This window comes from Castanea sativa, chromosome 11 (assembly GCF_040712315.1).
Source record: "Castanea sativa cultivar Marrone di Chiusa Pesio chromosome 11, ASM4071231v1".
NCBI classification, from domain to species: domain Eukaryota; kingdom Viridiplantae; phylum Streptophyta; class Magnoliopsida; order Fagales; family Fagaceae; genus Castanea; species Castanea sativa.
Window position 1 is genome coordinate 54727071 of NC_134023.1, and position 72089 is coordinate 54799159.

The 72089-nt window shown below is 37.6% G+C and overlaps 1 protein-coding gene, 1 long non-coding RNA gene and 1 pseudogene across 2 annotated transcripts; all 3 read left to right on the forward strand.

Annotated features, from left to right (window-relative positions):
* The first annotated feature begins 3056 nt into the window (after positions 1–3056).
* LOC142615597 (uncharacterized) lies at positions 3057–5568 on the forward strand. Its single transcript, XR_012840792.1, has 3 exons — positions 3057–3747; positions 3821–3901; positions 5371–5568. It is a non-coding gene; the product is annotated as an uncharacterized LOC142615597 (long non-coding RNA).
* Positions 5569–11754: 6186 nt separating this feature from the next.
* Positions 11755–32662, forward strand: LOC142616740 (protein FAR1-RELATED SEQUENCE 5-like; annotated as a pseudogene).
* A 2232-nt stretch (positions 32663–34894) lies between these two features.
* On the forward strand, positions 34895–35902 carry LOC142616741 (uncharacterized). Its single transcript, XM_075789530.1, has 2 exons — positions 34895–35389; positions 35558–35902. Exons 1-2 carry the CDS (start codon positions 34895–34897, stop codon positions 35900–35902), a joined length of 840 nt encoding a protein of 279 aa, XP_075645645.1.
* Positions 35903–72089: the final 36187 nt, after the last annotated feature.

Below are 72089 nucleotides of genomic sequence, written 5' to 3' on the forward strand. Positions count from 1 at the left end.
TTAGCATATGAGCCCAATGGACTTAGGTCCATAGTATAGGTTACTTGTATAGTACACCATGTCTACTTATATATAAGGTAGATCTTTGTACCTTATTATTTGCAGTTTAATACACAATCATTCAAACTTTTCACATGGTAGCAGAGCTTAATCATAACAACTGGATGAGAACCCAAACTGAGAGTAGACCATTGTTAATTTCAATCTAACTAGAGAATTAGACCCAATTTTTTTAAGTAACTAGCCAATTGACAATATCATACATATAAAATATAGTAGCAAAACCCATATAACTATAACAAGACATCAAAGTGTTTATAGAGAGAAAAACTCGAGAAATAGGCAAAAAAAAACCCTTCAGGCCTCTAGCACTAAATGATCCACTAATCAAGAATAGTTGCAATACATAACACATATTACTTACAAAGCCCTCCAAATTATGTAATGACTATGTACTTGAGTTTCCAACTCCTGCTAGTAACAAATTCCTCTAATATTTTATCCTTGTCAGTCTTTGGTTTGGATTTACTCTCTCTCTCTCTCTCTCTCTCTCTCTCTCTCTCTCTCTCTCAAAAACAAGTAATAAAATTAAAAAATAGATTACAATTTTACTTAACTATACATTGTCATATATCCAAAATAAAGAATCTTTTTCTAATTGACATATATTTTTATATCTTATTATTAAAATTAATGGTTCAACTATAATATTAAATTCTCTATATGAAATTAATATTAGTTAAGTTCGTATTATTCTTCAAATTAAGTATTTAATATTTTATCAAATTAACCTTGATTTGATTAGTATTAAATAATTTTATTTAATTAATATTTACATATAAAATGCTTCACATGAATTTTCATCTTAAGCACCAAATTATGTAGAGCTGCCTTTGTGCCCCTATACCTATCCCCTAAGGAAAAACTTTGACTACCTTGACCAAAAAATCAATATACATCCTTTAAAATTTTGTTTAAAATCCATTTTCTCCCATTGAGTTTTGAAATCTCTTTTAACGACAAGATACTAGTAGGCATCCCATGGATCACACATAAGACTGATCGAGATAGCCCTCACACATTGAGATTTTTATTTTATCTCAACATTAACCCTCGCTAGTCAAGGGTTTTTTAAAGAGAATTTAAAGTAAGGACATTTTCCCCCTCTATAATCAAAACCATTTATATCTAAGCACATGTATTATTCTAAATGCATGTGTAGGGGGTTTGGGCTCGAAAGGCCTGCACAGGCCCACTTAATTAGAACCCAAAATAAGGCCCAAGGGCCATTGGAACAATTCGTTATGGCATGCGTAGGGGGAGTTAACCCCGAACCTTATCATAAAAAGCCCAACCCTAAGGTCAAGGTGAGGCAAAGGGACACCACCCTGAGGGAGTTTTAGGTGGTTGGCCTAAATATTGACAAGCAATGAGGGAAGTGAGCATAGGGCACGAACATGGCCAGGTTGGTGACCGAGGGTTGGCAGTGTCATTGGGGAAGTTCATCATCGAACACTCTTTGATGTCTGGAACAAGTACCAAGGGAATCCTCTAAAGACACGAGGATCCCTTGGGATTCTGATGAACATGGGGATATGTGTGAAGTGGGGAAAATAATGATGATTACCTCACTAACAAGAGACTATAAGAGGAAGAAGTGGGTAAAGGATTAGGGTTGGGAAAACATTATGAGAAAAGAGATATCGAAGGAGTATACTGGGAAACACTGGGGAACGAAGGGAAAACACGGTGAGGGAGGTGCATTAAGGCTAGGAGAAGGCAAATCAGGTGAAGCTCAGAGCCCAATTGATAGGATTGTGACAAAGCCCACATACAAATTAATTGGGGGCCCAAATACCATTGTTTAAGCAGGATCTGGTGCTCACAGCATGTTTGAGATCATGGGACATATGTCCTCAAGATTGGGCAAGTGTCTTGTTTAATCTATGTTGCACACATTTTAAAGGGACAATCAAAATTAGGTCTTGAATATGGTTAGGCCCCTAGTGATGAAAAAAAAAAATGAGGGAGAGTGAATTGAGATGCTTTGATCATGTTCATACGTGGGTAGCTTATGCATTAGTAAAAAAGAGTGAGTTGATTCAAGTTGAGCAATCAAAAAAGGTTGAGGAAGACCAAAAACAACATTAGAATAAATAGTAAAACATGACATGTCAATTAAAGTTCTTTTTAATTTTTTTTTTAGAAAAATAAACAAACTAAAGTTAATTTCACCAATCATGATATGCCATATATTTGATTTTTTTTTTCAATTAAAAACTTTAGTTATTTTATAAAGAAAGTTAAATAAATACATAGCAAGTTTTGATTATAGGAACATAAAAAATAGTAGTACAAGGACTTATATTGGAAGTCCAAAATTTGTTACATATTGTGTGCAACTACTAATAATGTCATCAATAAATTTTGGACTTTACGGCCTTTTGTGATTAAAATCTTGGATTAATGAGTTTGCCAAGTATTTATATCTTTTTATTTAAGTCAAGTATAAATAATATTGATACTCTCTCATCAAAAAAAGTATGAATAATATTTCTTCTAAAAATAAAAGTATAAATAAGATGGACTTTAAATACTTCAAACCATAAATTATTTTGAAAGATAGTCCCCTTCTAAATAAACCTGTTGTATATCTATTTCTTTGGCAAAATTTAACTCATGTACATCTACAATTGTGTATGTATATATATCATGAGGCAAATGATATATATATATATATATATATATATATATATATATATATTTTTTTTTTTTTTTTTTTTTTGAGAAAGGTAAATGATATCTTTAACTTAATATAATAAAAATATATATTCTCAAAACTGGGCATATTTATAAGTTAAAAATTTAATAATAAATAAGAGCATTCACAATTAATATAGTATGTGCCAAATGTAAGGAAAATTTAGCATGTGAGGACCAAAGGAGCACAGCATCCGAAATGCTAAACATGTAAACTTGTAAAAAACTTTTGCCATAGTGCCACCGTTCTAAAAATTCTAATATATTTTAATCCCAAAATATCTCTCTTCACAGCCTCCCATCCCCTTTCTCTCTCTCCATAGCTCATCTTAGACCCAGCCTCTCTCTTCCTCTCTCTCTCTGTGTCTCTGTCTCTGTCTCTCATTTAGTCCTCACTCTCTGTCCCATGGTGGTAGTGGTGTTTTTTTGGGTGATTTTTTTGTGGTGATATTAGTGTGGGTCTAGTGGTTTGCTTGCAAGATTGGCGAGAATCTGATGGTCTGGTAGTTTTGGTGATAGGTTTTGGCTGTGGGTTTGATGATTTGCTTGCGAGATCGGTGTGGGTCTATCGGGTTGCTTGCGAGACCGACGTGGGGCTGATGGTCTAGTAGTTTTGGTGATGGGTTTTGGCCGTGGGTTTGGTGATTTGCTTGCAAGATCGGCGTGGGTCTAACGGGTTGCTGGCGAGATTGGCATGGGGCTGATGGTCTAGTAGTTTTGGTGATGGGTTTTGGCCGTAGGTATAGGTTGTTTTGGCCGTGTGTCTGGTGGTTTGCTTGTGAGATCGGCGTGGGGTTGATGGTCTAGTAGTTTTGGTGATGGGTTTTGGCCATGGGTATGGGTGGTCAGGTTCATGGTGGTGGTAGAGGGTTGCATGGTGGTGGGTATGGGTTTGCTGGGATTGTGCTTTGATGGGTTTGCATATCACACACCACACCACAGGGTTTTTCCTCTAACCCCTTCCTTCTTGGTGTCTGACTAGCTAGAGTGAGTATTTTTTTTTCAATATCTAATTTATGGTTTATATTTTATTTTTAATGGATTTTGTATATGGTTATAGGATCTTTGAATAAGCTTTCAGATACAAGAAAGATGTGGAGGTTCCAAATTTGAAGAGGTCATCTTCATATAATGCAGATCGGTATGTCACGTTTTGATTACTGCTTTGAGTTTCTTCATGTTTGTTTTATTTGTTTGTTTGTGAATCTTGTGCTTCACAGTGTTCCTATTACTGGGTATTGTTAGCTGTAAGCCTGTGGACTATGACTTGTACATAGTTAACGTTTTATGTCACTATGGTGACTTAAACCACATTATTACCATTTTGAGCCGGAACACATTTCACACATTAGTAAAACCCTTAATAATATTGTTGAGTTGATAAGTTGTTATCTATAGAAATATGAATCCTTAAGGCGATTAGTGTTGAAATATAGTTTACATAAATTTACTTCTAGTGAGCAATGTTAAGTTTATAGTAAAAAATTACATTCTTTCGATAATATGTTGGGGTGGCAAGTTGAATTTGATGGAAGTTTGTCAGCTTTGGTAAAATAGGTTGCGTGTGTCTTAGACAAGTGAATAATTTTTGTAGCTGTTTTCATAATCAGTGGGGGAAAACATCAAAATTGAATTCAAATATCTCACACATTAGTTTTTACTATGGTATTTTCATTGTATTTAGGAATATGAATATTGTAATTGGCATAATTAATTGCTAATTAGGACAGTCTTATTGTAATTGTTTTGTCATAGCACAATGCGTATTGCTCATTCTAGCTAATTTAGAGATGGGTTAGGATTTGAATAGAAACAAATATTTCTATGCAGTTAGCTTTTTTTTTTTTTTTTTTTGGTTTTAAATAAGCTTTAAAATGTTACTAAAGTTTCATTATAACAAAAATTTGGATGGGAAATTCACAGAAAATGGCTTGTTTGTTCTGAATTATGTAAATGGTTTTGAAATGAATTATTTTGTAATGTGTTCCTTGAGAGACCCAGAATTCCAGTACTTGGCTAGTTGCTTACAAGCTTCAACCTTGCCTGGGATTCTGGGTTTGATCTGATGAGTGATGGCATTGATTCTCTGATAACCCTTTTGGCCTGCTTTTGATTTGCATGCGAGATTCGTACGGAGATTTGCAAATAGCCAGCTAGCTACCAATTCACTTTGATTCACAAAAATAGCAATTTGATAATTGATAGTATTGGCCAAGGTTTGCATTGGGTGAACCTGTTGTAACCAGTGGCTAGGTTTGGACTTGAAGTTTCACTTTTGTTAACTTCAAGGGCCAAGATATATTTTTCCTGACTTCAAGCTTTGGATTGTGTAGAGGGCCTTGTTGACTGTTGCACATAAATCCGGAATTGTTATATTATTTTAATTTATATTTAATTTTTATAGTGATTTAAGTAATCATATTAAGTTATTATCGTTGTTAAATTAAAAAAAAAAGTTATTACTGTTGTTTATGATATATTATTATATAATTAGATTTGATATAGTAATATGTGTACTTATTTATTGAAGCATTGATACAAATACAAATTCACTTTAATTGTTTCATTTCAACCCATGTTTAATGCTTTTTATTTATTTTTAATTTTAAGGATGGTACTACCAGAGATGAAGAGGACAACTCAAACAATGACAAGGAGGTCAAAAACAGCTTGGAGGGTGATTTAGAGGAAGTCTAATATAGATCTTGGCATAATTCTAGTTGTTTAAGTTTAAAACAAGGTTTAATTTAAGGATTTCTTTGTATATTCTATATTTTAAAGTTTGAATTTATATGAGTTTTTATCTTTCGATGGATCAATTTTGAGTAATTATTGTACTATTGTATCAATTTTTAGTAATTATTGTACTATTGTAATATGATAATTAAAAAAAAATGATATAAAATAAATTAAAAATAAATAAATAATAAAATATTTCAAAATTTATATAAAATATTATCACTGACGACATAAAAATTTGGTCATAAATAACTTTATAGTGACAACAATGTCCCTCGCAATTTATAAAATAGTGACGCCCCTTAACCCCTTGCAAAAACGTTTTAAGTGACAGCTTAATGTTGTCACTATTATTCCTAACTAAATACGAGGGGTTAAAATCTCTCACAAATAAATTTTAGCGACGAAATTATTTATCTCGTTGTTAATTTGAAATTTGAAAATAACTAATTGCGAGGGTATAAAAGTCCTCACAAATAGTTATTAACAACGACTGCTTTTCCTCGTTAAAAATAAGTTACGAGGAGTTAAAAGTCCTCATAAATAAATTTTAACGATGCCATTATTTGTCGCTAAAAAGTATGTTGTTAATTTGGAATTCACAAATAACTAATTGTGAGGGTATAAAGGTCCTTACAAATAGTTGTTAACGACGACTACTTCCCCTCATTAAAAATAAGTCATCGACTTTTTTTGTCGTTTGGTAATATATTTGTGAGGGCGGATTTGTTCAGTAACGACAGTGGATTGCCCTTGTAAATTATCTATTTATGAAGGTATGGTCGCAAAATCTCTTTTAGTAACAAGAGCAAATACGAGATGATATTTAAATTTTTGCGAGAGTATTCTATCCTCGCTAGTAGACTATTTTTTTGTAGTGATATTCAATATAAAAATAATGTTCAATTTTTTTATTAAACACAACAAAGAATCCATAGTTGCTTATAGTCTTATAAACAATCACGATGAACAAAAACAACAATATTCAAAACTCAAGATATCTAAAAAATTTATTCAATAGAAATTATGCTTCAACTCCTTAAAAATAAGTAGTAAAAAATCCTAGCCACCACCAATAAATGCCCATTCAAAACCAACAAAACCATCAGCTCTTAAGCTATAGAACTCAACTATGGTAATAATCATAAGGACAAATATTCAAACTTCAAATATAATGCAATTTGAGAAACAAATTTAGGGAAATAATTATCTTTAAAACAATGTTTTTTTTTTTTTTTTTCAATTACAATAAATTAAATGAAAATCAGACCTAAAAAAATTGAGAGCTATTGCCTTTGTCACTGTTAGGCAAAATGCCAAGAAACGATGGAGTGGTGGTCCTTGGCGGCGAATATATGGGTGCGGGATGAGAATGGCAAAGAGAGAGAAGGTTGCTAGGAGTGGCATCAGCTGAGTGAGAAAGTGAATGGGGTGGAATTGGCAAAGGGGGAAGGGGGTGAAGAGGAGGAATGGAGATATGGTTAGGTGAGATCGGTGGCCGCTGCATGTGGTCGTGATTCTTTGACTGATCTAGGATTTTGAGAAAAAACAAAGGTGGAGGAGGATGAGAGAAGCTTGGCTGTGTGTGGGATTGTGTCTTGTTTAGATTGAAACAGAGGGAAGCTGCTAATGTTAAGTTAACAACTATTTTCTTAAAATGGGTCATGTGCATGTCACATGACCCTTCATATGTGTTTCTTTATTTGTTTGACATATGTCCTATTTGTAGCAGTTGCTACAAGCTTTTCTGGAGGAAATCCTTGTCTTTCATCAAATATGATAGATTTCTTACTAGATTGGGTAGCATTTTTATCAGTCATACTTCTTTTCCCCTCTCCAAATTTAATTTCAATGGTTTCAAGCCATTAGGGCCCATCCACCGTGCCCATCATGCATGTTGTGGGTAGCTTTTATTTAATTAAATGTAATTTTCATGTTTTAAATTGAACTGATTCTTGGTGTTGTTTAGTGCTTGAGAATCATTGGAGAATACCCAAAATCTCCAAGTGGCCTTGGATTGACCAAAACGATTTGGTTTTGCAATTGGAGGATTAAGTAATAGCACTACATAAAACGTTGGCTATAGCAGTATTTTTTTTAGTGGTGCTTAAAAAAAAAAACACTACTATAGGTATTAAAATGATACTATATCCAATAAATAGAAAAATTGCCTGTAGTAGTGTTTTAGAAATGTTGCTATAGAATCGGAACTATAGTAACGCTTTCCAAAACGCCACTATAGACCTTGCCTGTAGTAATAATTCTACATCAACATTTTTTACCACTGGTATAGCCCATATGGATCTATAGCAGCGTTTACGAGATTTATAGTGATGTTTTCCAAACGCCGCTATAGCGCTTGTATTTTGTAGTGCAGAGATTAATCTATAATTGGTGATTTAACACATTTGTAACAATTTTTTGAAACATTTTGGGTTTCAATTGGGTTATGTTTCTATCGGTCTTGTATTTTGGAAGTCTTGATAGAAATGAAAAGGAAAAATGCATTAATGGTACTAAAAAATGTTCACAATATAATATAAAAATGATTATGATCGATAAACTTCAACAACCTAATTATGAATGTTTAAATTTATTTTTTGTGATAGGTAACATGTCAATTTGTAATTCTATAGTAAATTTGTGTTATCCTTAGTATCACTAATAATAATAAAAAACGTAAACAACCATTATACACACACACACACACCTACACATATATAAATACATACATATACACATACACACATATATAATTTTATAAAATTTTGAGCCTTTTATATTAGGGGACAATGCCTTTTTTCTTATGAGTAAAATTTTGAGCCTTTTGTGGTGGGGGCCTTAGGCCAGCCCTGCAGGGGCTTAGGTCTACAATTTGACAATTTTGAAAATGGCACCAAATTCAAAGTCCAACCATTGGATGGGAAGAGCACGGTAAAGAATGGGTATTGGTGAAATTAGGGTGTGATTGGATGGTTTGATTGTGCGAGCGGACCAATCAAAGTATGGGTACACGACATGTAACCTTCATGCGCCAATTTAGATTACAATTCTTACTGTTGGATTTGCATAGCATGGTAAAATATTGGTGTTGATGAAATTTAAGCTCAATTGAACAACTAGATCGAGCTCAAATTAAACCATTTTCACGTATAAGCAAACCCATCATTTGTTTTAATATTTAATAGCTGAACTATATTGTTATTTTATAGATTTGATATAGCTCACTGTGGAGATTTCATATTGTTCTTTTAACATATTACATATAATCTTTTTTATTATCTAATTTTGGGGAGCTATTCAATTTATGAATAATATCTAATTTATTTCATTAATAAACATATGTATTTCATATGCATACTTCTATTTATTCTTGTTTATTATAAAAAATTATAATAATTTTTTAAACTTTAAACCTTATAAACTCCAAACCACATGCCACTACATATATTCTAAAATTTAAATTAACAAAAAAAAGTTTCTTATAACATACAATTTCTTATAAACATTTAAACCTTAGCGCCACATGTCCATCAATTCCCCTTTCCCTCAAAATTTTGTTCACTTTTCCCTCTAACACTCCCTACTCCCAACTTCCGAGGAACACAATTCCCCTTTCCCTCTAAATTTTTTCACTTTTCCCTCTTACACTCCCAACTCAAGCCAACTGACAACACGCAACTGCGCGGCAAGACACCCAAAAAAAACAAAAGAGAGAAGCGACTAAAGATCAAGACAATTGAAAAAAAGGATACCTAAGTGAGACCTGGGAGAGTGAGAGGCTGGGCAGTGGCAGCAGAGCAATAGCAAAAGCAGAAATTGGAACCCCACAAGTCTCTCAAAAATTTTTTTTTTTTAAAACAACTATGCTGATAAATATGAATTTATTTAACATATTATTGGAGCTTTTCACATTGGATTTGGAATCTTTATTTAAACTTTTGGATCAAATTATCTACACATTGATTGAGAAGAGAAGCCATGCGCAGAGCAATGCATGCGTTGATTGTCCCTGTCTTCTCTCTTAATTTTATCACTTCAATCTTTGTTGCAGACTATGTTTCTTTGAGTGGCATAGAGAACTTCTTGAATCATTTCATATTTCTAGCTTTGTGATGTATTGGATTATGGTACAGCGGATTTCTGGAAAATGATGGTATGAGAGTACTAGAAACTGTTGATTTGCCTATTGCATTTGCAGATTAACTTGTTAAACCAATGGAAAGCCTTGTTGTTGCTAGTGATGAACTTGAAAATTCAGAAAAAATAACTTGAACCTGCTGATGAAGAAGATAAATCTAATCAGAAAATTTAAAAAAAAAAAAAAAAAAAAATTTGCTACCAGAATTCCTAAAAAGGGATTGTATGGTTAACCTCTGTGTAATGTGTGGTCAATGATCACACATTAAATGGTGTTGCTAATATACATAGTGAATTTAGTGCATTTTTTAAGGTAAATATGTTGATAGCTTATAGTGTTTTTTTTTCACTTTCTTTTTCTCACAATGAAATAAAGTTTAATGATTCTGCACAAAAAAAAGGGGGTGTGGCTATTCAGTTGGTGTCTACAGAATTATAAAGTACGCTCATGTCATTTATGTTTACTCTACAATTTTGGCAGTTGGGGGCCTGAGAAATTTCAAAGTAAAGCCTATGGGGTGACACCAAGAAGGTGGATCCGCTTTGCAATTCAGAATTAAGTAAAATTGTAACTGAATGTATTTGCTTAGAAGACTGGGTTTTTAGTGCTGAAAAACTGGCAGAGTTACAAAAGCTAATCCACTATAACGAAATTTCTTACTTGTAAAATTGTCATGGTGCAGACTCAATTTTGCTCTGAGGGTTGTTGAGGGTGGTAGAGGGGGATTCTTTTGTTAATATTTCAATCTTTATTTCTTTAATTGGTTTTAGTTTGAGTGATTTGGTGGGAAAAATTAGCTTTCTAAGCCCATGGCATATGCTTCTCTTTGATTGTAAAAGTGGTGTCAAAGGTGGAGCATATTTTGTGGGCTTTTGAGGATGCTTTTACTTATGGCTTCTATTGTTATCTTGTTTTCATTTTTTACCTTATTCATGATTTGGGAGTTCTGATCCTGGCTCCAAGACTGGTCCTGCTACAATATATGGTAAAGTATCACATCAGGAAACAAAAAAGGAATTATTTTCCTTATGATTTTATTGATTTCTCTAATCTTATTTATGCAGCCTTTGGTGGCAGATACAAGAGTTGGAAGTTGCCCGTCCACTGATTGAGGATGTGTGAAGGAAACAAAATGTATCTGCTGTGTTAGATTAGGGCATGTGCAGTCCACGTATATGTGCACTAGGATGTCAATCAAAAATAAAACCAAAACTTGAAAACAAGAAACACATTACTCATTTTGATGCCAATTAGTCAAGGGATATAATTTTTTATTACTGCTATTGGCATAGTGTGATGTATGATAAAAAATAAAAATAACATTATTAACATTATCAGGGCCTGCCTTAGCTGCGGTATGCTTCTTTGAAGCAAAAATAGTAGGAAAAGATGGGCATGCTGCAGATCCCCATAAAAATGTGGATCCAATTCTTGCTACATCATTTGTAATTTTGGCATTGCAACAGCTCATCTCGAGAGAAACTGATCCCCTTCATAGTCAGCTATGTCTCTATCCTCAATCTTTTATTGTAATCTATTTGAAAAGTTCCATACTGGGTGGGTGCTTGGTCATGGGTTTATGTACTCATCGGCCTCTCCTCATGATAATTTAAGCTTTTGGATTGGATGCTTATTGTAGCTTCCATTTTGCTCCATTGTGAAAAACTCTATGTAGAACCTCAGGCTATAAAGCCTTCATCTATATGGCTGTGCAAGAATGAAGTGAATAGGCAACATCTTTTTTGTTGTTGTTGTTTGGGGGGCAGGGGGGTATAGGTGACTGAAAGCATATAAAATATCCAATGTGACATAGAGCTAATACTTAGCTTTTTCGTTGAAGGTGCTATCAGTTACTTACGTCAGAGGTGGAACTACATTGGACACAATTCCAACATTTGTTGAAATTGGGGATACTTTAAGGAGTCTCACAACTGAAGGCATGCACCAACTCAGGCAACGGTTGAAAGAGGTATATACCATACCTTAGCCTTTTCACTTTTTGCTTTATTAGAAAATAGTTTTGCTGCTGTCCTGAATGATGAGAAACTGCATCTGCATGTGCAGAGGTGGGCAAACTTTTGCTTGGTCCTCAGAATGTCAAGGTGGGCGTGAAAATGACGGCAGGTGAAGACTTTGCCAACTATCAAGAACTGATTCCAGGAGTTATGCTTGGCATTGGAATTGGAAATGAGGACTTGGGTTCAGTTCACTTCCCGCATTCCCCTTACTTCTTTCTTGATGAGGATGTCCTTCCAATTGGTGCAGCATTACACACTTCTCTTGCTGAGATATATTTGAGCAAGCACCAACGCGCACTTGTGCCATAAAATTTTCAGAATGTGGTGTTAATAACAATGCCACATTGCCATAAAAAGCCAAAAACCTTCTATGATCTCTATTAATTTTATGCAGTAAAATTCAAGGACTAAACCTCATTGGGTGGATTGGAGGCCAACTTAATAACCTGCATCATTCGAAGCACCTGTAACTGAAACTGCCTTGTTATATTTAGCTCTTATTGAAATAGTACCTGTACTATTTATTTAATTCTTTTTTTCTGGTGTCTTCTTTAAGGATGATAGCTACAATAACATTTAGGGTGAAATTCCATATAGCTTACCCCCCAATGCCACAAATTTGTAAGATGCCTGTTTTGTAAATTGTGATTCTTAGATGCTTAATTTTTTTTTTCAAGTTTTTGGTGATTCTTCTACTTTTTCGTGAATGCAGAAATATGGCATACAACTATTGAGCCAAAATATTCCCCACTCTTAACTGACCTTGAAATATCTCCGACATTTGTGAGTTACTTCTCCCCCCTAGTGCCTATTTACTGAATTGCTTTTGTTTTTTGATTATTCAGTCAGAAACTCTTGATATTTCCCTTGTAGAAATCTCAGCCACAATTTGTTGTCGGGACCAATTGGCAATGTTTGGCTTACAGAATCTCAAAGAGATGCACGTGTTCTTCACCTGGTCCTTATATTTTCTTTTCCCTGGCATTTGAAGTGAAAAGAAGGTAATGCAAAGTACAACATTCCATGAAATATAAACAAGTTCTAGTATAACTGAACTTATGGTTTCTGTTACTAGTTTTTCTTATGAACAATTCTGAAACTTCTTTCATGGTATGGCCTCTTACTATCTTTTTGATGCGTTTGAATCAAACTTAATATAAATTGAGTAAAGCAGAACTAAGATAGCTGGTATTGCTTCCTGAAATCTTCTGTCTTAAGCATTATATTTGATGAATTCATCATGCAATTTAAGTTTAAGCATTGGGCAACCCTCTTTTTTTTAATTGATTATTATTCCAAACTTAAGTGTATTAAGCATGTTGTCAATTGATAGTATAATCTAATGGACATCCTTAAATTAAATGTTTTGTCACTCCTTTAATAGGGACCTATCATAGAATAACTTTACTGGAGATCTACCAAGTTCATTTGGTGAAATATGTAGTTATTAATGCTAAGTTTATATAATTGGAATGTATTTTGAGGATAAAATATTCCATGATGCCATAAATTAGATGTTACATGCACTATTATCTACTTATAGTTCTCTAGAGAGTCTTTTATTTATTTATTTATTTATTTGCAAAATTTTCAGAATAATTTGTGGAACCTATTTAGTCATAGTTGGTTCAACAAGAAAATAAACAGGTTGTACAGTGAACACCTCTTACTTCTGTTGGGTTTAGGAAAGTTAGTTGTTATTCCCAACATTGAAGAGGTTTAATGTCCACTTAAGAAATAGCAATAGGATTTTGATCATATCCTTACAATGCATATGTAATGATATTACAATGTGAAGTCACTTTCTTTGCATTTTAGAGACTTGTTGTGCCCATTTGCACAGAATGTGTGGGCTATGTTCAAGGGAAGAGTTCAGAAATGCAGGAATGAGGCCACTGACTTTTTCCTTCTCTTTAGGCATATGCAGCAGAAGCTTAGCCAGTTGGAGTTGGAGAGATGGGCAACCACGGCATGGGCAATCTGGAACGCAAGAAATAGATTCTACTTTCAGTAGGTCCAAGTCCATTTGAAGGCAATCTTTGAAAGCGCAAGTGGTTTTTTGGAGGAATTTCAAAGAATAATGGCCTCACAAGTCTAACGGGCTCTGGTATAAACTTTCTGCAATTGGGGTCTGTTTTTTCCTTTGTATTCCACTCTCTGGGTTTTGGCTTGTGTTGGGGACACACTTCATGTAGATGGTGTTTCCCCCTTACGCTAGTTTTCTAACTGGCTTTACTTGTAATTCTTCTTTGTTTTCTAATAAAGCATTTCTATCCTTTTTAGCTCTAAAAAAAGAGACTTGACTTATTTGATAATGTTTATATTGTGATTGGCTTACATTCCAATTGGACAAGCTCGCTTTCCTTGATAGGAAGAAATTTTCATTCACTTTTGAGGCAGGGAGAGAGAGACAGTCCATAAGGCTACCATTTTGAAGTTAAAAGTGCTATCATTTTTTTATGGGTAAAATTTATTAGAAAATAAGGACAAGCCTTTCATATATAGGATGTATATAAAAGGCTTTAAACAAAAAGTTCATCTAAAGAATACAAAAGTGCTATATGTTTATACCTTTTTTTTTTCTTTGAATCTTAGAATAACTTTTATCTCTAAAAAATTTAATATTTTAATGATTATTTGTGAAGGCCAATCGTGGCTCTCACAAATGATTTAGTGTTAGTAAGGGCATATTTTTAACCCACACAAAAAATAAAGTTTTTGCGAGGGATTTTTATTGTCCCTCGGAAATAATTTGGTGGGAACATTTCCCTTCAAATATTTTGACATTTTAATAGTTATTTGTGAAGGACGATCTTGGCCCTCGCATATAATTTAGTATTAGTGACGGAATTTTTTTAACCATCACAAATAATACACTTTTTGCAAGAGATTTTTAATTGTCCCTCGCAAATAATATGGAGGGAAAATTTCCCTCCAAAATAGTAACATTTATGACGGCTACAACACATAATTGCAACAACTTTTCTTGTTGGTTACAAATGTTTCACATTTTACCAAGTATTTGCGAGGGCTTTATTTTGCCATTGAAAATAGGATTTTTTTAGAGGGCTTTTGGGGTCCATAAAAAATTCTTCGTCGCTAAAAGGCATTTTTCTTGTAGTTATCCCTAACACTATTGCTTTTTATTGGTTTTTGGATTTAGGAAGAAGCTTAAGTAGAACCTATTGATGGAAGTCCAAACACCCCGAGTAAACACAATAAGGAAATTAAGGCATCAACGATTGGAATAAAATTTGATTGTGATGATAGTGCATATGAGTTTTGCAAACAAGATGCTCATAGAAGGGGCTTCAGTGTAAGGAAACATTATATAAGCTGTGGGAGTGCTGGACATGTTGAGAGGAGAACATTTTGTCGTTCAAAACTAGGTGAACAAGCTATTGAGAAACATCGTGAACAAGTATCTTTCTATCACCCAATTTCACAAATTGGTTGTTTAGTACAAATGACTTATCAATTTCAAAATGATGGCATGTTAGAAGTTGTTCTTTTCACGAACAACATAATCATGAGTTTGCTCATTCTCCAATGAAACATATATTAAGATCAAATAGAAAAATTACACCTGCCAAACAAGCTTTTATGGATGATGCAAAAAAATCTGGGATACCAATAAAACAAAACATAGAATTATTGAGCATGCAAGTTGGTGGTTATGAAAATCTTAGGTTTTTGAATGTTGACTATAAAAATCATGTAAATTCCAAGAGGGGAGAGACTTTAAAGAGAGGAGATGATCGTGCTGTGATGGATTGCTTTAAAAAGATGCAATTAGAAGATCCATCTTATTTTTATTCTATATAACTTGATGATGATAATCAAATTCTGAATTTTTTTTTGGCTGTTCTAGATCTATAGTTGATTATGAACACTTTTGATATGTTATATGTTTTGACACCACTTATCAAATAAATTCATATGGTCGATCCCTTGCTCCATTCATTAGGGTTAATCATCATAAAAAAATTAATTATCTTTGGTGTAGCTTCACTTTATAATGAAACCATAATGTCATTCAAGTGGTTGTTTGAAACTTTTTTTAGTGCAATGTCAGGGAAACAACCAAGAACTATATTTAAAAATTAATTTGTTGTAATGGCTAATGCATTAGAAGATGTGTTTCCTAAATCAAATCACCGTCTATGTGTGTGGCAAATTTATCAGAATGCTGCTCAGCATCTACATCATGTATTTAATCCATCGAGCCAATTTTGAAATGATCTTAGTAATTGTGTGTATGATTTTGAAGATGAATGGACAATTGCTTGGAATAACATGCTTGAGACATATGATCTTACTTTTTTTTTTTTTTGATACAAGACATATGATCTTACTTGAAGGGGATAAAAATGGTAAATGGACGGAGACGTTGAGGACGGATCGACACCAGCAATGACCCAGCTATGACGGTTAGGTGTTGCTGAATATCCGTCTTGTATAAATTAATTATGGATGCCACGTGGCATGTCGTTTGATATATTTCAGATAAGCCTTTGCTTTATCCCCACGCAAACGTGTACACTTGGACTTCTTGCGACACACGTTTGGGAAGACTCCTATATGGAAAGGAACTTGAGAAGGAAGTGGTATCCTTAAAGAAAGGTAATTCTACTCAATATAAATACCCCAGAAACCCTAGGTATGAAGGTACGCATAATATTCTTAACTCTAGTACTCTAGGGTTAAAGGAACAAGATTCTAACTTGACCTTCGGAGGGTATTCGGCCGACACCACACCGGTGCTCTCTTCTGGGTCCTTCGTTTCCTTTTTGCAGGTATTGCTTTCGTTTGAGGAGCGCTTGCAATTCACTGGTGATATTTTCGGCTTCATCAGTTGGCGCCGTCTGTGGGGAAAAACATTAAGGAGGAGGAAGAAAAACTTCGGATTATTTCAGCCTCGCTCTATCCCTGAGACAAAGAGTTGCATGGCACTCACCCGATCGATGGCAACGAACAACAATCAAGGCGACGAACCACGCGCCACCGCTTTGGAAAGGCAGGTCCAAACGCTTGCCGCGGTGGTTGAGCGCCTCACTAAGCAGAACCATGATTTGGAAGAACAGTTGCGGCAAATAACTGCACATCAGAGCGCACCACAGGAAGATCAGGAGGGAGCTAGTCCCGAAGGAAGGAACGCGGAAAGACCTGAGAGCAGCAACGCTCCGACTAGACCCGAGCGACAAGAAACCAATCAACCGCTTGCTTTAGACCCTGTGCCGACTCACATAGCCACCGAAATGCAGGAGATGAGTGAACGTATGGATGCAATGATGAACGCCCTTAAGGGACGAGTATCCAGCAATCTGGACGACCTAGTCCATAGAACGGATTCACCATTCACAGCGTTGGTGAATTCATACCCCGTCCCTTCAAAGTTTAAAATGCCCCATGTGGAAAACTATGACGGATCCAAGGACCCGTTGGATCACCTGGAGTCTTTCAGAACTCTAATGCATCTTCAGGGTGTAACGGACGAAATCATGTGCAGGGCTTTCCTCACCACCTTGAAAGGGCCTGCGAGGGATTGGTACAGCAAGTTGACGCCTAATTCCATCGGCACTTTTAAGGAATTAGGTGCACAGTTTGTATCACACTTCATTGGAAGTCATCGACACAAGAGGTCTATTGCATGTATACTGGGAATTAAACAACGAGAGGGTGAGACATTAAGGTCTTATATAGCCCGCTTTAATAAGGAATCCCTCTCGATAGACGAGGCAGACGACAAGACACTTGTGGCAGCATTCACAAACGGGTTACAAGAGGGTAAGTTCTTATTTTCCCTATGTAAGAATGACCCAAAGACTATGTCCGATGTCTATTACAGGGCGACGAAGTATATGAACGCGGAGGATGCCTTGCTGGCCAGAGAAGACTACAAACCAAAGAAAAGGGAAAGAGAGGAAGATATGAAACCAGATAACGGACGAAAAGTGGCTAGAACCAGAGATCGACGAGAAGACCAGAGACCCAAACCGCCTTCAGGGAGGTTCACAAGTTTCACCCCCCTCATAGCCCCAATTGACCAAGTGCTTATGCAAATCAAAGATGAAGGAAGCTTGACATTCCCGGGCAAATTGAAGGGAGATCCGAACAAGAGGCCAAGAGATAGATATTGCCGCTTTCACCGTGACCACGGCCATGATACGACGGATTGTTATGATTTGAAACAACAGATTGAAGCCCTTATAAGGCAAGGAAGGTTGCAAAGGTTCGTGAGGAAGGAAAGAACTGATCATCCTCAGGAGCAGAATCCTAGACGGGAAAACGAGCGTCCCAGACCACCGGTAGCAGACATACGAATGATAATGGAGGGCAACGCTTCAGTAGGATCGTCCAAGAAGGCCAGAAAGACTTATTTACGGACGGTACAAAGTGTCCAGTCGACAGGACCTTCATTAGAAAGAATACGGCGAAACGACTCCAATATCGAGTTTTTTGAAGACGAGGCCCGGCGCCTTCACCACCCCCATGACCACGCGCTTGTGGTTAGCATACAGGTAGGGGATTTCAACGTCCACCGAGTTCTAGTAGACAACGGGAGCTCAGCAGACATCCTTTACTATCCTGCGTTCCAGCAGATGGGGATTGCAAAGGAGCGCCTGATCCCGGCACGCGCGCCCCTCGTCGGCTTTGGGGGAACCCGGGTCCATCCTTTAGGATCCGTCACATTGGAGGTGACGGTAGGAGACTACCCACGACAGATAACTAAAAATGTCTCCTTTCTAGTGGTTGATTGTTCTTCAGCATACAACGCCATACTCGGACGTCCTACTCTCAATGCATGGAAAGCCATCATTTCAACCTACCATCTGATGATCAAGTTTCCCACTGAACATGGGGTTGGAGAACTACGCGGAAATCAGGTAACTGCACGGGAATGCTACGTGGCCATGATGGAGATGGATGACCATGTACAGACAATGAGCATCGAAGAACAGAGAACAGTGGCAGAACCCGTGGAGACATTGGAAGAAGTCCAACTAGATGATTCAAGGCCCGATCGAACCACCAGGATAGGAACCTCAATCGACCAAACGATTCGACATGCGCTCCTACTGTTCCTCAAAGAAAACCAAGATGTGTTCGCATGGAGCCATGACGACATGCCGGGGATAGATCCGACAGTCATAGTCCATAAATTAAACGTATCACCTTCGTTCTCTCCAGTCCGACAAAAGAAACGCGTATTCGCCCCCGAAAGGGATCGAGCTGCAGCAGAGGAAGTGCAGAAGCTACGAGAAGCGGATTTCATACGAGAGGTGTACTACCCAGACTGGCTGGCAAATGTGGTAATGGTCAAAAAGTCAAATGGGAAGTGGAGAATGTGCGTTGATTTCACGGATCTAAATAAAGCGTGCCCTAAAGACAGCTACCCGCTCCCACGGATTGACGCCTTAGTCGACTCTACCGCAAAACATGAGTTGTTGAGCTTCATGTACGCCTTCTCGGGGTACAACCAGATTAAGTTGGAGAAGACAGATCAAGAGAAGACATCATTTGTGACGAGTCAAGGGCTTTTTTGCTACAAGGTGATGCCATTCGGGCTCAAGAATGCAGGAGCCACATATCAACGATTAATGAACAAGATGTTCGAGCACCAGATTGGCCGGAACGTCCAAGTCTACGTAGATGACATGTTGGTAAAAAGCGTAAAGGCGTCGGATCATCTGAGGGACCTCCAGGAGACTTTCGACACTCTTCGAACGTACAAAATGAAGCTGAACCCAAGTAAATGCGCATTCGGAGTAACTGCTGGAAAGTTCTTAGGGTTCATGGTGTCCCAGCGGGGCATTGAGGTCAACCCCGAAAAAGTGAAAGCAATTATGGATCTATCCCCTCCAAGGACGGTGAAGGAAGTGCAAAGCCTGACGGGAAAGATAGCAGCCTTAAATAGGTTCGTATCAAGAGCAACCGACAAGTGTCTCCCTTTCTTTAGAACGCTAAGGAAATCTTTTGAGTGGACGGACGAATGCCAAAGGGCATTTGAAGAGTTGAAGGCATATCTGTCTGCCCCGCCATTACTTAGCCCGTCTACGCCAGGGGAGGAATTATTCCTGTATCTTGCTGTCTCATCGGCAGCGGTAAGTGCGGCTCTCATTAGAGAGGAAGGGAAGGTCCAGAAGCCTATGTACTTTGTGAGCCGGGCGCTGCGAGGCGCTGAGGAGAGGTACCCATGGATAGAAAAACTCGCCTTCACACTTGTAACTGCAGCTCGAAAACTGAAGCCGTATTTTCAAGCACACACAATAACAATCCTGACGGATCAGCCATTGCGGAGAGCAATGCACAATCCTGAAACCGCCGGACGAATGGCTTTGTGGGCTATCGAGCTAAGCGAGTACGATATCCAATACCAGCCACGAACAGCTGTGAAAGGACAAATATTGGCAGACTTCATTGCGGAATTCACTACACATGAGGAGCAGGGGGCAGAAGAGACGCCTACATGGAGAATTCACATAGACGGATCCTCCAATAAGCATGCGGGAGGAATCGGAGTTGTACTCCATACCCCGGAAGGAGATAAGATTGAATGTATGATCCGTTTGGAGTTCCCTGCTACGAATAATGAAGCGGAGTATGAGGCCCTGGTGGCGGGATTGGAGCTTGCAATAGCAGCTGGGGCTAGGAAGGCAATGGTCTACTCCGATTCCCAAATCGTAGCTAGCCAAGTTGATGGGAGTTATGATTGTAGGAATGAACGAATGAGAAGGTATCTCGAAGAAGTGAAGGGTCGGACGAGTGCCCTCCAATTCACGATAACTCAGATACCGAGAGAAGAGAATCAAGAAGCGGATCGACTCGCAAAGGCTGCTTCGGCCGAACCTATGGTCGTCCCAGAGCAGGTATTGTCCTTCGTCCAATATTCATCATTACTAGATAATGTTCAGGTGCAGGAATTAACCACTAGAGATGGTTGGACGGTTCCAATCGTGGCGTACCTCAAGGACGGCAAGCTTCCAGACAGGAAGGAAGAAGCAAGGAAATTGAAGGTTAGGGCTGCCCGATTCATACTGATCAAAGGCATCCTCTACAAAAGAGGATTCTCCCGACCTTATCTAAAATGCCTGGGCCATGACGAAGCAGACTACGTAATGAGGGAAGTTCATGAAGGGATCTGTGGAAACCACTCAGGATCAAGATCACTGGTACACAAACTACTCCGGGCAGGGTATTACTGGCCGACAATGCAGAAGGATGCCCACATGTACGTAAGAGCCTGCGATAAGTGTCAACGATTCGGCAACCTTATCAGGCAGCCAACGGAGGAACTCACACCCATGACGGCCCCATGGCCATTCGCACAATGGGGGTTAGACATCATGGGTCCATTTCCAATAGCGGCAAGACAACTGAAGTTCTTGGTGGTTGGTATCGACTACTTCACCAAGTGGGTGGAAGCAGAAGCTCTTGCTACTATCGCAGAGAAAAATATTCGCAACTTTGTATGGAGAAATATTGTTTGCCGATATGGGATCCCGAGAGTGCTCGTGTCAGACAACGGGAAGCAATTCGACAACGATGCGTTCCGAGATTTTTGTTCTTAGCTGGGAATCAAGAATCACTACTCGTCGCCCGCTCATCCACAGGCCAACGGACAAGTTGAAGTCACGAACCGGTCCTTGTTAAAAATCATCAAGACCCGGCTCGAGGGGGCAAAGGGCATATGGCCGGACGAACTACCAAGTGTCCTATGGGCATACAGAACAACGGCAAGGACGCCAACGGGAGAGACACCGTTTCGATTGGCGTTTGGTGCTGAAGCCCTCATACCAGCAGAAGTGGGATTGACGAGCTACCGCGTGGAAAGTTATGACGAGAGTAAGAATACTGAAGCATTACGTCTAGAGCTTGACCTTGTTGATGAAGTTAGGGCAACAGTGGCCGAAAGACTGGCGCGGTACCAGGACATGATGGCAAAACATTACAACTCTAAGGTTCGGCACCGGGACTTCAAAGTTGGAGATCTAGTGTTGCGAAAAGTGCTTGGCGCTACGAAAGATGCATCCCTGGGAAAGCTGGGTCCCAACTGGGAAGGTCCGTACCGAATCATCTCATGGCGCAGGAAAGGAACGTACTACTTGGAGACATTAGACGGAAAGAAGTTAGGCCACCCCTGGAACACGGAGCACCTGAAGAAGTACTACCAATAGTGCAGCAGTCACAATACCTACTGCCTTACTTTTCAGTCTAATTTTGGAATGTTATGGCTTTTACTTTTTAGAGCTCAGTTTTTCTTTTTCATGAACAATTTGGTTTATTGAACTTATGAGAGGAATTTTTTATACATGCTGATGAAAGTCTACAATGAAATCAAAAACAAATCCACAAAGTGGACGGATCACCCAAAGGGTGAAAAACCTACAAGTCCCCAAAGTGGACGGACACCCAAAGGGTGAAAAATCTACAAGTCCACAAAGTGGACGGATCACCCAAAGGGTGAAAAATCTACAAGTCCACAAAGTGGACGGATCACCCAAAGGGTGAAAAATCTACAAGTCCACAAAGTGGACGGATCACCCAAAGGGTGAGAAATCTACGAGTCCACAAAGAGGACGGATTACCCAAAGGGTGAAAAACCTTCAAGTCCACAAAGTGGACGGACCACCCAAAGGGTAAAAACCTAGTCCACAGAGTGGACGGATCATCCCATGAATGTTTGCATGGTGGACGGATAGCAAAAATACGTTTGAAAGTCCATTCACAAAGTGGACGGGTTAACTGGATACATGACGGTTAATGAGCAAGCAACATGCAATAAAAAGACTTGATAAGTCAAGTTTAATAATTACTAATGACGGTTTAAAGTTCTTTTACAACGGTAAAAACTTTTACAAAAAAAAGCAAGTATCCTATTCATTCTTTGGAGAGCTCTCGACCAATGGACCGTCATTTGGCTGACTAGGAGGAGGAACTTCGCCTTCATCAGCTGGAGCAGTGACGGCAAACACTTCGTCTGTACTTTCTGAACGGACGGATTGTGCAAGTGTTTGCCCTTGAGCGTCAATAGATATATGGGATACGTCCAGGTCAGGGTACGATGACTTCACCTGACGGATGGCGTCATCGAACCCGTCGGCAAAGGAGCTCCCCAGCTCCGTCAAAAGGAGTTCAGAATCACGATATTCTTGAATGGCTATCTCCTTTGCGCTGTGAAGCTTGGATGTTGCCTCCGTCAGCTGCTTCTCCTTGTCGTTTAGGATCTCACGAAGATGCCCGTTCTCTTTTTCCACCTCCTCTCTGACCTGCTCCGAGCATTTGAGCTTTCTGTCCATGTTGATCTTGTAGGTTTTCAGCTCGTGCAGCTCATCCTCCATCGTCTGGCTTTTCTTTCTCAGACGGTCCATGGATGTCTCATGATTGAGACAACGGCCTTGGAGCCCTTTCATCATCACCATGGCCTGGAAGCGAAGTACAATGTTATGACAGATATAAAAGAACTTAGCAACAATACCAGACGGATTCAAAATTACCTGTGCAAGGGAGAAAAGACCCGTCTCACCCATTGCCTCCGTTGAATGGTTGCCTAGGTCTGCATAGTCGTCGGCTGTCAGCATAGACGACATCTTCTCGAGGGCATAGCTTGAATCCTTCCGGAAGAGAACGGGTGGTTTCTCCCCGGAGCCTGCTGGGCCTTTCATGAAGCCTTTGCCCTTTCCATGCTTGACGCCCATCTTGTCTGCCTCCAGGGCCACGACGGGTTCAGTGGAAGTCTTTAGCTTCTTGGGAGGATGGTCCGTTTTCTCAACTTGAGGCCGTTTTGACGGTACAGGTGGGACCATCCCCTTTGTTTGACCCCCTTCTTGCTTTTTCTTCGCCGCCTGTTGCTTAATGAATGCTCTCCTCCTGGCGGCGTCCATCTCTGCAAATCAAAGACGGATGATAAAGGAAAGGTAAAAACAAGAGAAAAATGAAAGACGGGTATAGCTTTGATGAACTTACGTTTTCGAATCCTGTTATCGTATTGACGGGCAGCGGATGTAGGTTTAGGTCCGTCACAATACCAGTGAAGTGTATCGAGTGTGACGAGTTGAGCCCAAGTCCTCTCTTGCAATTTTGTTTTGTTAAAAATTTTCTCCAGAAAATTCCACTGCTCCAAATCAACCTGAGGACGGTCTCGAGCTGCGATAAAGGACGGTTAGGCATGTTTAAAAAAAAAAAAAAAAAAAAAAGGAAGAAAAGAAGAAAATTTCGAATGCTGGACGGAAGCAAAAGGAATACACCTACCCGATGGGGGCATTATGCCCCAAGTTGTATCGACGGGCATGTTGGTTACATCTCCTGGACGACACATCCATTCGTCCCCTTCCAAAAAAAAGTAACGACTCTTCCAGTCTCTGTTCGAGTCTGGAGTGTCACTGACGAGCCTCAATAAAGGACTTCTAGCTGCAAAGCTATACATCCCCTTGGACTTGACAATCTCTGTTGGACGGTAACAATGGAAAAATTCTTCCACCGTCAGCCTCCGGGAACCATCAGACATTGCCCCATATAAAACCTCAACCCCAATGAACACTCTCCAGGCATTGGGGGAGATTTGGGTGACGGACAGACCAAGGTATTGAAGAAGTCGACGGTGAAGAGAACTTAATGGAAATCTGAGCCCCGCCTTTAAAGCTTGCTCGTAGATTCCAACACCGTCTACTCCCTTGTAGTAGCACTTCTCGGATTTTTTGGGAAGACGTAGACGAATGTCATCTGGTATTTGGTACTTGGCCCTAAGTGTGTTGAGTTGAGATTCAGTCATGGACGACCTAAAATCATTTACCGTCCAGAGAGGCAGCATGACGAACTCCCTAAGCCCATCTGGGCCAATTACTGACTGAACGGGGGGATCCACACCGTCCAAGCCACTGCTGGACGACTCAGAACTATCCGTCTCTATACCACCGTCAAGGGAAGAAGAGGTACTTGACGGGTTCCTCTCTTCACTTGAAGTGTCAGGATCTCTTGGACCTGACGGAAACTTTTCATCGTAGCCCGCCCCCTCGCGGACAAACGACTGGTTACTTGACGCACTAGACATTACCTACATTTATGACGGTATAACCTAAGACACCGACGGTTCTAAAGAAAGTGCATATACTTAAAACAATGAAATTCAAAGAAAGACGGAGAAAGGTTTGGAATACATACCGGATTTGCTGAACGACAGGAAGGCACTGTAGTTGTGACGGTTGCGCTCTACTCACAAGTTTTTGACAAGAAGAAGAAATGAAGGGAGGAATATCTGGCCTTTTATAGAGCAAAGGGCACGGAATACGAAGCGACGCCTCGATTTTGGGAAATAGCCAATCCACGAGGTCCACGTGCTCTTCGTCAGAAATACAGGCCACGTGTCATCCGTCGTGGTATACCAAGCCCGTTCCCATTTAATACATTGTCTTCAGTCATTCCATGGATCCGTCAGGTTATAAGGACGGATCCAAGGACTGAAGGGGGCAACTGAAGGGGATAAAAATGGTAAATGGACGGAGACGTTGAAGACGGATCGACACCAGCAATGACCCAGCTATGACGGTTAGGTGTTGCTGAATATCCGTCTTGTATAAATTAATTATGGATGCCACGTGGCATGTCATTTGATATATTTCAGATAAGCCTTTGTTTTATCCCCACGCAAACGTGTACACTTGGACTTCTTGCGACACACGTTTGGGAAGACTCCTATATGGAAAGGAACTTGAGAAGGAAGTGGTATCCTTAAAGAAAGGTAATTCTACTCAATATAAATACCCCAGAAACCCTAGGTATGAAGGTACGCATAATATTCTTAACTCTAGTACTCTAGGGTTAAAGGAACAAGATTCTAACTTGACCTTCGGAGGGTATTCGGCCGACACCACGCCGGTGCTCTCTTCTGGGTCCTTCGTTTTCTTTTTGCAGGTATTGCTTTCGTTTGAGGAGCGCTTGCAATTCACTGGTGATATTTTCGGCTTCATCATTACTAATAATCCATGGTTGCATAAAATGTTTGATATGAAAGAGAAATGTTCTATGGTATATGATTGACATATGTTCACTGTTGATATAAAAAACACTCAATGCAATGAGTCAACGAACAATGTGTTGAAGAAATACTTGAAGCCAAAACATGGTCTTTTGCAATATTTTGAACATTATTCTAAAGTATTGTCTGATAAGCGAAGTCAAGAACTACAAGCAGAGTTCAAAATGAGGCAAACAACACTGGTTTTACTAGTTGATTTCGAGATGTTGTAGAGTCGTACACTCCAGAAATATTCAAAATATTTCAAGATGAATTGTGAAGATTGTGGATTGTACTATTTACAAGGCTGGTAAATCAGATTCTATTACAGAATACAGAGTGAAATATCATAATAGAACTCAAGAGCACTTAATCAAATATGAAGAAGCCTCAACAACTACAGTTCAATGCAGTTGCATGAAGTTTAGCTTTTTGGGAATTCTATGTTACCATGCTTTGAAAGTTCTTGACAAGAAAAATGTTAAGAGAATTCCAGCCTTTATGTATTGAAAAGATGGACACAAGATGCAAATGTTGGTTTTATCAAAGACTATCATGGCATTGATGTTAAAGGTAGTGCACAAGAGTCAATGGGAAAGCGTCTCTCTCATTTGAGTCACAAATGTCTTCAAATTAACACACTTGCAGCAGAGAGAGATGATGTATGAACATGTTGATAAATGTTTTGACAAATTATTGAAGCATTTGCAAGAAATGAGAAATGTTGAAAAGTCCATTAGAAAGGAAAAAAAAATCTCAAAGTAAGAAGGGTCAGCCCAAAAAGACTAGTGGAGCAAGACAATTTCAATCACGTGGTGGCCTAAATAGAGTAAGTTCATTTACATTCCATTATAGAACATGAATTTGTAGGTTCATAAATTTGTTTTATGTGAATTTTTTTTTCACATAGGTCAATTCCTTGGTTAATATTAATTCTCACAAAGAACATAGTAATGTTAAACAACCATTACAATTAGTAGACAACATAACTCAGGTATGATGCTACTAATTACATATTTTGTCTAATATCCTATTAAACAATTACTACTATTAAAAAGTGACACATAAATTTATTTAAATGTCATATACAAGAATATTTTAGTTGTAGTAATTTGGTTGGACGAGGCAATGTTGTTGAGTTATATGGTTTGAATTAGGTATCATATAAATTTCTTTGGTTATATCCTACAAACTAATTATCTATACTACTATTTAAGGGGCTTCCCCTGTTTGGATTCCACATTTTTTTTGTTCAAAAATGTCCCTACAGATGTTTAAGTAGAGACAAAATTAAAGGACAATCCGGTAAAAATGTAACTCTAACTCCCACTAAAACGTTACCTAAAAAATAGGACCACTCTCCTGTTAATTTTTAAATTGATTTATTCACTTATAAATTAGATTTTTAAAATAAAAAATAGGACCACTTTAAGTTTAAGTACAGACAAAACTTGAGGATAACATTGTAAAAATACATTTCTGACTCTCATGCCTTCAAAATAGGACCACTCTACAACGTTAATTACTGCTTCAAAAAACCCAACCTCTATCTCAACTCCCATTACACACCATTATCAAAACAAAAAAACAAAAAAAAAACAAAAAACTCCCACTGCAAGCCAAAAAAAAAAAAAACTCCCACTGCAAGCCTGGGAAAAAGGAACCCACATGTTATTCACATCTCCCACCTTCCTCACTCCACAAATAATATTCAAATTAAACAAACCCATAAGTTATAAACTTATCATGGGCAAAGGTTCTTTCTACCACTCTTTCTCAGTCAGTACACGATCTTTGGCAAAACTGCAATACCCAAAGGTTTGCCTTTAAGTTTTTCTTTCATATGTTTTTCTATGGTTTTGCTCCAACGATGTTAGAAGAAGATTTCCAACCGAGTTTTCCAAGAACAGTAGTTTTTAACTTTAATTCATTGTGATGTCAAATTTCAAAGTTGTCCAAGGGAATTTCGTTGCAAAGTTGCACTAGATCCCATTATTTCCCTTACTTTGTAATCATTTAAAAAAAAAAAAAAAAAGATATTGAGATGGAAGTTTTTCATTAGGACAAGAATCAAAATCAACAGGAACTTGCAATTCAAATCAAACAAAATCAGAGTCCAGAATATTGGTACGTTACTTTTGCTCTATATTTATTCTCTGTTAAGAGTCTTAGGACGGTGTTATTTTAAAGGTTATCAAGTTTTGATATTTATTCTCTGCAGAATTGTTTTTTTTTTTTTGGGACTAATATAGGACTACTTTTTTTTCATATGAATTGCTGCCTCTTATCCTATTTGTTTAATGTTTGCTGTTTTTCTTATATTTAATCCTCTTTTTTTGTCTCTATTTTTTAGGGTCACATATCAACAATTTTTGTTGAATTGCGTAGAAGGCACATTGAGTTCGGGTGAGAGACTATGTTATTGTATGATTCAAGGCCTATATAATAAAGTGGTAGTCATCTATCAAGTGGTAGTCATCTATTTTTTGTGCCTTTCGCTACAACTTCTTTTCATTTTTTAAAATTAAATGATATAATTGCTCACATGAAAGCCTTTCCCATAAAAAAAAAAAAAAAAAAACTATTTATTTTTTATTTTTTTATTTTCTATGTTTTAGTCATTTGAAACTTTTGTTATAGATGTGTAGTAAGAGGCTACAACGTTAGAGGCTTTCCCATAAAAAAATACTATTTAATTTTTTTTTTTTGGCATTTCAAACTTTTGTTATGGGTGTGTACTAATTGGCTACATTTTAGGACTAAGCGGCTGCATTTTGCAATAATTATAATTTGGGATTACTACATCTTCCAATCATAAAAAAACTTAGGGGTGTGATGAGTATTATAATTTGGGATTACCACTCTCCTATTAATTTTTAAATTGATTTATTCACTTACAAATTAGATTTTCAAAATAAAAATTATATATAGTAAAAAGGCAACTCTAACTCCCGTTAAAACATTACTTAAGAAATAAAACCACTCTCCTATTAATTTTTAAATTGATTTATTTACTTATAAATTAGATTTTCAAAATAAAAATTATAAATATATAAAATAAAATAAATACAGTTTTTTTTTCTACAAAATAAGACCACTTAAAAAAAAAGTCTCATCGCACGTGCGAAGCGCGTGCGATGAGGCTAGTTGCTATTACTTATAAATTTTGTCTAATATCCTACCACCAAGTTACTTTCATTAGCATAGAACATGAAATATTGATTTGTTTATATGTCACATGTAGGAATCTTTTGATTGTGAATTTTTGGTTGGACAAAATCATGTTGGGTTATATGGCTTGAGTCAGGTGTGCATAGTCATTATAAATTTTTCTATAACTTAAACTTATATTTTCCTTTTATTTATTTTTTCCATTTAATAATTCATATTTAGTGGCATATTTTGCAAGCTTTAGTAGATCCTAATATTGATAACCTTTAAAACACACTATATTAGTTGTTTTCCTTGTTTTTTGCACAATTGTTGGACAACATATTGTATGGTTATCGTAGCTAGTGGACAAAATTTTGACAGTATTATTGTACAGCACACTTGACTTTGACAGATTTTTGAGGAGCATTTTGGACAGCACATTTGAGCTTATAGAATCTTTTTAAACATATTTTGTAACAAATGAAGCTACTTAAACATCTTAGGTCCTCGTTAGGTACCAATTATAATTGCAACGGGTAAATATTTCTATATGTAATGGAAAAGTTCATTTCTATATTTTTGTATCTATGTATTTGCAAATTTAAACAAAGGCAGCTTTAGATGAAAGCAATATAGTGATGTGGATGGAAATTAAAATTCAAGAAGCTTAAATTTAGCAATAGATTTGTTGAAATTTTCCTTTTATCTAGCACTCTTTTATAAGAAGCATACTCTTCAAGAAATGAAACTAATGAATGCAATATAGTGTTCAAGATGAATGCAATATAGTGATTAAGAAATGAAACTAATAAATGCAATATAGTGCTATGGATGGAAATGATGAATGCAATATAGTGATGTGGATGGAAGTTTAAATTTAGCAATAGATTTGTTAAAATTTTCCTTTTATTTGACTCTCTTTATAAGAAAAATACTCTTCAGGAAATCAAACTCAACAGAGCTATGGTGATTGGTGACAACATTGATAAATTTTTTTCGGACATAAACGAAAGTAAACTCATTAGCTTGACGAATATTGACATTAAAAATATCAATAAGATTAAGGAAGGGATCAAATATCCTAAAACATTAATTACACAAATTGGTTGGATTGATACACATTCGTTGCAAGCCTGCTAGAAATAGTGTTTGGAACTAACTACCTGTACATTCTCCATATATGAATACATTGGCTCACAAAAATATTTTCAGGAAAATATACATCCAAATCTCCCTCTAACCATGGACTGCTAACAAACCAAACACCTTAAACATAAAAAATCAACAAAAAGAACCAAAATTCTACAAAGTTATTTACTTTCTTCTTTGTGATTTTATATAATCAAGACTCTCTAATAATGTTTGCATCCTACGCCGCATCTCTGGATCAAGTTCAATGCAATTTCGTGCAATATGAAATGCTGCAACAACTTGCTTCTTTGCATACACTTCAAGCAGCAGTGCTGAGTCTATAACCTTGTTGCCATGAACATATTTTCAGGGGCTGAAATCATGGATGTACATTAAACCCGTACCAATTCCTTGAGCAATTTTTAACCTTGTTGCCCATATAAGCAGGGGCAAAGAATAGGAAGGACCAAGATTGCCTGCAATAATTTAACACCATGGAGAAAACATTGTCATTACAATGCTAACAAATAATGGTCACTTATTACAACAGTCATTAACAAAAGTTAGGTGAAAAGTAACTAATTATGCCATAATAATGTCAATATGGAAAGTTTTAACAAGGATACAATAATTGCTTGTTGTATGTGCAATTTAAAGAACCAATTTGCTACCATATTAACATCTAACATGTAATCATATATGTAACATGAGTCATTGATCTGTTAGAGTAATAAATATTTTTTATATCTATGAACAAACAGGATAGCAACCATTAATCCCCCGTGAAATGCAGCTTTAAATCACAAGAAGACAATTTTTGCCCATGGTCGATACTTTTGCTACATGTCACCAATGAAGGAATTTTGTTCTTTAGGTGCAATTTTTGCCAAATGGACGAAAAGGGAATTCCTTTATTTCTTGACACAGTATATGCTTGAAAATTACCATGCCTAAGGTTCTTAACACTCCAATTGATAATGGAAAGCATACCAAGATGGCTAAATACATATACAACAAAAATTTATGCACGAGAACATCATAATTACCAAACCCAACACAACCTCAAAACAGAACCTACTTGCACAAACTCAAGCTAGCTATAAACCTAGGAAATATTTTTTTCTTAAAAATTACAAAACAAAAATTACAAATATATCACAGCAAGAACTCAAGCTAGCCAAAATGGTAATTTTTTGAAAGTTACAAACAAGAAATCTAATTATCACAGCAACAAAAAACCATAACTAAATCATCCAAATATATCACACAAAACAAACCAAAATAATATCAAATATAGAGGGATTTGGTAAGAAACCTAGAAAAAATCGGAGCCTTTGATGAAAATGGCACCTAATTTGATTAGAATGATGAGAATCTAGATTGTGACTAACATCTAACCCAATTAATTTGCACACATCGAATTATACAATAGAGTAGAAGAACCACTAGACATTAACGCCATGGTCCTCAAAGACACTAAAATAATTTCATGCGTAATATTTACAACTTATATATATATATATATATTGGAAAATATGAAACTGGCAGTTGAAGAAACAAAGGTCATAGCAATTTCAGATGCAGGACGAATGGAAGCAATTGAAAGTTGCACTCTTAGAGTCCGTTTGGATAGAACTTATTGCTGAAAACTGAAAACTGAAAACTGAAAATACTGTACAAAAATAATTTTTTAATGTGTAAAAATTACTGTTCATCCCAAAAAGTACTGTTCATTGGCCTAAAATCACTGTTCATGGCCAATGAACAGTGACACATGCGCGTGGAAAAAAAAAAAAAAAAAAAAAAAACTGCCCAGACGTGGACGCAGCCTCCTATCCAAACGCATTCTTAGTCTCATTGGTAAGTTCCTTATGTGCAAATATTTCAATAGAACGGCAGCAAAAAATATCCTGCAACAAGCATAGGGATTGGAGGACACATTACAGATCTTGGAGGTTGGTGCAAACCTGTTCCAATTCAAATTCCAATCGGAGTTTGATATGAATAAAGTGATTACTATGGACGTTTGATAATCAACTTCTTATGCTTCAACGGTGGAGGAAAGGGACGACCGTGGGAAATTTAAAGTGGACTCATGCATCACTATGGGTTCAAATTTGGGGAGCTCCATTTGATATGGCCTCCCCTCAGGTTGCACGAGAGGTGGGAAATAGATTAGGGGTAGTGGAGGATGTGGAAAAAAGACGTAAACAGGATGATCAGAATTTGTTTATGCGTGTCGGAGTTGCTCTACAACTTGAGAAGCCTCTAAGATAGGGTGGTTTTATTGTAGGTTCGGATGGATTACGATCATGGGTGACCTTTAAATATGAGAGACTGCCCATGTTTTGTCATTATTGTGGGCTGCTTGGTCATGATCTGCATCATTGTGCATCACACTTTGCAAGGAAGAAGAATGGAGGTGAAGTGGATTAATAGTATGGAGAATGGCTGAAGTCAGAAGGTGGTTGTGCGAAGTCCCCTCCTAAACGAAGTGCAAACTCGAGAAGAGGATCTGATGTTGATGCGGAGGATGGTCTGGGGCAGAATTCAAACTACACAGGGGTGGTGGTGGAGCTACCAGCGGCGGAGAGGGAGACTGCTAAACACGTGAGTAGCTGTCACGATGAGGGAAATCCCGTGAATCACGAGATTTTTCCTGAATCTCAGCAGCACGAAAATAAAGGGATTGATACGAATTTTTAGCAAGATGATATTGCAAGAATTGAGGATAATACTAACGTAGAATAGGGAGCTGATAAGGTTACTAAGGCGGTATCTAGGGATAATTTTAATTTGAATGAGGACAATCCAGCATAGCCAGTGGTTCGTTGGGCCTATGAAGGTGTTGGGCCTTCTTCATTACAAACTCAAGGCAAATGGACAAGGCTTAATCAGATGGACTTTGGGCTGAGTGGAATTACTAAGGCCTTTAGTTTACCAACACTTGGAAAAAGAAGCTCACAACTGAGAATTGAAGCAGATATTAGCATTGGTCAGGAAGCACAAACTATGAAGCGTGGCAGGTTTATTGAGAGTAGTACAAGGGAGAATGATATATTGGCGGGAGTGGTATCCCACCCTTGCCGGGAGTAATGAAGCTATTAAGTTGGAACTGCCAAGGGCTTGGGAACCCTTGGACAGGTCGTGACCTTCGCAGAATTGTGAGGGAACAAGCTCCCACAATGTGCTTTTTAATGGAAACTCGGTTGGATAAGGAAGGCTTTGTGCGATTGTATGACAACTTGCCTTTCCCGAACCAAATCATTGTGAAGTACCCGGATTCAGGAGGAGGATTGGCTTTGATTTGGAAGAATGATGTAAAGTTAGAGGTTATTAATTTCACTGCTAATCATATATTAGCCAAAGTTAAGGAAGATGATGGTTTTGAATGGCATTTGACATGTTTTTATGGTTGGCCTAAAGCAAGTCAGAAGGAGAAGTCTTGGAAGCTTTTAACTCACTTGAAGTCTTTCATTGATGGCCCATGGCTTTGTATAGGTGATTTTAATGAATTCCTTAGCTCCTCTGAGAAACTTAGTAAGCGTCCACCACAATATGGACAAGTTGCAGCATTTAAGGAAGCATTGGATTTGTGTTAGTTAGAAGACTTGGGGTTTAGAGGTTATCCCTTTACATGGAATAATAAGCGGCCTGGGGATGCAAATACTAAGGTGAGACTTGATAGGGAAGTGGCTTCAAAGGAATGGAGGGAGAAGTTTCAGCTAAGCTCAGTCACACATCTTTCATCTCATGCTTCGGACCACTTGCTTATTATACTCCAAACCAAGAGTTTCGGCCTGAACAGATTTAGGAAGGATAGGACGTTTAAGTTTGAGGAGTCATGGCTCATGTTGGATGATTGTGAAGCTGTAATAAAGGATGCTTGGGATCGAGTTGGTCATGGAGCTGCTAGTTTGAACTCAATAAAAGAAAAAATAGAAATTTGTGGGGCTGATTTATTTGCTTGGGGTTCAGGTAGGTCCAACCCGAACAATGAAGAGATCAAACACATGCAAAAAAGAATTGAGAGGCTGAATGAAGCAGAGATTACAGCTGAGAGTAGGGCAGAACTTTTGGAAGTGAGTAAGTGGTTTGATGAGCTTCTACTCAAACAAGAGATTTATTGGGCGCAGAGATCTAGGATTGCTTGGTTAAAATATAGGGATAAGAACACAATTTTTCCACTCTAAAGAAACTCAGTGGAAGAGGCGTAATCATATTCAAGGGATTAAAAATGAACAAAACCAATGGGTGGAAGATATGGAGGATGTAGCAGTGGTGGCTTCAGATTATTTTGAGAATTTATTTTGTGCAGGACCATGTGACCAGATGGAGGAGTGCCTTGATGCAGTGCCTTGCAAGGTAACCCCTGATATGTAAAATATTTTATCTAGTGAATTTAATGCAGATGAGATCAGAGTGGCGGTGTTCCAAATGGGACCAACTAAGGCTCCTGAACCTAATGGTATGAATGCTCTTTTTTACCAAAAATTTTGGCATATATTGGGTGATAGTGTAGTAGTCGCAGTTTTGAATTATTTGAATTCTGGTGTTATGGTTCTTGAAATTAATCATACCAATATTTTCCTTATTCCTAAAGTGAAAAACCTTGAGAAAATGACTGATTTCAGGCCTATCAGCTTATGTAATGTTGTGTATAAAGTTATTTCTATGGTGCTTGCAAATAGACTGAAACAAGTCCTGCCCCATATAATCTCCTATACTTACAGTGCATTTGTTCCTAGCCGTCTCATTACAGACAATGTTTTGGTGGCTTATGAAACTCTACATACCATGTATAGTAGGAAAAAGGGCAAGAAGGGGTCGATAGCATTGAAACTGGATATAAGCAAAGCCTATGACAGAGTTGAGTAGTCTTTCCTACAGGGCATTATGCAAGGGATGAGTTTCCCGGAAGGATGGATTAAAAGGGTGATGGGTTGTGTTACTACAGCTACATTTTTTGTACTTATTAATGGAAAGCCTTTTGGGCATATTCAACCATCTAGAGGAATCCGTCAAGGAGATCCTCTTTCACCATATCTATTTCTTTTGTGTGCAGAGGGTTTTACTTCCTTGTTGGGAAAGGCACAATTGGAAGGGCGTATACATGGAGTATCAATTTGTAGACGTGCACCAACAATTTCTAACCTATTATTTGCAGATGATTCTCTATTATTTTGTCAGGCAACCCGTAATGAAGTTGAGGCAATTGTGGATATTCTTCAAGTTTATGCAAAGGCTTCAGGTCAGAGTATAAATTTGGAGAAATCATTAGTGTACTTCAGTAGTAATACTCAGAATGACAAAAGGATAGAGATTATGGAGACTTTGGGTGTCAAAGAGGTGGAGAGGTTTGAGTCATATTTGGGGTTGCCTACACTCATTGGGCATGCCAAGTATCAAACATTTTCTTTCTTAAAGGATCGAGTATGGAAAAAACTACAAGGTTGGAAAGGGTTATTGCTATCAAGGGTAGGCAAGGAAGTGCTCATCAAAGCGGTGGCCTAATCTATTCCCACTTATACTATGGGAGTATTCCAATTACCAATAAAATTATGTGAAGAGTTAAACTCTATGTGCACAAGATTTTGGCAGGGACAGGTGGGGAACGAAAGGAAGATTCATTGGAGAAGTTGGGATAAGCTGACCCTTGCTAAGAAGGAAGGGGGAATGGGATTCCGTGACTTGAGAACTTTCAATTTGGCTATGCTTGCCAAGCAGGGATGGAGGTTGCTGCAACAAAAGGACTTGCTTTTGTACAAATGTTTTTCAGCCCGGTACTTTCCTCGGTCTCAATTTTTAGATGCTGTTGAATCGCCTAATTGCTTCTATGTTTGGAGAAGTATTATGGCTGCCCTTCCTATTCTAAAGGCGGGCTGCTGCTGGAGGGTTGGAGATGGGGCGTCAATAAAAATTCTGGCTGATAAATGGATTTCTTAACACCCTACAAATAGGGTTTTGTATCCGACTAATGTGGATGTGGGAGAGTAGTTTATGGCAAACCTGATTGAACCGGGTATAAACTGTTGGAAAGAAGATCTTGTCAAGTCAGCTTTTCGTAGTGAGGATGCGAAGGCCATTTGCAGAATCCCTTTAAGTCGAAGGCGAGTGGATGATCCAATAATCTGGAAGCATAATCAAAATAGGAGGTATTCTGTGAAGTCTGGGTATTATGTGGCACGGCAAGTCATGAGGAATGGCAACTGGGCAGAGTGTTCAAGGGGGAATGATGAGCTAAAGGTGTGGAAGGCTTTATGGAAGATGTAGGTCCCTAACAAAATCAAAATTTTCGGATGGAGAGCTTGCCATGGAATCCTGCCAACCAGACTTAACTTAGCTAAGCGTAATGTTATTGCAGAAACTGCTTGCTTGATATGTTTGAAAAGTCCAGAAAATGAGATGCATGTGTTATGGGACTGCCCTGCTGCTCAGGACGTATGGGCTGGAAGTTGGTCTAAGTTGCAGAAATGTCCACGTGGACAGCAAGACGTGATGCAGCTCTTCGATTACTTAATGCGTAGGTTGGAACTAGGGATGGCAATGGGGCGGGGCGGGGCCGAAGGATAGGATCTTCGCCCCCGCCCCGTATAGATTTTTGTTGCCCCATCCCCGCCCCTCCTCGCCCTGCATGACGAGGAAAATTTATTGCCCCATCCCCGCCCCGCAAAGACCCACGAAGCCCTGCCCCACACCGTAAAACTTTTTTCTTGTTAATTTTCCTTATAACTATTACCATTTTTTCAAATAAAATGACATGTTTCAATATTAAAAATATACTTGAAATTATAAATAAATGTATCCTATCCTATCAAATCAAACTAATTTTTAGCAAACTAAATAATATTATCTAAATGTTTAACAAGACAATGTCACAACAAAAATCTCATAGTATGACACAAAAATCTCATATTATGTTAATGATGAAAAGTAAGTTCAGATAGACATATAAATCATGAATGAAAAGACAAAAAAAAGAGTTAAAATTAGTACCTTATTTCCAACTTTGCTTGAGAGAAAAGAGAGGTAGAACCACGTTAGATATAATAAAATAAACTGATGATATATTTTTTTAAATAGTAGGATTTTAGAGTATGAAAAAATTACAACTTAATCCTTATTAACACTGGGTGGGGTGGGGCGGGGTGGGTCTAAAAAGTGTAAACCCATCCCCGCCCCGCCCCATGGTGCAGGTCCGAAATCTCGCCCCATCACCTTTACGGGGCGGGGAAAACCCGCACAGGACGAAGCGAGGAGGGGCGGGTTAAGCGGGGCAGGGAAAAATTGCCATCCCTAATTGGAACCAGAGGAGATGGAGTTATTCCTAGTACAAGCTTGGATATTATGGAATCAAAGGAATTGCGTGTTGCATGGAGGGAAGCTCAAGGATCCTGGATGGCTGAATAAAAGGGCTGAGGCATGGCTGGAGGAGAGTGCACAGGTGCAGGAGCAACTTGCGATTACATCGAGGGAACCTGGAAGAATTGTGTGGCGTCCACTACCTCATCCTTTCTTCGAAATGAATTTTGATGGTACCATATTCAAAGATAGAGGAAGGTCTGGGTCTGGGGCTATGATACGGAATGAACACGGCGAGGTAATGGCTGCACTTTCTGCTATAGGGCATTCAGTTTCGGGTAGTGAAGAAGCAGAAATTTTAGCATGCAGAAAAGCCATGGAATTTTCTGTAGAGGTGGGTTTCTCTGAGCTAATAGTTGAAGCTGACAGAGTTAATGTTATGAAAGCAATCTCCTCTTCAAGTCCGGACTTGTCAGTTGTAGGGAATGTGCTTGCTGATATTCAATGGCTCATAAGTGGGTTAAGGAGGGTATCAATCAACTAGGTTAAAAGGGATTGTAATAGGGCAGCTTATGTTTTAGCTAGATACGCTAGTAACTTAAATGAGGATATGTACTGGATGGAAGATGCACCTCTAGTTGCATTGGAAGCTATGTACCAGGATTCAGTTTTAATAAATACATGATGATCGATTCCGTCTTCAAAAAAAATCTAATTCAACCACAAAATAAAAGAGGCCTACACAAAATACTAATAAAAAACTTTATTATGTATTATATGACTTTTTGAAAAATATTTCTACTTCTAAAAAAACCATGTGAAGTACGGCTTAATAACTAGTATGTTATGAAAAAAATGAAATCATCCAATCAACACATGGATGGTTCATAAAAAAATATAAAAATAAAAAAACATCCAATACATGGGTCCAAACTCCAAACAGTAAAGGGAAGAGAGAGAGAGAGAGAGAGAGAGAGAGAAGATGCTCTACCTTTGACTCAGCTAAGATGATGCAGACAAAGGGAAATAACTTGCTAGTGTAGTTTTGGTTTCTCTTAGAAGTAGATCTGGTACTGACGCATCATTCAGTGCTACTGCATTTTGGTCTCAGTATTCACTCTCTCTGCCTCACGTCTCAATACTAGAGTCTCTCTCTAGGTCAGGGTTTTTTTTTTTGGGAGCCCGGGGGGAATTTGATGGAATGATTTGAGATCATATTAGTTTTGTTTTAATTTTTTTAAAAGTTGGGCTAATGTTTTTGATAAATTGGCTGAATGTTCCCAATTTCATTTAGCTTTTTTTATTGGTAACTTTGTTGTTGGGTTTCTAATTTGTTTTTCTGGGATTTTTGATTTGTAAAACTTTTATTGGCTTTTGCTTTTTATTTAAGAGGGTCAAAGATTTTGTTTAGGGTAGCAACTATGAACATTATGGTATTAAATATAGGAATTGCTATAGCTTGATGGTAAACTCAAAGAAACTTCACAGTTTCTATGAGTTTATGATTTCATGATGATGCACACATAATTATTTGTAACATGCCTTTTATTAAGCTATATAAATGCCAATACTTTCTAGACCAATTTATCAATTCAGCCATTTGAAAATTTATCTATGGCATGTTGGAGTGGATCTAGAAATATAAATTAATAATGACTTTTGGACATTTTTTGGATACTTTTTTTTATAGGTAATAAAAGTTTTATTGATAGCAAATGTGCAATGTGTTTACGATTGTAAACTCACAGCAACAAAAAGAATCTAGCCCTGCTAGTTTGTTAGGCAAAATTGTGCTTGGCATTGTTGAATGTGAAGACAAGGCCAATGCATGGTAAAAATCCTTTAATTGTCATATAATTTGTAGAATTGATTTGTTAATGAGCAAATACACAACTCTTTAGTAAGAAGTCTAGTGTCTAACCAATAACCCTGTGAATCTTAAAGATTATCAGATCATATTCTTACATAAACATAAAATTCCATTGACACCAATTGTTATATATTTTAGTGGAGATAAAAAGAAAATGAAAATCTATATAAAATTAAGCTCATTTAAAAATTGAGTCACAGCAATACAAATATGTACTCATATAACTCAATAGGAAGACCATAGTTCAAAGAATAATATTTGAATGCTTAAAAAGTTCCAAGTTTCAGATTAATTTTATGAACAAATTATGAGTTTACATTAATTAGTTTTTCTGAACTGTTTTGGTTCGACAAACCAAAATTACTGTTCCTATAGCTCTTAGCTCTTTTTATATAGTTTATAAATAAATAAAATACAGTATAATAAATAGATAATAGAAATAGATGTGGAAAGTTTTGAATGGGCTTTGTCATTGGTTTCGAAATTCGACTTTGGGTTTGGGTTTGGGTTCTATTTTATAAAATTATTTTTGGGTTTAGAGTGGGCTAACGGTATATTTTTATTCTAGGCTTAGCTTAAGTTGGGTTTAATGAAGTTTTGACTGGACTGCGTTAGTTTTGGGTTGTAATTGGGCATTTTCTTCCCCAAATTAGACAATAAAAACCTAGTGCAACTTGAAGTATTTAATAATCAATTTTGACCGTTTGTCTCAGAGCATTAGTTTAAACTTTAAACTAAAACTGCCATTGCAAATAAATGCCTTTTACTGTTTCCCCCCTCCTAAATTAGGCTTTATAAAATTTTAATTCCTTTAATATTAAAAAAGTAAAAAAGATTATTGCAAAATTGTAAGGCATACATGAGTAACACAAAACGAGTTCATTTGGCTAATTGGGCAATACAAAGTGTGTGTTTGGCAAAAATTAAAAAAAAGTTAGCTTATTTTACTAGTTAGCTTATTTTTTATACTATTCATGGGTCCTACTACATTTTTTGGCTTTATTCATAGGTTTTACTGTACTATTCAGCTAATTTTTAGCTTTATTTAAAATACTTTCAGCAAAAAATTTTCAGTTCCAGTAAAATAAACGAATCTTAAACAGATCTTAAAATTGCGTGTTTTATTGCCAAATTGAGTATAAATGCATCATAATTGTTGAGCGCTCCATTTCGCTTCAAAAAGCCAGTAAGCTCTACTTCAACTTCAATTGGAGAATTTGGAGTAATACGTTGTATGGTAAGCGTCTGAAAAGCATACCTTGGTATCACCTTCTACCATGACTAGCTAGAGCTGCTCCTCTTCAGCTAGTTGTAATGCCCAAAAGCCCAAAGCTTCTATAACCAACAGGATACAACTATGAACTTCGTTGGCCCAAGTTTGATTTTATTTAGCATTACTCATAACAAAAAGCGCAATTAGACCTCTAATTTGATGCGGGCTCGTTTGTTTTTGCTTAAGTTGAAAGAGGTTTGGGATCCAATTGGGCTGGATGTGCTTTGTTGTATTTAAGAATCAATGGAGCTCAGGCAGTATTATTTAGTAACAGACCGGGTCAAGCATGACTCAGCCTAACTTCGTGCGTGTGATCAAATCGAGAGAAGTAATAAATTGGGCTCTTTTTGAATCTCTTGAGAAACTAATAAAAATGTCATCATGACAAAAGGCGAAGTAAATGGGCCTTCTAAATTCTAATGATGCCACGTTTATATTGCCTTATATTTTTATTTTTATTTAATCTTTAGAAAGCATTGCTTCTTTGCAACAATTATTTATTCATTATTTTCAATGTTTTAACTCTATAAGGCCCAATTAGACAAAGTTATTTTTAAGCATTCAGCAATTTTGATGACCTTTTCTTTTCTTTCTTTTGTTTTTCTTTTCTTTTAGGAAATTGATGAACTTATCTTGGTATTAAATAGCTGGCCGATATGTTATTAGATTACAAATTTAAAGTGGAGTGGTTTTTTTTATACAAGATAAAATTTTTACTCTAGTCTAATTTAAGTGTATATGTGTGTGAAGCTCCCTCCTAGAAACTTGAACCTCGGTCTTTGCCCCCCACATCCTACAAACATTTATACTTGTGGAGTGACCACTGCACCAAGGGGGAGCGGTGATAGTGGAGTTGTTAAATCCTCTGGTTGAGATATTTATTTGAGATCTCTTTCAATGCAATACTTATTAACACAAATTTTATTTTTGTAGGTCTTATTAAGATAACATTGATCCTGCCTTATCTCACATTTTAGCATTATAAGGTCTTGAAAACTCCATATTAGGGGCAGTTGTGTGTCTAACATGAGAGAGAGAAAGAGAGAGAGAGAGAGGCTTATAAATTACCACATGGGTAAAATTTACACTACCAAGAACTATTAGTTTAGTTTATTGTAAGTACAAACTAGATGTTTCTTTTCCCTTGAATTTATATGATTTTATGTGCATTTTCTTTGCAAACTTTCTAGCATGGAATCCTAAGTTAGTAATCTCTTAAGATTCTTCTTGTTCTTCATGTTTATCCTTTGCTAAGTTACCTTGGTAATTGGGAAAAAAGAATTCATAAAGCCTACTGTCATTATACTAATATACTTACTATCAAAGATGTGGCAAGTTATCTTTTGGAAATCTGGTCTTTGATTTTTGCCCATCTACCCTTTCCTACAAGTTTTCCATTGCAATCTTTTGACTTGATTTCAAGGTCAATTACAAACCATTATATGATTACTTTGAAAAAAATAAAATTACAGAGCATATGCATTTTGTTTTCTTTTTATATGTTCTATATATGATTACTTTGAAAGTATTTAACTGACTGCATCTTACCCATTTAAATGCTTGTTCCATTTTGTATTAACCACATATTGTACAACTCTATTATTTTGATACAACACAATTATTAGACATATATTGTTTTTCATGTATCTAAGTTTTCCTTTAATAATTCTTTGTTACCATCAATGTCATGAGAAATGGATTTCATTTACGTAATGAGATTTTTCCCCCTTTTCTTCAAAAACAAATAGAGACAATATATAAATTGAAGAAGACATGAAGTTTCTTTCCTAATTTGTGCTATTTATTGCTTCAGATATGTAGAGAATGAACCAGAGGAAGATTGAGTTTCAATTCCAATGTTGCTTTGTCTTATGACGATTTAGCTTGGGATAATCTTCTCGAGACTTGAAGATAGATTTTCTAATTCTTTTTTTATATTGTTTTTACATGGGCAGTAAGTCACCTTCATTAGGAAGGATAAGAAAGGAAATGGTGGACGAGAACCAAGTGACTCGCTGCCACACTGTTGAGGCTTAAGAAAATAGTATTTTAACCACCATTTTCCATTGTCAATGGTTGTAGGTATTTGATAAAGAGTTTCATTTGAAGACACTAGCATTATTCATTATTGAAATTTAACCTTTTTAATGCCTTAGCAAAACTCGGCTACTCCAATCGGGAAATTATGCTTTTTCTTATCACTCTTGGCAGATTTTGAACAATAGATTATATTTTTAAGTCATATATAGGCTTTAAGAATCAATCTTAGTTTTTCTTATATAAAAAAAAATTAAAAAAAAAAATCAACCGTAGTTACATAGTAAAACAATGACTAGAAAGTTTTTTATAATTCATTTGATAATTATTTGGTAGATTATTTGAGTTTTTAATTGTAACCAAAATTTCATATGAATGGGATTAGCTACCTTTGCCATTTATTTATTATTATTTTTAATGTTGTAATATGTCACGCTGATTCTATATTTTCTTTCTTTTTCTTCTTCTTTTTCTCTTTTTTTTTTTTTTTTCCTTTTCTTTTTTAATCAAACTAAGTTTGCCACATGTGGCCAAATGCTTTGTAGCTTAATTGGCAATGCCCATGGACTAAGTATTTGGAGGTCTAAGAGAAAATGGTTCGACCTACAGGATTGACAGTATATTGTAACTATTAAAAAAAAAAAAAAAAAGAAAAAAAAAAAAAAGAAGTTTTCCATACATGATTTACCAACACATGCAATTACTTTTGAATGCCATTCAACAATCATGGTCAACCTAAATAAGTTACTTTGGATTTATGCGTTGGCTTTAATAGCCCTCCCATCTTGAAGTTGTAGGATAGGATAAGAAGTTATTGGATCCAATTTAACCGTGAGTATTCTGCATTTGAAGAATATAGTCCCAATAGGTAGATCATTGGCTAAGTTTTCCATGAAAACACTTCTTTTTAAGTTTTCCATGAAGAATATAGTAGGGTTTTCTCTCTCTTGCTCACTCCGGAAATATCTTCAAAACACTTCTCGTACTTCCTCTAGAAGCTACCCTAGACAATTAAATTTCAGCCACAATTTGCCTAGAGTTCTAGAAGCTGCCTTGAGAAAGAAACAAGAAAAGGGGAGAAGTGCAGAAATTGAAAACTTGTAGAAACTGATAGAAAATAAATGAAGCCAGCTAGGAGCTTCAATAATGTCGATTACTTAACCGACCTCCAGCAAGTATAAATAGGAGCCAAGGAGTTCCCACATGTGTATATTAGCATAATCACCAAGCCTTTGTTAAGAGAGTCCATGTGTCTTACAAAAGTGAAGTGTGTACGGTGGAATGGTGTCCATTAAGTATATAAGTTGGCGTGTGTGTCTAAGTGAATGTAAATTGTGTCTATGTACAAGCGTGTTATCATTATTTTGAAATAAAAGGTTGTTTGTTCTGTTTCATGTTGTGCTCTTTTTGTTCAGCAATTTAGTATCAGAGTTTCCATTAGTTCAACAATCTGGTATCAAAACAAAGAGATCAAAGATTGTGTTTGTGCTGTCTATGAGTATATTTGGAGGTGCTCATTTTGCTCATATACAATCTGGAATTGTGAAGCTTGTGATCTTGGAATAACCTTACTCGATTGCGCGAAAGATTTCGCCAAGCCGTGATTGTGGACCTCCAAGTTATTTGTAGCATTAGATGGCTCAACAACCAGAATTACAACACGTGGTCAACTTGCATGGGGTCATACTTGCGAGGACAAGATATGTGGGAGATTGTGGTTGGTGGTGAAACCACACCTCCTAAGAATGCTGAAGCATTTTGGAAGTGGAATATTAAAACTGGGAATGCTATGTTTGCAATTAAGGTAAGTGTCGAGGAAGAGATGTTGGAGTACATCAGGCGGGCGTGCAAACACACCAAGGGTAGCATGGGACACCTTTGCAACACTATTTTCAAAGAAATTAAAATAACGTGGGACTACAATCGCTTGAGAATGAAATGATTTAAACGGTAGATATTTCCGTTAAATTGTTCGTGAATTGCAAGAGGATGAGTTTTTTATGAGTAAGTATTCTACATAGTTTGTCTTTATTCATTGAATTATAATATGCTAAAGTGGGATGTTACTATTGAATGGTGCAAATAAGGAGTTTTGCATTAATTCCTTTTTGAATTTAAATACTATATTTTTTGGCACTAATTTAGGCTTTTACTGTGTTAATATTATTTTCTCAGATAAAAAAGGGATATATTTGCAAATAAAATAATAATAATAAGACATACAAAATTAAGCATGGGAGTTGATAGGATTTATTTGAGATGTAACTCTTTTTCTTTTTTTTTTTCCATTAATTTGAGATGTAACTCATTATAGCGTCGCAATGGACTTTAAGTGTATTGTTAATTAAGTTCATTCACTGGTTGTGTTGTCTTATGCAACATGCATCACTCATACTACAAAACACGCGGGTTATAGGATGTTTGTAATTCATGCACAAACATAGTAATCTCCTATTCTTAGAAATGTTGGGGGCTATGGGTTTTCCCAACATGCTTATGCTGTTATGCAAGTCACATGCATGGATTAGTCTGTTATTATCAGTAACTTCAGCCTTGGCTGTGGCATATCAATCAGCCCTACTTAATTGCCTGAATAGTTGTGGAGGTGTAGAAATTCAAATTCCATATCCTTTTGGCATGACTCAGACTCAAAGATGTTAACTACCTTAGCTAGATGACAATAACCTATTTCCATCAAAGGCCACAATATGGAGATCTTAATGTATCCAGCCATTAACTGTTACGACAAGTCGGGTGAACCTGTGGTAATAAGCAACCTGTCTTCTCTTTGGTCCACCATCTTCACTATTTCTTCTGACACTCTAAACATGTTCATGGCCATTGGGTGTGACACCCTATGCATACCTCGATGATTTACTTAACAATGAACCATTCTCTCTCGGCTGCATGTTCGAATATATGCATTAAACATTAGCAATGTGGTCAATGGTGCTTGTTCTGGGGTCGGGTGTTGTCTAGCTGAAATTCCTAAAGGATCGAACAAGAATTACTTTGGAGGCACATAGCTTTTCTAATCACACAAAGTATATGGAAATTTAATCCATGCAGCTCTGCCTTTATTGTGCAACAATACACATTCTATTTCTTTGCTGATTCCCTTAGAAATGAAGATTTATTCCGTAATGAAATATGTAAATATGTTGTAAACACAAAGAATTACGCATGTAGAGGTATAGCACATGTGAGGATCCCGAAAACATGTATGGGTACGTACTTTGCTTTTGCCTGTGCATGCATGGACGGTTACCATAGGAACCCATACCTTAAAGACGGTTGCCAAGGTATTGTTGTTGGAAAATTTGATTTTGTATCTTATATAAAACACACAGTGGGAGCAACAAATAAAGATTTATTTCATTCATGATTAATAACATGTACTATGTAAATTTCAGAATTTAAGAACAAGATAGCGCACCTTGGTGTGTAGAAATTCAAAACAAAGATTAGAAGTACTTGGGAACACTTTTAATTTTCACTCCAATTCTACTTTACGCCCAAGCACTACAAAAAAAAGGTTCTATAGCCGCGTTTTTTTAGGCCACGTTTTTAACCATGGCCTAAAATGCGTAACTATAGGCCTATGGCCGCGTTTTTGCAAACGTGGCTACAGGAGATACTGTAGCCACGGTTTCACAACCGCAGCCATAGCCACGATCTATAGCCACGTTTAAAACGTGGCTATAGGGCAATTGGTGACTTGCCCTAAAGCAAGATTAGCCGCGTTTAAAACGCGGCCATAGACTTCTTAAAAATGCGGCCATAGAACATGGCTATGGCCGCGGTTCTGAAACCGTGGCTACAGTATGTCCTGTAGCCACGTTTCTAAAAACGTGGCTCCAACCCATTACTATGGCCGCGTTTTGAAAACGCGGCTATAAGCCCTATATCGTTTTTCTAATTTGTCTATAGCCGCGTTTTAAAAATGCGGCTATACACTTTTTTTTTTATCATATTTGTACTCCACAAATTCTGCAACAAACGTTGTTATAAATTTTAGAAATGCTACTATAAAAAACCTGTCACATACACAATTCCAACTTCTTGTTCCTGTAAAATTCCAACGCATGCAACAAAATAACAATCTCAAATCTGTCACAATCTCAATCAAGCTTTAAAGATTATGGAAAATTATCAACTTTCAAGGAATATGCAATTGAATACAGCAAAAAAGTTGCAACAAGCATCAACATATGATTTTTCAACCATCCTCAACTACAAACATTACATTGATGCTTCTAGGGGTTCCTTCCATCTCCAAGCTCTTGTCTACAAGTGGATACCCTTGTTGCCTTCCAGGTAGAACACAGTTTATGTTTCAATGGCGCTACAAAAATATAATGGCAGCAGTTAGACAAGATTAGCGGCTACATCTATAAATACAGACACTCTAAAATGTGGCAATGAACATTTGCTAGCCATAGAGCCCATTATACTAAAAAGATAGCAAGCTTTACATGAGGATAAAATCTGGCAAATTGTGTTCTTCATATACACTAGAACCAAAATTACAAAACTACAAACCAAAATTACTATAAAATATTCTATTAATACTGCGTTCTTCATATACACTAGAACAAAGCTTTTAACTTGGAAGGGATCTCGTAAATTCAAATTCCTTTGGTAAGCTCAAAGAGAAACAATAATAAGCAATGCAAATCAAAAAAGACCCAACCCAGAAAACCCAATGGCCATCCCACAAGCTGCCTCCTTGCAACAATGTTGTATCTATAAATACAAACACTCTAATGAAAATGCTTGGTAAAGTTAGAGAACTTTATGCCCAATTCATGTTTATAATTCTAAAGCTATTATAATTTTTACGGATGAAATTTGGTCTCTACAACTTCTTACCCAATTTATGAAATCAAAATCTTCCACATTCAATGGACCATATCCATATAAAAAAAAATTGGATGTAAATTATCAGCAGATTTTGTCTCAAATTTTTGCACCTACCTAGAAACAAACCATTCTCTTCTTCATCAAATGAAAATGGATGTGCAACTATCACTACAAGCTCTTTCAACCTTGTACCTACTCTTCATCAAATTCCACAAGCTTTTAGTTTGACTAAACCATTCAATAAACACAATATTGGAAAATAAAACCCTATAGCAATGTAGGAAGGTGGGTATGTTGTTATTACTCCATAAGTATTAAACGAGATGACAACAACATTTTGGTGAGGCATGCTTTCTACAGTCATTATCCACATAAAACCAAAGGCTTGTTCATTGGTTGAACATATGTAATGGTTTGGTGAGTCTAAAGGGCTAAAACCTTAGTATTCTAAGTTCTGTAGAACACTCCCTGAATGACAAATCAATTACTATGAAACATATATTAAAATCCTCCCTTTTCCTTTTACTTTTATACTATTGGAATGTTACAAGTGCAATCTGTCATTGTGAAACTACAACTCACTTGATCAGGGTCCACCTGTTGCAAATTTGTCTCTTCAGCCTTCCTATCAGAGTAATGAGAATGCTTAGTGTTCACGAGAGAATAGGGGAAATTGAACAGCCTGCATTAAAAAGAAACGAATAGAAAAGTTAAATTCTAATTACCTGCAGATATGCAAGTCTACCAGGGTGTTACATGTGACTATTCATGAGATGACAATGAAAGAGAGATATGCTTGTCTACTAGCCTAAAGAAATTGACTTAAGAATCTCCATCACGATGCATTTGGGATCCATAATGGAGAGAAGGACCTCCACACCTGAGTTTAGGTTAAGCAAGCTAGTTTAGATCTATTTTCTACATAAGAGAGTTCCTGATGTGCACAATCCATTATACTACTAGACATTGTGAATACCATCATATGCATTCTTGAATAGATTTTTGGATAAGCAAACTAGTCTTTATGAGTTGTTCCAACAAGTTAACAGAGCACTTACACGTATTAAACACAATAAGGTGGGGGTAGATGTTACTTCTAAATATGCTAAATCTATTATGATTACTAGGTTAGTTTAAATCGAGAAGTATACCACTAATATATTGACAAGGGAAATATTCCATATCTATGTGCCACAATTTGTTTACTAAGAAATCACTCTTCCATAAATTCACATATGAAACAATAGTATTCACTAATTCTGTTTGTATGTGCCGTAAATGATCCAAAGAAATCAAACCACCTACTTGCACTTGGATCTAAATATGGTAATTTTCATCTCATAATGTTTATAACTTGAGTTGATATATAACTCACTTTCATGAACTACAAGCTGGTCTCTTGTTGCAAAGTATCTAAAAGAAGCAGACAAACTACAAAGAAATCCATATTTAAAGGAAAAAATTCATCTATAAATAAATCACGTACAATGTGTCTTGTTCACATCTATATTTGAATACCATCATGGCAACATTTGAAAAAGAGACAATCAAAAGCATATGTATTTCTGGATCATTCATTCTTAAGTTCCCAACAAGGCAACTTCTAACTTGTAGGAATTTCTTATTATCCCTTCTGCAACTCCACTAGCAACAGAATTATTTGCATTTACATGATACAACTATTAGAGCTTCAAAAAAAAAGGAGATGGTCATAAGAGCAGATCCCTTTGCATAGAGCCTTAGATATTTATTTATATAACTATTATAGACTTGAATTTCAAGAGAAACTTCACAATATTTTTGGGTCTGTCCTTGACTTTCATAACCCACTTGCATGTATATACATACAAAGGAAATTCAAATTGTCCCCAAAAGTATTGGTTTCACAATTAATATAAGAAAAGGTCCCCTGGTCATGTAAATTTTCATGCATGGGTGATGGGTTCGGGCTACATCAATAGGCCACAGGACTTGACAATGGAGGCAAGCAAGCAGGCAACGTCATAATGAGCTAAAGTTGTGTTCTACAAGTGCCCTTGCAAGAAATTGAAAAATGGGAAGGAAATTAAAAATATAACTTTAGTCATGATTGCATGTGCTTGAAGAGAAAGTCCAAATTTAAAGAGAATTTTTCTTTGTGAGAGAAAATTTCTACTAACATGTGCAATACATGAATCATGATGATAATTGCCTTAATATGAGTACTCCCTTTGCATGTAATACAATACATGGTACTATCTAAATGAGAAATTTATGAGCCATTCTTTCATATGAATAGAGTACCAATTAGCCATTCCAATCCTCCTTAATATATCCCAATTGATAAATAAGCTTTAATAATATATATATCAATTGTATGTACACAAAATTAAACATCATACATATGGCATCTACGATGCCTCAATTTGCAGATTCAAATTATTATTTGCAAGACCTATTAATAATGCATATATTATACCTTCATATACATATATTATTCCTCTAGCAAATCCAAATCCAAATATATATAGGATACAATGTCATAAGCACATTTATAATTATTACGTTAATTTTACTCTAAGTGAAATTTCATTTCCAAAGTTCTTTAAAATTTATATTGCTATTTAATCAAAGTCTATAACTAAATTTTTTTAAATCCTAAAAGGAATTTCAATTATTATTTTTAATTTTAGCCTAATCATTTAATATCATTTATAGTTTTGATTTAAAAAAAAAAATCTGTTTTACATAAGAGACTTCCTTCATATATATATTTCTTAAGGTTATTATTTCTTTATACATATTAAAAATTTAACACTTTTTCATGATATGTATGAAAGCTATTTTATTTCTTAATAATTCCATAGTTACAACAATGGGAGTGAAGAGTGAGAGGGGGTTTTGAATCATAAATGTTTCCATTAGAAAAACTAAGATTTGTTAGTTGAGTTTTGTTTGTTTGATAAATTTCAATTTTATTCGAAGTACTATAAAAGAGAGATAATCCACCTTTCAAGCAAATTTTATGACCACTAGTAGATTACCCTTATTGAACCAAAAGGACTCACTAGAAGTAATAGAAAAGTTTGCAGCCACATGAGCAGAAAAATTACAAGTCCTCTTAAAGCTAACCGGAAAAAAAAAAGAAAAAAAGAATAAAAAGAATAAAAACATTCTCTTAGAACTATTGTTAGTTCTAATAACCCAGTAATTCCCTCCTCTCTCAATGCCCAACTCACTCCGGAAAAAAAAAAAAAAAATTCTAATAAATATTATTCTTGTACAAACAATTTCCTCAATGAACTTTTTGTAACCTCTTTACTGGGTTAAAAAATGAAGAAACGGAAAGGTAAATTATAATTTATTTCAATATATTTTTGGTCCAATTGTAATTTAGAGCATAAACTCCTCCTATGGTTTATAAGAAAATTAAATCATTAAAGTTCCAGCTAAAATAATGTTTCAGAGTTTCTTTTAACCCAATAACAATGGGTGAAAATGTTCACCATAAAAATTTTGTGTAATTAAACTATGGGATCCATTCAAACCCATACCCTTGATATCATCCACTGTTACCCATGCTAGATGTAATATCACAACAGCTTGGATAAGTTCAACTTTTGAAAGTTCAACCACAACCTTACCTGAGAAGTGAGAAGTATGTAAGATTTCAAATGTCAGCATTTTTTTCAAGCAATAAAATGATGTATAAAGATACAAAAAAAGACAGAAAAGAAGAATTAATAGAGAAAAAAACTCACCACCCCGGCAAAAGCCTGCAACCCCAACTGAAGAAGCACCTTTACTTTTCAAAGTTTCAATTATTGGCTTGGCCTCTTCAAATCCTTTATCCTATAGAAATAATTATTGAGCTTCAGATACTATTAGTGCAAACTGAAAATTGCATAGCACTTAGTACAAAACTGTAATATCGTTGGATCTAAAGCATGTTACAAACTGTCCAGCTTTACAATTAGAATCATTTGCAAGTTACACAACAGAATTGGGTAAAAGAATCAATTGCATGTTACAAACTGTCCAGCTTTTTATTGGTAGTAGAATCAATTGGATGTTCGAATTTGGTCTCAATAAATCAAGTGAAATCCTTCATCTAGATATTCTAGTATCAAGATAGATGGTATGTTTTTTATAGGTAAGAATTAAGATATATAACAAATACACGTATACACATAACTCCAAAAAAATATAATCATTTATTGAAGAAGCTCAAAAATGTAAATTTTGCCAAACAAAACATCACATATAATGCATAAGCTCATGTCTACATAACTCTTGAATCATCCAAGTGCAGCAACATTAGAAGCAACCTTTAGGCTTCTTTCCTATTTCAAGTGTCTCCTAAACAAAGTCCTTTTTCCTTCTCAGTTCTTTTCATCATTCTACAACATAAAAATCACAGTCAACATGTATACATCTCATAAAATCCGTAAGCCTTGTTCCTTTTTTTATAAGGAAAAAAATTCCTTTACCCTTCTTAGTTTGACTACGGAGAATCAAAGTGAATTAAAAACTTTTTTTTTAAATGAATAATTTAAAACTAAAAGGTCAAAGTTTATTTCTTTACGGTGTTTCACATAGAGTGGATACAAAACCATGTTTTTAATAAGAGTTCAAGCTAATTTCAAAACACAAACAGGTCTAGTTTAATATAATGCAGCAAGAACCTTTGAGAATGAAACTACTATATACTTCAAATAATTGGAAACTTGTAAATGCATAAACTCAGTCATGATTATCATGAATGAGCTCTAAAGTATAAACTACCAAATAAAATTGAGTGGCATCATTTTAGGATAATAAACTATACTGCCATAATTTTGTTTTTTTTTACTTATAAAACATTCCATTGACAAATTGAAAGTACTCAAATAAAACTTTCATCAACAAATTCAGAACTATTGATTTAGAATGTAACTATAATCATTCATGTTGACTTTTAAAAGTTCTACAAAATGACAATGTTACAGTAGCAAACAAAGAAGCAATGTCACCATGATACCCTCAACTATATAGATTTCTGTCCATTTGCATAGTCCATCATGTGATTGTTTTGTCATTGTACCAGCCATCATTAACAATTTAACACACACACTCCATTTGCATAGTCCATCATGTGATTGTTTGGGCAATTGTACCAGCCATCATTAACACACACACACACACACACACACACACACACATACATATATAGTGAAACTAATAGTAGCCAATGAATAAAACAAATAAAACAGCTATATAAAGATGCTTGTCCATTTGCATAGTCCATCAACTATACTAAATAAAAACCCTCAACTATATAGATTTTTGTCCATTTGCATAGTCCATCATGTGATTGTTTTGTCATTGTACCATCCATCATTAACAGTTTAACACACACACACACACACACATATATAGTGAAACTAATAGTAGCAAATTAATAAAACAGCTATATAAAGATGCTTGAATCCCAAACATACTAAATAAAAACCCACAATAATTCATAATTTGATTCATACAATTTTTCAGTAACAAACAAAAGAATCATTATTAGTATGAGAATGAAGATAGCTTCACCTTGCATAATTAGCTAACATTACAACAACCCTATTTAGATTGGCTAGAATGAAATTTAATTGCCACTAATGAAATCCTGGCAACAGAGTATAAAATATAAAAATAGCAGCAACTAAAAGTTTGTAGCTATGAAATTTGGAGTTAGAAGATTGCATAGCAAAGATCGCTTGCTAAACTCTGTTTCAAAAAATAACATAAAAAGTGCCAACATTAAGATCAAATCAGGACACAACTAACAGCCCTAATTGTTTTAAAAGGACCTGCAATTATTTGCACAAATATACCCTTTATAACAATTCCTACAATCTACTAGTAAAAAGTTAAATTACTACTTGTTTATAAAATTATAAGTGTATATTACCTACAATCTCTTGCACAAAGATTCAAATAATCGTTGACTTTATTTAAATAACTCATAATTTTTTTTGTTAGATACATTACAAGGCTGCAAGAGAGGATATGTGGAATTAAATAACTCATAAATCAAACCACATTTATACGACCCCATAAAAAATGTCATCAATATTAGATTTTCACTTTTTTTAAAAAAATAATAATAATATAGGACTATCACCCATTAACTCATATAATTAAAGGGTTGTTTTATAATATATAATTTTTTATCACCATAACTATTACTAGTACTCATTCAAACTTTATTATAAAATATACGTTGCCTATCTTATATTAACAATTAAAATTATCAATTAAAAAAATAATTAAAATTATATAGGTATTAGCATATGCATAAAGTATATTTTTTCAGTATTAAACAGTCCATGTTTAAATCAATATTTTTTCACCGCACAACACAGCGAAATCATTGGTCACAGAGAAATCCCATTACCGCATTAAAAAAACGGAAATACCCCTGCGCACGTGCCCAGTTGCTGTGGCAGTTTCGGAAGTTTAACGGTAAATTAATGTAGCCGAGGGGAAAAAAAAAGTAATTTCACGAGAACTGCACAAAGTGCCAGGAAATCAAAATCTCCGAAAAAGGAAAACCGGAGCAGACTGTGAGAAGCAGGAAAAAAAAACACAAACATGACGAGACTACCCTTCCAACATGGTCATATCCACAGGCAGGGGCGGAGGGAAGGGAGGGCAGGTGCCCCTGAACTTTTATTTTTTTTTTTTACTGATAATGATAATGTATTGAACTGAAATGTCTTATTTACCCCTACACAAAAGACAAAAAACTTTTCTATTTATTGGGAACAAACAGCTACATGATTCAGAACTCAACAGCCTTAACTAATAGAACTCTAAAACTACTATAACTTTAATATAAAACTATTGGTCCCACTTAGTAATGATTAAAAGAAAAGAAAAGAAAAAAAAACCTACTGCTAATGCTATATGCCAATACGGAATAGGAATCACACCAGCCTAATACTAATAGAACTTTTTTTGTTTTTTATTGGAGTACTAATACTAATACTAATAGTAATAGAACTCTGGAAAAAAAAAAAGTGTATATCTAATACAGTATAAAGCACGCCTCCCATAAAAAATAAAAAAAAGTTCTTTAGATTTTTTTTTTTTTAAATTAAGTAAGGGGAGAATAATTAATTTTTTCATAATTTGTAATTTTGTTAATATAATAAGGGTAAATTTAATAATTTATTTGGTTCAGCACTTCTAAACTCTGCCCTCCCTCAAAATCTCTCCAATTTTGGAGAATTAAAAATGAGGGGTTAGAACTCATCCAAACCCTCCCAAATCCCTCCCCCTTCTTTCTTAAAAAATATCCAAATAAGGTAATTTAACTTACTCTCCCTCTCTCTACTCAACTTCCTTGTACTCACCTTCCATCCAAACAAGTTATTAGAGTTTCTGTTGAGTTTTTAAAAGCATTCAAGCAGAGTTTTTTAAAGCATTTAAGTCATTGAGTCACATTTAAATATTCACAGGTATATTGCATACTCTTAATATTCATATTTAAATTTTTTAAGATTAGTTTTTTACTTTCAATTTTATCTTTTAATCTTGCCCCTCCTGACCTAAATTCCTGACTCCGCCACTGTCCACAGGTACTAGAAAAAAAGAAAAGAGGAAACATTCAGTTGCATTAAAGCAGAGATAGTTGTGGTCCACAAAATGACCAGCTGACTTCTGAAATGTGACAATCTTCTCCACAAAACCATAAGGAGAAAACACTTGGTGAAGCACTTCCACTGTTATTGGATATTGCATTTGATGAATTGTAACTAAGAGAATTCGATTAGGCTGCGCATCCTGAGAGTTCTCAGCAGTATACCAGCAGACACAGGAGAGAATGTAGAGATAGAGAGAGAGGAGAGAAATAAATAAATAGAGAAATAGAAGATAGAAGAAAAGATTTAAGAGATGTTATAAGTTACTATATTACCTAGTAATTTGGCATTTGCAAATGAAACAAAGAGCAATAAAATAAATAAAATAACCTCAATATTAATGTTCGTTTTGTTTTTTAATAGATAAATGATCTAAGGGATGACACCCTGGATTTGAACCTAGGTACTGCCCATAGGGGAGAGCTAGACATGCTGCTGAGCAGAAAGACTCTTGTCCCATAAATCTTTATATAAAAAAAAAAAGGGAAAAATAAGTCATGTCCTATATTGAATATATATATAAGCAAGAAATTTGAATGAAACCAGACAACTTTGTGAAACAAAAAGGCACCAAGTAGCCAAAATAATTAAGTCCAATATTAATCTTCGCATATTTATGCTTGTTAAAATATGTTGCTGGACAGTTGCCATGCACCTACAGCTACAAAGGTAAGATTTTTGCTGAAATTTAATAGTGAACCTATACCTAGAAAGAAGGTTTTTATATTTTCTACTTTCTACTGATGGAAACCAACCAAGACTGGGTGGGTTGGGAAGACAAAATCTCTATTCGCACAAGAATAATAAGCTCAAGTTTGAAAATAAAACACATATTCTCCTTGGTTCTGTGAGACTTTGACTGTTTTGAAAGAAGGTTATATTTGAAACATTGTAATTCATTTCTTCAGTGATCATGGCTCTCAAAAATTAAAAGTTTTGTTGGTGTAATTGTTCGATCATTTCATTTAATATCCACTTTAGGATATAGATAAACTTTCTAAAGGAACATTATCAACATGTACATGTATCAACACAGAAAAAAAACATCGAAGAAATTGTGCTTGTTGGTTGATGATGCCGAAAATATCACCAGTGAGTTGCAAGCGCTCCTCGAACGAAAGCAATATCTGCAAAAAGAAATCAAAGGACCTAAAAGAGAGCACCGGTGTGGTGTCGGCCAAATACCCTCCGAAGGTCAAGTTAGAATCTCCTTCCTTTAACCCTAGAGTGCCAGAGTTAAGAATATTATGCGTACCTTCATACCTAGGGTTTCTGGGGTATTTATATTGAGTAGAATTACCTTTCTTTTAGGATACAACTTCCTTCTCAAGTTCCTTTCCATATAGGGGTCTTCCCAAACGTGCGTCGCAAGAAGTCCAAATATACACGTTTGCGTGGGGATAAAGCAAAAGCTTATCTGAAATATATCAAACGACGTGCCACGTGGCATCCATAATTAATTTATACAAGACGGACATTCAGCAACACCCAACCGTCATAGCTGGGTTACTCATGGTGTCGATCCGTCCTCACTGTCTCCATCCACTTACTATTTTTATCCCCTTCAGTTGCCCCCTTCAGTCCTTGGATCCGTCCTTATAATCTGACGGATCCATGGAATGACTAAAACCAATGTATTAAATGGGGACGGCCTTGGCATACCATGACGGATGACACGTGGCCCGTACTTCTGACGAAGAGCACGTGGCCCTCGTGGATTGGATATTTCCCCAAAACGAGGCGTCGCTTCGTATTCCGTGCCCTCTGTTCTATAAAAAGCCAGATTTTTCTCTCCTCATTTCATCTTCATATCAAAAACTTGTGAGCAGAGCACAACCGTCACAACTATCGTGCCTTCCTGCCATCTCAACAGATCCGTCCGTCGTTCTTCGTCAGAAACCGTCTCAATCCGGTATGTATTACAAACCTTTCTCCGTCTTTCTTTGAATTTCATTGTTTTAAGTATATGCACTTTCTTTAGAACCGTCGGTATCTTAGGTTATACCGTCATAAATGTAGGTAATGTCTAGTGCGTCAAGTAACCAGTCGTTTGCCCGCGAGGGGGCGGGCTACGATGAAAAGTTCCCGTCAGGTCCAAGAGATCCTGACACTTCAAGTGAAGAGAGGAATTCGTCAAGTACCTCTTCTTCCCTTGACGGTGGTATAGAGACAGAGAGTTCAGAGTCGTCCAGTAGTAGTTTGGACGGCGTTGATCCCCCCGTCCAGTCAATAATTGGCCCAGATGGCCTTAGGGAATTCGTCATGGTGCCTCTCTGGACGGTAAATGATTTTAGGTCGTCCATGACTGAATCCCAACTCAACTTACTTAGGACCAAGTATCAAATACCGGATAACATCCGTCTGCGTCTTCCCAAAAAATCAGAGAAATGCTACTACAAGGGAGTAGACGGTGTTGGGATCTACGAGCAAGCTTTAAAGGCGGGGCTCAGATTTCCATTAAGTTCTCTTCACCGTCGACTTCTTCAATACCTTGGTCTGTCCATCACCCAAATCTCCCCCAATGCCTGGAGAGTGTTCATTGGGGTTGAGGTTTTATACGGGGCCCTGTCTGACGGTTCCAGAAGGTTGACGGTGGAAGAATTTTTCCATTGTTACCGTCCGACCGAGATTGTTATGTCCAAGGGGATGTATAGCTTCGCAGCTAGAAGTCCTTTATTGAGGCTCGTCAGTGACACTCCAGACTCGAACGAGATCGGAAGAGCCGTTACTTCTTTTTAGAAGGGGACGAATGGATGTGTCATCCAGGAGATGTAACTAATATGCCCGTCGACACAACATGGGGCATAATGCCTCCGTCGGGTATGTGTATCCCTTTTTCTTCCGTCCAGTCTTTTTTATTTTCATTTTTTTCTTTTAGGCTTAACCGTCCTTTATTGCAGCGCGGGACCGTCCACAGGTTGACTTGGAGCAGTGGAGTTTTCTGGAGAAAATCTTCAACAAAACAAAACTGCAAGAGAGGACTTGGGCTCAACTCGTCACACTCGATACGCTTCACTGGTATTGTGACGGACCAGAACCTTCATCCGCTGCCCGTCAATACGATAACAGAATTCGAAAACGTAAGTTCATCAAAATTATACCCGTCTGTAATTCTTCTCGTTTTACTTTTTTATCTTCTCTCTCATCCGTCTTTGATTTACAGAGATGGACGCCGCCAGAGGAAAGCATTCATTAAACAACGGGCGGCGAAGAAAAAGCAAGAGGGAGGTCAAACAAAGGGGACGGTCCCACCCGTACCGTCAAAACGGATTCAAGTTGAAAAAACGGACCGTCCTCCCAAGAAGCAAAAGACCTCCACCGAGCCCGTCGTGGCTTTAAAGGCGAGAGAAGACGGGCGTCAAGCATGGAAAAGGCAAAGGCTTGATGAAAGGCCCGGCAACCTCCGAGGAGAAACCACCCGTTCTCTTCCGGAGGATTCTAGCTATGCCCTTGAGAAGATGTCGTTTATGCCGACGGTGACGACTATGCGGACCTCGGCAACCATTCAACGGAAGCTATGGGTGAGACGGGTCTTTTCACCCTTGCACGGAGTAATTTTGAATCCGTCTAATATTGTTACTAAGTTCCTTCACATCCGTCATAACGTTGTATTTTGCTTCCAGGCCATGGTGATGATGAAAGGGCTCCATGGCCGTTGTCTCAATCATGAGACATCCATGGACCGTCTGAGAAAGAAAAGCCAGACGATGGAGGATGAGCTGCACGAGTTGAAGACCTACAAGATCAACATGGACAGAAAGTTCAAATATTCGGAGCAGGTCAGAGAGGAGGTGGAAAAAGAGAACGGGCATCTTCGTGAGATATTGAAGGACAAGGAGAAGCAGCTGACGGAGACAACATCCAAGCTTCACAACGCAAAAGAGATTGCCGTTCTAGAATATCGGGATTCGAACTCCTTCGACGGAGCTAGGGAGCTCCTTTGCCGACGGGTTCGATGACGCCATCCGTCGGTGAAGTCATCGTACCCCGATCCGGACGTATCCCATATATCTATTGATGCTCAAGGGCAAACGCTTGCACAATCCGTCCGTTCGGAAAGTACATAAGAAGTGTTTGCCGTCATCGCTCCAGCCGACGAAGGCGAAGTTCCACCTCCCAGCCAGCCAAATGACGGTCCAATGGTCGAGAACTCTCCTCCTAAGAATGAATAGGACACTTGCTTTTTTGTAAATATTTTTACCGTTGTAAGAGAACTTTATTTAATCCGTCATTTGTAATTTAAACTTTGATTTGTCGAATCTTTTATTGCATGTTGCTTGCTCATTATCCGTCGTGCTTTCAGTTAACCCGTCCACTTGATGAATGGCCTTTCAAATGTGTTTTTGCTAACCGTTTATTTTGTGAACGAGATTTCTTTTACTCTTTGGGTGATCCGTCCACTTTGTGGACGTGTAGGTTTCTCACCCTGTGGGTGATCCGTCCTCTTTGTGGACTTTAGGTTTTTCACCCTTTGGGTGATCCGTCCACTTTGTGGACTCGTAAGTTTCTCACCCTTTGGGTGATCCGTCCACTTTGTGGATTTGTGAGTTTCTCACCCTGTGGGTGATCCGTCCACTCCGTGGACTTGTAGGTTTCTCACCCTGTGGGTGATCCGTCCACTTTGTGGACTTTAGGTTTTTCACCCTGTGGGTGATCCGTCCACTTTGTGGACTTTAGGTTTTTCACCCTGTGGGTGATCCGTCCACTTTGTGGACTTGTAGATTTCTCACCCTTTGGGTGTTCCGTCCATTTTGTGGACTTGTAGATTTTCACCCTTTTGGTGATCCGTCCACTTTGTGGATTTGTGAGTTTCTCACCCTGTGGGTGATCCGTCCACTCCGTGGACTTGTAGGTTTCTCACCCTGTGGGTGATCCGTCCACTTTGTGGACTTTAGGTTTTTCACCCTGTGGGTGATCCGTCCACTTTGTGGACGTTAGGTTTTTCACCCTGTGGTTGATCCGTCCACTTTGTGGACTTGTAGATTTTATTGTAGACTTTCATCAGTATGTATAAAAAATTCCTCTCATAAGTTTCAATAAACCAAATTGTTCATGAAAAAGAAAAACTCAGCTCTAAGAAGTAAAAAGCCATAACATTTAAACTGAAAAGTAAGGCAGTAGGTATTGTGACTGCTGCACTATTGGTAGTACTTCTTCAGGTGCTCCGTGTTCCAGGGGTGGCCTAACTTCTTTCCGTCTAATGTCTCCAAGTAGTACGTTCCTTTCCTGCGCCATGAGATGATTCGGTACGGACCTTCCCAGTTGGGACCCAGCTTTCCCAGGGATGCATCTTTCGTAGCGCCAAGCACTTTACGCAACACTAGATCTCCAACTTTGAAGTCCCGGTGCCGAACCTTAGAGTTGTAATGTTTTGCCATCATGTCCTGGTACCGCGCCAGTCTTTCGGCCGCTGTTGCCCTAATTTCATCAACAAGGTCAAGCTCTAGACGTAATGCTTCAGAATTCTCGTCATAACTTTCCACGCGGTAGCTCGTCAATCCCACTTCTACTGGTATGAGGGCTTCTGCACCAAACGCCAATCGAAACGGTGTCTCTCCCGTTGGCGTCCTTGCCGTTGTTCTGTACGCCCATAGGACACTTGGTAGTTCGTCCGGCCATATGCCCTTTGCCCCCTCGAGCCGGGTCTTGATGATTTTTAACAAGGACCGGTTCGTGACTTCAACTTGTCCGTTGGCCTGTGGATGAGCGGGCGACGAGTAGTGATTCTTGATTCCCAGCTGAGAACAAAAATCTCGGAACGCATCGTTGTCGAATTGCTTCCCGTTGTCTGACACGAGCACTCTCGGGATCCCATATCGGCAAACAATATTTCTCCATACAAAGCTGCGAATATTTTTCTCCGTGATAGTAGCAAGAGCTTCTGCTTCCACCCACTTGGTGAAGTAGTCGATACCAACCACCAAGAACTTCAGTTGTCTTGCCGCTATTGGAAATGGACCCATGATGTCTAACCCCCATTGTGCGAATGGCCATGGGGCCGTCATGGGTGTGAGTTCCTCCGTTGGCTGCCTGATAAGGTTGCCGAATCGTTGACACTTATCGCAGGCTCTTACGTACATATGGGCATCCTTCTGCATTGTCGGCCAGTAATACCCTGCCCGGAGTAGTTTGTGTACCAGAGATCTTGATCCTGAGTGGTTTCCACAGATCCCTTCATGAACTTCCCTCATTACGTAGTCTGCTTCGTCATGGCCCAGGCATCTTAGATAAGGTCGGGAGAATCCTCTTTTGTAGAGGATGCCTTTGATCAGTATGAATCGGGCAGCCCTAACCTTCAATTTCCTAGCTTCTTCCTTCCTGTCTGGAAGCTTGCCGTCCTTGAGGTACGCCACGATTGGAACCGTCCAACCCTCTCCAGTGGTTAATTCCTGCACCTGAACATTATCTAGTAACGATGAATATTGGACGAAGGACAATACCTGCTCTGGGACGACCATAGGTTCGGCCGAAGCAGCCTTTGCGAGTCGATCCGCTTCTTGATTCTCTTCTCTCGGTATCTGAGTTATCGTGAATTGGAGGGCACTCGTCCGACCCTTCACTTCTTCGAGATACCTTCTCATTCGTTCATTCCTACAATCATAACTCCCATCAACTTGGCTAGCTACGATTTGGGAATCGGAGTAGACCATTGCCTTCCTGGCCCCAGCTGCTATCGTGAGCTCCAATCCCGCTACCAGGGCCTCATACTCCGCTTCATTATTCGTAGCAGGGAATTCCAGACGGATCATAGATTCAATTTTATCTCCTTCCGGGGTATGGAGTACAACTCCGATTCCTCCCGCATGCTTATTGGAGGATCCATCTATGTGAATTCTCCATGTAGGCGTCTCTTCGCCCCCTGCTCCTCATGTGTAGTGAATTCCGCAATGAAGTACGCCAATATTTGTCCTTTCACAGCTGTTCGTGGCTGGTATTGGATATCGTACTCGCTTAGCTCGATAGCCCACAAAGCCATTCGTCCGGCGGTTTCAGGATTGTGCATTGCTCTCCGCAATGGCTGATCCGTCAGGATTGTTATTGTGTGTGCTTGAAAATACGGCTTCAGTTTTCGAGCTGCAGTTACAAGTGCGAAGGCGAGTTTCTCTATCCGTGGGTACCTCTCCTCAGCGCCTCGCAGCGCCCGGCTCACAAAGTACACAGGCTTCTGGACCTTCCCTTCCTCTCTAATGAGAGCCGCACTTACCGCTGCCGATGAGACAGCAAGATACAGGAATAATTCCCCCCCGGCGTAGACGGGCTAAGTAATGGCGGGGCAGACAGATATGCCTTCAACTCTTCAAATGCCCTTTGGCAGTCGTCCGTCCACTCAAAAGATTTCCTTAGCGTTCTAAAGAAAGGGAGACACTTGTCTGTTGCTCTTGATACAAATCTATTTAAGGCTGCTATCTTTCCCGTCAGGCTTTGCACTTCCTTCACCGTCCTTGGAGGGGATAGATCCATAATTGCTTTCACTTTTTCGGGGTTGACCTCAATGCCCCGCTGGGACACCATGAACCCTAAGAACTTTCCAGCAGTTACTCCGAATGCGCATTTGCTTGGGTTCAGCTTCATTTTGTACGTTCGAAGAGTGTCAAAAGTCTCCTGGAGGTCCCTCAGATGATCCGACGCTTTTACGCTTTTTACCAACATGTCATCTACATAGACTTGGACGTTCCGGCCAATCTGGTGCTCGAACATCTTGTTCATTAATCGTTGGTATGTGGCTCCTGCATTCTTGAGCCCGAATGGCATTACCTTGTAGCAAAAAAGCCCTTGACTCGTCACGAATGATGTCTTCTCTTGATCTGTCTTCTCCAACTTAATCTGGTTGTACCCCGAGAAGGCGTCCATGAAGCTCAACAACTCATGTTTTGCGGTTGAGTCGACTAAAGCGTCAATCCGTGGGAGCGGGTAACTGTCTTTAGGGCATGCTTTGTTCAGATCCGTGAAGTCAACGCACATTCTCCACTTCCCATTTGACTTTTTGACCATTACCACATTCGCCAGCCAGTCTGGGTAGTACACTTCTCGTATGAAGTCCGCTTCTCGTAGCTTCGCACTTCCTCTGCTGCGGCCTCGATCCCGCTCAGAGCAACCACGCGTTTCTTTTGTCGGACTGGGGGGAAGGAAGGTGATACATTCAATTTATGAACTATGACGGCTGGATCTATTCCGGCATGTCGTCATGGCTCCATGCGAACACATCTTGGTTTTCTTTAAGGAACATTAGAAGCGCATGTCGAATCAGTTGGTCGACCGAGGTCCCTATCCTGGTGGTTCGATCAGGCCTTGAATCATCTAGTTGGACTTCTTCCAATGTCTCCACGGGTTCTGCCATTATTCTCTGTTCTTCGATGCTCATTGTCTGTACATGGTCATCCATCTCCATCATGGCCACGTAGCATTCCCTTGCAGTTACTTGATTTCCGCGTAGTTCTCCAACCCCATGTTCAGTGGGAAACTTGATCATCAGATGGTAGGTTGAAGTGATGGCTTTCCATGCGTTGAGTGTAGGTCGTCCGAGTATGGCGTTGTATGCTGAGGAACAATCAACCACCAGAAAGGAGATATTTTTAGTTATCTGTTGTGGGTAGTCTCCTACCGTCACCGCCAGCGTGACGGATCCTAAAGGATGGACCCGGGTTCCCCCAAAGCCAACGAGGGGCGCGGACGCCGGGATCAAGCGCTCCTTTGCAATCCCCATTTGCTGGAACGCCGGATAGTAAAGGATATCTGCTGAGCTCCCGTTGTCTACTAGAACTCGGTGGACGTTGAAGTCTCCTACCTGTATACTGACCACAAGTGCGTCGTCATGGGGGTGGTGAAGACGCCGGGCCTCGTCTTCAAAAAACTCGATACTGGAGTCGTTCCGCCGTATTCTTTCTAATGAAGGTCCCGTCGACTGGACACTTTGCACCGTCCGCAAATAAGTCTTTCTGGCCTTCTTGGACGATCCTACTGAAGCGTTGCCCCCCATTATCATCCGTATGTCTGCCACCGGTGGTTTGGGACGCTCGTTTTCCCGTCTAGGGTTCTGTTCCTGGGGCTGATCAGCTCTTTCCTTCCTCACGAACCTTTGCAACCTTCCCTGCCTTATAAGGGCTTCGATCTGTTGTTTCAAGTCATAACAGTCCGTCGTATCATGGCCGTGGTCACGGTGAAAGCGGCAATATCTATCTCTTGGCCTTTTGTTCGGATCTCCCTTTAACTTACCCGGGAATGTCAAGCTTCCTTCATCTTTGATTTGCATAAGCACTTGGTCAATTGGGGCTATGAGGGGGGTGAAACTTGTAAACCTCCCTGAAGGTGGTTTGGGTCTCCGGTCTTCTCGTCGATCTCTGGTTCTAGCCGCTTTTCGTCCGTTATCTGGTTTCATATCTTCCTCTCTCTCCCTTTTCTTTGGTTTATAGTCGTCTCTGGCCAGTATGGCATCCTCCGCATTCATATACTTCGTCGCCCTGTAATAGACATCGGACATAGTCTTTGGGTCATTCTTACATAGGGAAAATAAGAACTTACCCTCTTGTAACCCGTTTGTGAATGCTGCCACAAGTGTCTTGTCGTCGGCCTCGTCTATCGAGAGGGATTCCTTATTGAAGCGGGCTATATAAGACCTCAATGTCTCACCTTCTCGTTGTTTAATTCCCAGTATGCATGCAATAGACCTCTTGTGTCGATGACTTCCAATGAAGTGTGACACAAACTGCGCTCCTAATTCCTTAAAAGTGCCGATGGAATTAGGCATCAACTTGCTGTACCAATCCCTCGCAGGCCCTTTCAAAGTGGTGAGGAAAGCTCTGCACATGATTTCGTCCGGTACACCCTGAAGATGCATCAGTGTTCTGAAAGACTCCAGGTGATCCAACGGGTCCTTGGATCCGTCATAATTTTCCACATGGGGCATTTTGAACTTTGAAGGGACGGGGCATGAATTCACCAACGCCGTGAATGGTGAATCCGTTCTATGGACTAGGTCGTCCAGATTGCTGGATACCCGTCCCTTAAGGGCGTTCATCATGGCATCCATACGTTCCCTCATCTCCTGCATCTCGGTGGCTATGTGAGTCGGCACTGTGTCTAAAGCAAGTGGTGGATTGGTTTCTTGTCGCTCGGGTCTAGTCGGAGCGTTGCTGCCCTCAGGTCTTTCCGCGTTCCTTCCTTCGGGGCTAGCGCCCTCCTGATCTTCCTGTGGTGCACTCTGATTTGCGGTTATTTGCCGCAACTGTTCTTCCAAATCATGATTCTGCTTAGTGAGGCGCTCAACCGCCGCCGCGAGCGTTTGGACCTGCCTTTCCAGAGCGGTGGTACGTGGTTCGTCGCCTTGATTGTTGTTCGTCGCCATCGATCGGGTGAGTGCCATGCAACTCTTTGTCTCAGGGATAGAGCGAGGCTAAAAATAATCAGAAGATTTTCTTCCTCTCTTTCCCACAGACGGCGCCAACTGATGATGCCGAAAATATCACCAATGAGTTGCAAGCGCTCCTCGAACGAAAGCAATATCTGCAAAAAGAAAGCAAAGGACCTAAAAGAGAGCACCGGTGTGGTGTCGGCCAAATACCCTCCGAAGGTCAAGTTAGAATCTCCTTCCTTTAACCCTAGAGTGCCAGAGTTAAGAATATTATGCGTACCTTCATACCTAGGGTTTCTGGGGTATTTATATTGAGTAGAATTACCTTTCTTTTAGGATACAACTTCCTTCTCAAGTTCCTTTCCATATAGGGGTCTTCCCAAACGTGCGTCGCAAGAAGTCCAAATATACACGTTTGCGTGGGGATAAAGCAAAAGCTTATCTGAAATATATCAAACGACGTGCCACGTGGCATCCATAATTAATTTATACAAGACGGACATTCAGCAACACCCAACCGTCATAGCTGGGTTACTCATGGTGTCGATCCGTCCTCACTGTCTCCATCCACTTACTATTTTTATCCCCTTCATTGGTTAATAAAATTCTCCCAACCAAAAGAGATAAAGGCATACGAATCTGCGAAGATCTCTATTACTAAACAGTTATATTACACACAAAGCATTCCACGTCCATAACCATGACTTCTATTCATGTGTCTCATAACACTATCACCCTAGTGCATGGATATTCAGAGAAACACTATTGGTCTAAGAGCCACATGAACAGAAGGATATTCAAAATTGGATCACCAACCTGGCTGCGTCCTTGAGTGTTCTGATCCACTGTAGTCAGTTCTTAATGTGAAGAGAACTGAATGTAAACATTTCTCTCCCTAAAATAACAAAACAACATATACTTAAATTTTCAGCTTAACATTTCAAAAATATACTGAAAAAATATTGATTAAAACATTGACGGTGAATTATACACAGCACGGCTACTAGTAATATACACAACCCATTTATAAACAGTAGTTCAATTTGTAAACAAGGTCATAAAAAGTTAAATTACAACTTATAATCTACTAGTAATATACACAGCCCATTTGTTTATAATAAATTTTTTAATAATACAACGTTGGTGAATTTATTTTTTATAAGTTAATAAATGAAAATAGTTATTTCTAATTAGCTCAAATAATATATGTTCAATTATAATTGAATTATTAATTATTAGCATATAGTAGTATTTATAAATGGGTAGATAATTTGAGTATAATATTTACTATATATGTGAAATGAATAAGTTAATTAAGTAACTTGTAAACAAGCTTAAGATTGTTTGACAAAAAAAATGTACATAGTTCAAACATATTATCTCATCTGGTGTTGAACTCGGATTCGACTTAAGTTCCAAAAAAAAAAAAAAACCTTAATTTTTAATACTTGGCTAGACTTATTTGTAATCCTATGTATATGAAATGAGAAGATTGAACTTTTATATTGAATTCCTTTTTCTAAAATTAAAACATTAAAAAGGATTCTAGGGCAATTCAAAGTCCTCCTTAATACTGATAAAACAAATCAGGCCAAATAAAAACAAATATAAAATTTAACCCAATTTTCTTAGTTGGTGCTCCTTCAAATCTAGGGTATCACAAGTAGCCCAAGAAAAATTTAGGATTATGGTCAATGATCATATTAAATCAAAACCTTAAAAAACCGAATCTAACCTAATTAGGTAAATCAAAACCAGCCAACCAAAATATGCAAAACTAAATATTAATAAACGTCCAAATTTTATTTTAAGAAAAACCTGAGGACATTCAGAGGTCTGACACTTGGAAAAAAAATTACTGTTAGTCAAAACCCTAAACCCAAAATCAAAACCCTAAACCTAAAATCGAAACCCTACAATCACAAAATCGAAACCCTAAACCTAAAACCAAAACCCTAAACCTAAAACCAAAACCCTAAACCTAAAATCAAAACCCTAGAATCACAAAATCGAAACCCTACAATCACAAAATCGAAACCCTAAGCCTAAAATCAATACCCTAAACCAAAAAATGAAACCCTAAAACAAAAATGGAAACCCTAAAACATAAATAAAAAAAGCCCAATTTAAAATACTTACTGTTAGTTGGCCCTCTCAGTGTCTTGAGTGAGATTGAGAGTTTGAGAGAGAGAGGGAGAGACTTAGGGCAGCACCGGTGTGTACGATCGGTGGTGGAGATTCGGTTTTTTTAGGGGTTTTTTTTTTATTTTTTTCAGGGTAAGGCTTTTTGCCGCTGCATCAGACTTCGGTGCGGGTGAGGGTGGAGGTGGTGCCGCAGCGCTTGGTCTGGAGGTCAGTGACGATGCTTTGGTGAACGACGGTGCGGACGGTGTCGGGTGGGGCGGATTAAGTTCGAGTTGGGTCTTGAGGGAATCGGGTTCGAAGGCCTTTAGACAGAGCAAGGCTGTTGTTTGGGTAAGGAGATTTTTTCTAAACTATTTATAGTAGGGATTGTGGCCGCGTTTTTTAAAACGCAGCTTCAGGATAGACTATGGCCGCGTTTTTGAATAAACGCGTCTTTATTAAAAAAAAAAATATATATATATATATATATATATATATATATTTCAGATGGGTCTAAAGCCGCGTTTTTAAAACGCGGCTTCAGCCCATTCCAGAAAAACGCGGCTGGAGAAAGAAAAAACGCAGCTATAGAATTGGGCTTGGGCTGCGTCCAACCAACGCGGCCATAATATAGGTGCTGTGGGTGCGTTTCTCAGAAACGCGGCCCAAGTCAGGTCTTAGGCCGCGTTTTTACAAACGCGGCTGAAAAAAACGTGGCCTAAAACCCGCATGTTTTGTAATGAAGATGTGTGGTCTCTTAATCAGTTTCTAAGAGAGAATGATAGAGTGGCTTTTTCCACACATACAAGGACTTTTTTAAAAAAAAATAAAAAATTATGTATGTTTCTCCCTTTATAACTAACTGATTATCTAATTGGGCTGGCATATTGGGCCTTTCTAATTGGGCTTTAGTGTGTGGTTTGGAGTGGGACCAATAAGACACTAGTTCCAATAGGCCTTGGGCTTTTCCGTCAACTCTTGACAAGTCCAAAATTACCATTAATTATATTTAATACCACTATATAAATATAATTGCATTCTAGGCATTATTAATAAATTATATCCCAAGACTTTATTATACATACAACCCCTTCATAAAATATTTGTAGTAACACAAAGTCATGAACATAGACTGCCACTTTATAAGTTACTACATCTTATCCTTGAGTACCCGGTTTAATCCTTTAAAGTTATTTATTATATATTTATGAAATTCAATTTCGTAAATATATACTTTAGTAATTTCTTACCAAAGTTGTTAGACCCAACTCTCTGAATAACAGACTCATTAAACTTATCTTAAGGGAATATTTTGAATTTCCGTTAAGAGATTATGAATTCCATCTTGAGAATATATGTTCTATTAATACTAAATGTGGCTGCCCAACATACTGAGGTTTTGACCGTTACTTTAGATCTCACTCCTGATATATCAAAGCAACTTACACGTCATGATCATGTCCATTATTCTCTCAGGATTAAGAGTTCATGTAAATAGAAGTCATGAGATTTATTATTCATTTGACAGTCGTTAGGAGAATAATAAATTTTACAACGGTCCAGTTCAATATGTCTTAACTCTTAAAACATATCAACTAGAAGTCTCCACTTTCATGATCAAGACAAATCATCTTAGTTGATACGTTATAGTCTTTGTAGATGAAATGCCAAATTTCATCACCGACTACGAACTATAAATTCTGAGTTTACAAAGAACTTGTGATTTATATCTTCTGTGACTTTTCACATAAATCATATACTATGCATCTCATGGACTATATGATAATGTTCCAATATTCATGTTACCATTATTTTAGATAATAATAAAACAATTTTATTAAACACAACATTAAGTCATGCACAATGTTATACATAGCATCACACAATAGGATTTAAGGGCACATATCCTAACAATTGTTTTATTTCACCCTCCAAAGATTTGATTGGGCTACATGTTGATTGAGTGCATTCTACGTAGATGCATATTGAGTTCCACATAGGTATATACTGAATTCATTTGTATTTTATATATTAACAATTATAAGAAACTTCAACCAATATAGTTTATAGTTAGCCCTTTTCTGTGTTTTTACATTATTTTTGGAAATACCTTTCATTTTCCTTCCGTGTCAATAATATTCATGCCATTGCTTTTGATTATGAGAGATGCTACATCCACAACATTTTTACAATATTTTCACAACAATTCACAGGTGGTTAGTTGTTATTGGTTCAAATTTCAACCTAACACTAAGATTACTTTTTTGCCCCAACAATAATAACCAATAACAACCTGTCACTTATGATTTATTGTGAAAATGTTGTGGACATATCATTTCTCTTTGATTATACGTCTAAATTACCTAAAGATGGGCTTTATTAATTACTTCCATATATGGGTTTATGTTTCATTTTCCTTTTGTGTCAATAATATGCATGTTGCTTTTGATTATTCGTGTAAGTTACCTAAGATGGGTTTTATTACCACCACAGATTTTGACTAATGCAAATGCATAGAGGGCAATAACAATTGTATGAGCAAAAATACTTGTGTTAATGACCTAGGAAGTCATCATTGTTTGTGCATTTTGAAAAAGAGGCATGTATCCATCCATCATCCAATCAATCACTAGTAATTAAGTTCTCTAGTGTAGTCTTGAACAATGCTTATTGAATTTTCAATTGGTTGTTAATTACGCTGCACCATGAGTATTTTTTTTTGTTGAGAAACACAACCAAGTCCACAGATATTATTTAAGAAACTGAATAATTTGCTGAAACAAACACGTCTACATCAGATGGAATATACTCCATTCAAACTATCAAAAGAAAAGAAAGCCTTGCTCTCTGGGCTAAAGCATGCACAACCGTATTGCCTTGCCTAACAATATGAGAGAAGGAAAAACTCCTAAGAGAGGTTACATAAATTAAAGTGTCTTTAGCTAGATGTCTAAAGGATGAGGAAAACATGTCACCATTTTGAAGACCTTTATTCCAATTTCTGAGTCACCTTCAAAGTGGCATTGTTGAAGGCCAATTTCCGTCGCAAAGGGCACTACCCATCTAGCAGCAACCATCTCCAAGCACTCCACACTAAATGGTTTTTGAATTTTTTCTGCCAAAGCTGCTATAATCTAACCCATGGAGTCTCTAATCAAAACACCAACCCCAGCATCATCATTCTTACTGAACATCGCACCATTGAAGTTTGCTTTAAACACACCTAGTTCAGGTGACAACCAGTTTTGACGACGAGGGATTTTTCCACTACTGTGCACCTCTTGGCCTGCCTTGAATTGCAGCAAATAAGTTTTTGTAGATTCCCCAAGACTTCCCAATGGTTGTAACCTTCTCCCCCAACTTGGATTTATTCCAATAGGTCCAAATGTACCATGCCGTGGTTGCTAACCTACCTGAATTCCTTGCAATAGACAATCTTCACTGCCTTACAATCCCACAATGCATGTTTTACATCCTCAGGCAATCTGTTGCACGGATGACACATAGGATTTGCTACCATTTTTCTCTTCATCAAGTTTAGTTTTGTTAGCAGACATTTAGTGCATGCCCTCCACAAAAAATGTTATATCTTGCCAGGTCCTGCAATTTCCAAATCCCAGACCAAAGACCTCCACCCCCACTTCTGCTAGAGCTTGAAGCTTCATCACACCTTGAATCTTCAGATATAGTCTTGTACCCTAACTTAACTAAATAGACGTCATTTTGTTCTAAGGACCAATAGAGGAAGTCGAGTTGAGATGATGCACAGAGGGGAATAGCAACAATCTGTTGCGCTTCAAAGGGCAGAAAGGAATTTTGAATCAATTGCACATTCCAGCTACTTGTATCTTGGTTAATCAATTCTGCCACACAAGCATCACTGCCTAAACCTGATATGGCAAACACAACTCTTCCACCCGAGAGACCTAGAATCCAGCTATCCTTAAAAATACTGATAGACCTTCCATCCTTCACTCTCCATTTTGCACCTAGTAAAATGACTCTTATTGCTTTTAAAATGCTTTTCCAAGCAAAGGAACCTGAGGCTTGTTTAGCATCGAAAATGGAGCCATTGGGAAAGTATTTTGACTTAAAAACACGATAAAACAATGAATTTTTATCACGAATAAGCCGCCATACTTGTTTTGCCAACATTGCATCATTAAACTTTGCAAGCTCCTTGAACCCCAATCCTCTCTCTTTCTTAGGTTTACATAGTGTTTCCCAAATTTTCCAATAGATCTTCCTTCGCTCCCCACGTTGTCCCCACCAAAATTTTCTTATCAACATCTCAATATCCCTACAAAGGCCTAACAGAAGTTTGAAGCACCCCATTGCAAATGTGGGTATAGCTTGAACTACTACCTTCAAAAGCACTTCCTTCACAACTTGTGATAATAGTTTCTCCTTCCATCCTTGTAATTTGCTCCAAACTCTATCCTTTATATAGTTCAAATAGGCTCTCCTATTTTTTCCCACCACCACTGACAACCCCAAATATTTCTCATATTGTTTTATTTCAAGCACTCCAAGTAACAACTTTATAGCATTTTTTGTTTCCTCTCCAACAGATTTTCGAAAGAATAGAGTAGTCTTATCTGCATTTATTTGTTGACCTAATGCTTTTTCATACACCTTTAAAATGGTTTGGATAGTTTTTACCT

Bases quoted from the DNA above. Each gene is read 5' to 3' on its own strand.
- LOC142616741 (XM_075789530.1), top strand. From the start codon at position 34,895: ATGGGTTGTGTTACTACAGCTACATTTTTTGTACTTATTAATGGAAAG. The intron at 35,390-35,557 runs GTATGGAAAAAA...AGATTTTGGCAG, and splicing joins TTTCTTTCTTAAAGGATCGA to GGACAGGTGGGGAACGAAAG.